Source organism: Enhydra lutris, unplaced genomic scaffold (genome assembly GCF_002288905.1).
Source record: "Enhydra lutris kenyoni isolate GAN:26980312 unplaced genomic scaffold, ASM228890v2 scaffoldscaffold68, whole genome shotgun sequence".
Taxonomy (NCBI): domain Eukaryota; kingdom Metazoa; phylum Chordata; class Mammalia; order Carnivora; family Mustelidae; genus Enhydra; species Enhydra lutris.
The window spans coordinates 331,294-397,094 of record NW_019154152.1 but is presented as its reverse complement, the minus strand read 5'-3'; the positions used below and the strand labels follow the sequence as shown (position 1 = coordinate 397,094).

The window sequence follows — 65,801 nt, the reverse complement described above, 5'->3', positions numbered from 1 at the left end:
GGAAAGTCACTTCAGTTCTTTTAATAAGTGAGACTAGATTTTATGAAGATCCATTTCAGTTCTTAACCTCTCCAGGAATCTCGGTTTCTGCCTCTGCAGTTAGGCTGGGGTTGCTGGGACTTCGGCACTTTATTTCGTAATGGTTCCTTTCAAGATCCTTTCTGAGCATCCAAGAAATTAACATACATACATACATACATACATACATACATTTATTTGCAAAAAGGGAGATTGACAGTCACTATTTTAAAAAGATTTTACCTTTCTCCAAAAACCCAATTGTTGCAGCTACTAACAGCCATAGCACCTTCGGAATTGTTCTTGAGGTTCCATATGCCCCCACGCAGCACCTCCCCCTCAAAAACTTTTCTGGCCAATTGTTATTAAAAAAAATTTTTTTTGGAGGGGCGCCTGGGTGGCTCAGTGGGTTAAAGCCTCTGCCTTTGGCTCAGGTCATGATCCCAGGGTCCTGGGATCGAGCCCCACATCGGGCTCTCTGCTCAGTGCAAAGCCTGCTTCTCTCTCTCTCTCTCTCTCTCTCTCTGCCTACCTCTCTGCCTACTTGTGTTCTCTGTCTGTCAAATAAATAAATAAAATCTTTAAAAAAAAATTTTTTTTGAAGCCTTGAACAAAACACTGTGAATAAAAGACATCTGACAGAACTCACCCTTAACAGGTACATACTTCATTAGGAACATAGAAAACAAATATTGTCTCACATATCTAGAATCCAGCTATCTGAGATTTCTTCTTTTTAGAACCATCAAACAAAGTATAAATTCTTTGAGCACCCAAAATATATCACAAAGGCCATGTGTTCACATCATGTTCTAAGAATGTTCTTCAAACCCTATGTACTGATTAAAAAAGCACAAAACTTTTTATCTTGAAATAATTGCAGATACAGAGATCCCATATACTCTTTCCCTAGTTTCTCCCTACTAGGGAGAAAACTAACATTTTGTGGTGTACAGTTCAATATCAAATGCAGGAAATTGACATTGATATAATTTACTCCTCATTCAGATTCACCAGTTTTACATGCAGTCACTTCTGCATTTAGTTCTAGGCAATTTTACCTAGATTCATGTGACCATGGGGCACCTGGGTGGCTCAGTGGGTTGAGCCTCTGCCTTTGGCTCAGGTCATGATTTCAGGGTCCTGGGATCGAGCCCCGAATCGGGCTCTCTGCTCGGCAGCGTGTCTGCTTCCCCCTCTCTCTCTGCCTGCCTCTCTGCCTACTTGTGATCTCTCTCTGTCAAATAAATAAATAAAGTCTTTAAAAAAAAAAAAAAAGCTCCTGCCTTCAGCTCCTGTCATGATCTCAGGGTCCTGGGATCAAGCCCCCACATTGGGCTTTCTGCTCAGCAGGAGCCTGCTTCCCCCTCTCTCTGCCTGTGTCTCTGCCTACTTGTGATCTCTGTCTCTCTGTCAAATAAATAAAATCTTAAAAAAAAAATAGATTCATGTGACCACCACCAGGCATGATACAGAACAATTTCAAGGATCCTTCCTGCTATCCTTTTATGGTCACAGCCACTTCCCTCCTCACCCCCTGGCAACTACTAAGCTGTTTGTCCATATCTCTGTAATTTTGTCAAAGATGTAATATATATTAACTGTACAATGTAACCACAGAGATTGTATTTTCATGCAACATAATTCCCTTGAGATGAACCCAAGTTGTGTATACAACAGGTTGTTTCACTTCTGTGTATTCATGTTTAACATGAAATTTTACAAGAATTGTATCTGGTTTCCAAGCCCACTTATCAAGAAGGAACAATCTAAAAAAAAAAAAAAAAAAAGAAGGAACAATCTGTTGGCGTGAAATGAGACCCCCAAAAGCATAAAAACTAGACTTAGCAATAACAAAGCTCTGAGGTTTAGAGCCACCATAGTGCAGGACCAACCACACCCACTTCAACTGCCCTGGAGGCTCATTGTGTTACAGAAGAAAAAAATAATTTTTAAGATTTTATTTATTTATTTGACAGAGAGAGACAGTGAAAGAAGGAACACAAGCAGGGGGAGTGGGAGGGAGAAGCAGGTTTCCCACTGAGCAAGGAGCCCGATGAAGGGCTCGATGGATCCCCACACCCTGGGATCATGACCTGAGCTGAAGGCAGATGCTTAACGACAGCCACACAGGCACACCTACAGAAGAAAATTTGAAGACTTATCATGACCAAGTCATTAAGGAAACTATTAAGTATGAAAAGAAGACAAGACATAGTACATTTTATAAAACCTCATTTTAGGTCTGCACTTAAAATGTCATTGGCAGTGTATATACATTGTTGTGTACTCTTTTTTTTTTTTTTTAAGATTTTATTCATTTATTTGACAGGCAGAGATCACAAGTAGGCAGAGAGGCAGGCAGAGAAAGAGGGAGAAGCAGGCTCTCTGCTGAGCAGAAGGCCTGATGCGGGGCTCGATCCCAGGACCCTGAGATCATGACCTGAGCCGAAGGCAGAGGCTTTAACCCACTGAGCCACCCAGGTGCCCCTGTTGTGTACTTTTTTTTTTTTTTTTAAGATTTTATTGGGGCACCTGGGTGGCTCAGTGGGTTGAGCCTCTGCCTTCGGCTCAGGTCATGGTCCTGGAGTCCTGGGATCGAGCCCCACATCAGGCTCTCTGCTCGGCGTGGAGCCTACTTTCCCCTCTCTGCCTACTTGTGATCTCTCTCTCTTTCAAGTGTATAAATAAAATCTTAAAAAAAAAAAGATTTTATTTATTTGACAGCGAGAGAGAGAGCACAAGCAGGAGGAGCGGCAGGCAGAAGGAAAGGGAGAAGCAGGTTCCTCGCTGAGCAGGGAGCCTAATGCAGGGTTCGATCCCAGGACCCTGAGACCATGACCTAAGCTGAAGGCAGATGCTTAACCCACTGAGCCACCCAGCTGCCCACATTGTTGTATATTCTTTTTTTTTTTTTAAGATTTATTTATTTATTTATTTGACAGACAGAGATCACAAGTAGGCAGAGAAGCAGGCAGAGAGAGAGAGGAGGAAGCAGGCTCCCTGCCGAGCAGAGAGCCGAATGCGAGGCTCGATCCCAGGACCCTGGGACCATGACCTGAGCTGAAGGCAGAGGCTTTAACCCACTGAGCCACCCAGGTGCCCTGTTGTATATTCTTAAATACAGAGCTTATTCCATATATATCAGGACCTTATATACCTGATTTCCTCCTGACTTATAATATGCACCTTGTTTTGGGTCTTGTTTTTACTCTAGTATATAATTATATCATTTTGAATGCTTTTTCCTTTTTTTAAAGTTTTTTTTTTGTTGTTGTTGTTTTTGAGAGAGGGAGCACGCAAGAACAGGGGAGGGGTAGAGGGAGAGTATCTGAAGCAGACTCCACACTGAGCGGAGAAGCCCCAGTTGGGAGTTTGAACTCATGACCCTGAGATCATTACCTGAGCTGAAACGGAGTCTGACTGAGCCACCTAGGCACCCCTCATTTTGAATGCTTTTTTTTTTTTAAGTTTTTATTTATTTGACACAGAGAGAGTGAGACCAAGAGGGAGAACACAAGCAGGCAGAGTGGCAGGCAGAGAAAGAGGGAGAAACAGGCCCCTGCTGAGCAGAGAGCCAGAAACAGGGCTGAATCCCAGGACCCTGGGATCATGAGCTGAGCCAAAGACAGACGCTTAACCGACGAAGACACCCAGGTGCCCCCGTTTTTTCCCCAAGATTTAATGCTTTCTAACTTTTAGTTGAGAGCAAAAGCCTTGTCATATACCAAGAATCATAAAAATTTAGGTGTCCAGGAAATCAAAGCCTAGAGAAAAGGAACTTGTCCTCATATCACAAAATGGTCAAACATTGAAAAACCTGGAATTAGAAACTGAATCCTGTCACCTACTTTACTGCCTCTTATTTTTTAACCAGATGAGTTCTTCAAAGCTGCACCTATAGATGCCTAATATATTCCAGATGAGTTGAATATTTTTTAAGATTTTTATTTATTTATTTGACAGAGATCACAAGTAGGCGGAGAGGCAGGCAGAGAGAGAGGGGGAAGCAGGCTCCCTGCTGAGCAGAGAGCCCGATGTGGGGCTCAATCCTAGGACCCTGAGATAACCTGAGCCGAAGGCAGAAGCCTAACCCACTGAGCCACCCAGGAGCCCCGAATATTATTTTTATATCAGTGATAGGTTTAATGAGAGATTATTAGGGATTTGTTTATCATTATTTAACACAGATTAAACAGAATAACTAAATATAACACACTAGACAAAACAACAATGGAAATGCTTCACAAAGAACTCTGTACAAACAGTGGAGTTGATTGAATCTTATTGGGGTGGAAAGGATTTTAAGTTCTAAGGTCAGTGTATAAGACTAACATCATATATTAAAAAGATTACCAAGGGAGCGCTTGGGTGGCTCACGGTTAAGCCTCTGCCTTTGGCTCAGGTCATGATCCCGCATCCTGGGACTGAGCCCTCCCGCATCCTGGGACTGAGCCCTGCAACCCTGCAACGGGTTCCTTGCTCGGCAGAGAGCCTGCTTCTCCCTCTCCCTGCCGCTCCCCCTACTTGTGCTCTATCTCTCTGTCAAAGAAATAAATAAAATCCTAAAAAAAAAAAAAAAAAAAGATTACTAAGGGGCTCCCGGGTGGCTCAGTTGCTTAGGTGTCTGTCTGCCTTTGGCTCAGGTCATGATCTGTGGGTCTTAGGATCAAACTCTACATCAGGCCCCATACTCAGTGGGGCTCTGCTTTTTGCTCTCCCTCTATGGCCCCTGTGTCCATACCCTCTGTTTCAAATAAATGAAATCTTTACAAAAATAAAAATAAAAAGATTACTAAAACTGGCTCTGAGGGATGACTTTTTTTTTTCCCAGCTGAGCGCCAGTCAAGTAATTTGTTTGCATTTAGGGAACAGATACAAAATGTTACTTACACATTATCTTTAAACAACAGAATCACCCAACAAGGCAAGAGGCTCATACAATGCTAGGCACAGAGGAAGAGAGACTTGCCTGAGGCTTTAAAGAGATTATGAAATTTCCCACGTATGTTCCTTCCCCCAGACTATAAGAGCCATTGAGTGTGAAGGTGGGTGGGACCCCTCCCTCCCATTCACTTTGTGTGTGGAAGTTGCACATGCTCAAGCCAACTCTATGGTAGGTATAATGGCCACATGGTCCTTGTGGCCTCATCCCAAGCTCCAGTGGCCGATTCCTGGGTCTACTTCCAGAATAAAGACCCAACACCTCACACATTCCTGTGTTTAGTCAGGTCTTTCTCTCAACAAGGTTGCCAGAGTTTGTCTTAGCACTTTACCTTCAAGAAGCCAGAGAGATTTAAATCTACTAACACTTTTAAACTTTTGGGCAATCTGTAAGGGCACCTGGTTGGCGCAGTCAGCAGAGCGTTGTGACTCTTGGTCTTGGGCTTGTAGGTTCAAGCCCTACATTGGGTGTAGAGATTACTTAAAATATTATTTTTAAAATATTTGAGAGAGAGAGCACAAGCAGGGGGAGTGGCAGGCAGACAGGGAGAAGGAGAAGCAGGCTCGAGCTCTACAGCAAGCATCATGTGGGGCTTGATCCCAGGATGCTGGGACCACAACCTGAGCCAAAGGCAGACGCTTAACCAACTGAGCCATGAAGGTGCCCCCAAAATAAAATCTTTAAATAAAAATAAATTTTGGGCAATTTAGAAAAAAAATAAACTAACATTTTATGAATTTTAGAGTGTATAAGGTATTTTCACATAAATTTTCCCATTTAACCTTTAAAATAATTCTCCAAACAGCAACTAATTAGTAGAATTAGATCTAAAATCCAAGTTCCCTATCTACAAATGAACTGTTCCTCTCTAGAAAGATAGGAATCTCAGGAAATAAAAAACTCCACAAGGTTTCTAAGCAGCAAAATTTTGGAGTGTTTGGTTTGTAGATCAGATTTCCTCAAATTTCATTTTACATGGCCTAAGATAAAAATTGTATTGCAGTATCTGGATACACCACTCACAAAAATAATGGAAGGCTGTCTAAAGATTACGCCAGAGTGGGGCTGGACATGATAAGAGGAAATGATGGTTTGGAATTAAAACTTCCCTCTTGTCATTTTTGCAAAAGTTCCCTACACTGAGACCAGTGCTATCACTACTGCCATCTGCTGGTTGTAATGAAAAACCATTCATTTGTTAAAAACCTTGCTATTATGCTCCCTGAAAAGTCGTGGTTTCTCAGGTTTTAATAAGAATCTCCAGGGTTGGGGTGCCTGGGTGGCTCAGTGGGTTAAAGCCTCTGCCTTCAGCTCAGGTCTTGATCTCGGGGTCCTGGGATCGAGCCCCACATCTTGCTTTCTGCTCAGCGGGGAGCCTGCTTCCTCCTCTCTCTCTGCCTGCCTCTCTGCCTACTTGTGATCTGTCAAATAAATAAATAAAATCTTAAAAAAAAAAAAAAAGTCTCCAGGGTTGAACCCTGCAATTTGTATTCTGAACCAAATCTCCATGGATTCTCATGTAGCCAGTCCATACCTAGGGGATTGGTATAAGGCTGTGATAGATAAGAGGTACTATTTTTCCCCATCACTAAACCTAAGGCAAATTAATTTGGCAAACATGGCAGACTACCAGTTGTAATCTCATTACTATTTATAGTTGAAGCTACTTAAAAAACAAAAACCCAACACACGGGCAGGTGAAACAATTTTATTTCACAGTTGTCTTTAAAAACACAAAGACACTATGTTCTTCATATAAAAACATTAGTACAGGTAACTATACTTACTAGAAAATGATTATATAGACCCTCTCAAAGAAAAATCATACCATTATATGGTTTCAGACAAGTTGCTTAGGAAAAACACATCCGGACTGATTCCTAAAACATACCATAAGACCACCCTGCATCTTTTGGTTCAAAGTATAGATTACTGTCATCAGTACACGTTCCTGAATTCTTACAGATTTGAGAATACACACGTAGACTGGCTTGTAACTTAATGTTCCATCGGTTCATCAGCCTTTTCTGCAGGTTCATCAGCAGGTTGAGCAGGCTGTAAGGGGAAGAAAAAAGAAAACAGGTTAAAAAGAAAAAAATCACTTGACCAATATATACTTCTTATCACAAATATTATAAAAAATATGCAAGAAAAAGGGGTTAGGAGATATTCTGGATACTCAGATTTAGTTCACTGCCCTGTTAAAGTTTCTGAACAAACGTTTTTTGTTTTTAAGCAGGCATCATTTTATAGGACTGAAAACCTAAGCATCATTGAACAATTCCAGCATTTTATCATACTTTGTCTTGTTCAGGAATAAAGGCCTCCTTTTTATTATCACTTCTAGCCTTGGAATATAATCAGTACATTTTTGACATTCTCATCCTCTTCAGCACTAATAAACACAGAGAAAACATGATCAAACAAATCAGCTGTGTGGAACTCACAGCATTCTTCCCAACAGTACTGGTTCTTACCAACAACAGTTTAAATAATGCAAATCCTACTCCTCCAAATAGTACCAACCATATCCTCTCCAAGATGAAAAAAAAAATTCACAGTGCAGAAAATATTTCTCTCTAGGACACTTTATTTTCAATTACACAGCCATCAAATAAGTATCTATAAAATAGCAACTGTGTATTCTAAATACCCAACAAAAAAGACCAGTATTTAATCTAAGATTTCCCAACACTTCCTGATCCTTTTCTCAGTATTTGTGAAGGGCCAATTCAGTTTCCAAAGGGACCCCAATAAACTTTCTCTCAGTCCCCACTCCTATAGACTCGTGGCTGGCCGTATGATTTCCTTTAACCAACAGAATAAGCAAAACTGATGCTGTGCCCCTCCCAGGCCTAGCCTTTAAGAATGTCTAGCACCTTCCATTTTTGAGCTTTTGAACTTTTGCAAGCTCTGAGCTGTTACCCTGCTAAAGAGACCCTTGTGAAGAGAGGCTCTGAGACTACATGGACAGTGGTCCAGTCATCTTAGCAGAGGTCCCAACCTTCTAGCTGTCCCTCTAGGATATACCTAGAGAATATGAATAACAAAGACTGTGAATAAAGCCATCTTGGATGTTCCAGTCCCACTGCTTCAACTGAGTACAAGAGACCCAAAATGAGACCAGCAAAAGAATGACTTAGCCACAGTCCACAAACATATTTGCGAAAAACAGCAACAGAGAGCCAAATCATCAACCCTTGTTGCTTATGGAGATCACTGCCCCCTCAGTACTTTACATTATTCAGTTCCAAGTTTTCCTACTGTCATTTGAACTGTGAGCCTACCTCAATGATTAAAGCCAAAAATGGTGTCTTTCCTCAACAACTGTGGTAGGAACAGCAGTTTATGATAGAACTAAACCTTCTGGTATCATGATTAGTTATATACCTGTGCCTTTCTCTGCGGTCTTTCTTCAAGACCTTCCAGGAATGGAGATACATCATCATCATCATAAATCGTGAACTCCAAGTCTTTACCAACAATTCCAATGGAAACATTCTGGGGGCAGGAGGAGGGAAAGATAAAAATTGAAAATCAAGAGAATTCATATTGGAAAATGCTTTTGATTAAATGTTGAGTGAAAAAAACAAAATAAAAGTTTGTATAGCACTTAATAAGACTAAAAAGTACTTAAGTGTAGAGAAAAAAGGAAGAAGAAAACTAGCAGATCCCTGTTTAACTTGCAGATTTAATATTCACTTTTGATAATCATGAGTAACGCCAAAGGTCTGGCCTCCTAGGAATTTGTAACTAGGCTTATAATGGAAATGTGCTGCAGACCAGTGTTACCAGAGCAAGCAACTTGGCTGGAAAGTAAGCCTAACTCCAAAGAAATAATCGGGTTTGTTTTCTATGTGCGTTAAGACATGGTGATTCCTAATAAGGAAAGAGAACAAGTTTTAGGTTCTAAAATGTTAACTTTGGTGGGGTCTTGGAACTATTTTCTAAATGTTAAAATTTAAGAGCAATTCTTGAAATGCTCAGTGAATGCCAGTGTAAAAAAGCCTCCTCTAAGATTAAAATTTTAGTGAAAAATTGAGGCATAATATACAGGCCTTCTCGCAATGATTTCATTAATCATTCTCCATGATTCAGTAAAAATATGAAATGAGAAAGCCAGATACCTGAGCAAACTTTTCCAAATTGCAAATGTCAACAGGTAACTGTAAACCCCAATTTTAAAAGATAGTCGTCTTGGAGTGATGGCATGATGGGTACTTTACTCATTTTTGGGGGGAGCGGGTGGGGAGGGAGAGAGAGAATCTTAAGCAGGTTCCACACTCAGCATGGAGCCTGACGCAGGTTCGCTCTTATCATGACCTGAACCAAAATCAAGAGTCAGATCCTTAACCAACTGAGCCACCCAGGTGCCCGTATGGTAAACAAATAAAAATAATTTAATGTACGTTCCTGATTTTTTAAAAATTATTTTTAGGATAGGAAAAATTATTTTTAAAAGATTACACAGGTTATAAATTCTTCACATACATATACAATAATAACTATCCAATCACGATAATAAGATGGATTTATAAAATGCTGACTCATTTCCCTTTAATGATCATTAACCACAAGGAGGCCTGTAGTGGATCCTGCATTGTACTATACGGGTCCCTAGATCATCCAATCTCCTCTCTCCTGGACATCTTTCTAGGATTTTCCATTCTCCTTGCTCCTTATTTCACTGAGAAAACAGAAGCAATTAGAAGAGAATGTTCAGGGGCACCTGGGTGGCTCAGTGGGTTAAAGCCTCTGTCTTCAGCTCAGGTCATGATCTCAGGGTCCTGGGATCGAGCCCCACATAGGGCTCTCTGCTCAGCGGGGAGCCTGCATCCTCCTCTCTCTCCGCCTGCCTCTCTGCCTGCTTGTGATCTCTGTCCATCAAATAAAGAAATAAATAATCTTAAAAAATATATACTTTCAGAAGAGAATGTTCACAGGCTCCCATAATAACTACCGTTTCCTGTATCTACGTCCCTAGATTCTCTCCCTTCCTGTTAGTGTGAATGAACCAATATCCCAAGGTCTATCTTTCCACCTGTATACGTTTAAGGACATTGGTCCAGCAGTTTTTCCTCGTATTTCTCCTACATAAATGTTTCTCTTTACAATGGATTGTTCTTATAATCATGCACCAGACATGCTGTAATTTCTCCCATTTTAAAAAACCGAAACAACGAAAAACTCTCACCAAATTCTCTTCCAACCACCACCCCATCTCTCTGAACCTGCAAGAGAATATCTCCGTAAAGCCACTTCCAATTCCTCTTCTCCCATTCTGTCCCGGTTCCATTCCTTTCAGTTTTGGGCTCACCGTTCCAATAAAATTGTCTAGTCAAGTCCCCATCATTATTAATCTAATGGCTAATTCTCATTCCCTATCTTCCTTGATGTCTAATAGCAATTTTTCATTCCCTCTTCCTCGAAATAGTTTCTTCATTTGTTTTCAAGAATGCTTTTCTCCAACCTTCCTCGTCATCTTTCTCAGTCTCTTTTTGTTGATACTCACCTTGCAATCTCTAAAGGTGTGATAGGCACTCTAGAGGGCCCCTTGCCCAGGCCTCAAACCTCTTGAGAACTATTCAATTCCTTCAGTGGTTTCATCCAATTCAATCTCTAAATGCCATTTCTACATAAAGACTCCAAACTTTCTAAGTCCAGCTAGACCATTCTCCACCAAACTCCAGGGCATACACATCTGATAGTTGCTTATTATTATTATTATTTTTTTAAAGTAAGTGTTATGCCCAACATGGGGCTTGAACTCATAACCCCAAGATCAAGAGCTGTATGGTCTACTGACTGAGCCAGCCTGGTGCCCCAATATCTGCTTATTCTCTATCAGTAATGGACAGTAGGCATTAACAAGTTTTAAGTCCTAAGCTAACTGCCTGATCTTTCTCCACAACTCCTACCCCAAGACTTGTTCCTTCCACTGTCTTATATCCAGCTCAGTAAATCGTAAATCTCTCCTTCCTCTAATCAAGCCCAAAATCATGAAAACAACTTTTTTTGTTATTTTTTACACCCTCACAACCAATGCACTAACAAATGTTTTTAGCTCTAATTTTAAAAGATACCCAAAAGTGAACCACTTATCCTGATCTCCAACTTCAAGGCTCTTTTACACCACAATTTCTCTGTATTCTGTATCACCGTAAGAGTTTCAAAACTATTTTCACCCATGTTGCCCACTACAATCTATTTTCAGAATGGCGTCCAGAATAACTCTTTTGAAACCTAAATCAAATCATGGTATTCTTCTGTTCAAACTTAATAATCTATTCAGTAAAATCCAAAGTACCTACAATGGTTTATACATGATCTAGGCTCCATTATTTCACTTTAGTCATTCTCTTCCTCTTGATCTCCAACACTCCTGGCCTTCTTGCCTCAAAGACTAGAAATATTCTGGACTCAAAGCCCTTATACTTGTATTCCCTGGAATCATCTTGCTCTAGACATCTGAATCACTCACTCACTCACCTCCTTTAGACATCTTCCTCAAATTTCACTTTCTCAGTGAAGCCATCCTTAACCAACCTATTTTAAATGTCCCTCACCACACCTTCTTCCCATACCCAGATGGTCCTTCTTTTTCCTCTTAACCTATTTTTTCTGTAGTATTTATCATTTTCTAATGTATTATATAATTTACTTATGCATATATTGTCTATCTCCCCGACCTGAATGTATGCTCCAAGAAAGCCAAGATGTTTGCTGTGTTTATTATATTCTCAATGTCTACTGCCTATACATGATAGGTGCTCAATATATATATTTGTTAACTGAGTTAATAATACAAAGATATTTCTACCTGCTGAAGAAACTGAAGGACATTCTACCTAAGACTTACTGGTTTTATTGCTTTATTCCAAAAAGAAATGTTTGAAAATCATTTCAAAATCAGATCACTTAGTGAATAGCTTAAAGAAAAAGAATGAACCAACCAAGGGAGCCATCTCCCAAATTAAAGAATTGTTAAGCATATACTCCTCTATTATATTTATGAAATAAATGATTGACCTATAATGTTGAAATCTCGAATTGAAGAACATGATATCTACCTTTGTAGTTAGGTCCTGTTCTGCTGGAAGCGTCTCTCGTAAGGCACGCAGACCATGTTTCACCAGTTCATTTAAATTGCCTATGTAATAAATTAACAATTATTTCTTAATTTCACCTTCATGCTAGGCTACTTTTATTTGTCAGGTCTATTATGGTTTCAGTCACATACTAAATATATCACAATAATAACAGCCAAAATTATAATGTTTAGCCATATAATCTTCTAATAATAATAAATAACATCACTATTATTTTATGTAATAAGAGAATACATGATTTTTATTCCTAAATTTGGCCTTTTTTATGCTAAATCAAATGGAAATCCTGATTCACAAATGCTACAGCACAAAGTTTTGTAGAATGTATTCTATGGAAGGTGTTTGCTCTTTATAAACAAAGTCTCCAACTCTTTCTATGTGGCCAGTATTAACCTGATACCAAACTAGAAGAAGATATCACAAGAAACTAAAACTACAGATCAATAATCCTTATGGATACAGACACACAAAAAAAACTCAACAAAATATTAGCAAAATGAATCCAGCAACATTTATGTTTATGTAAACATTTATACACACACACACACACACACACACACATAGATATATATATATATAGTTTATATTATTAATCATGAGCAAGAAGGATTTATCCTAGGAATGCAAAGCTGGTTTAACATTCAAAAGTCAAATAATGCAATATACCATGATAGAATGAAGGGGAAACAACCACATGGTCCCCTCAAGAGATGTCCAAAAAGAATGCGTTAAAGTCTAAGACCCTTGCATAAGCAAAGCACTTGAAAAGCTTGTCCTATGATCACATCTTACATCAACATTTTACTTTTCTTTCCCATAGTTACATTAATTTTTTACTTGTTTATGGACTACTTAATACAGAAATATCTGTGTGGCTAAAAATAAGAGAATCACAGAAAACTAAAAGCTGGTAATAGAACTTATAACTGGTAAAGAGTACACTGGTCCTCAACTCTGGTTGGGGCACACTTCAGACCAACAGAACCAACACTCTTCAAAGCTGAGGACATTTGTATTTTGACAAAGTTCTATTGTGATGGAAACTACTGTGATGGCTACATGGGGTAATAACCAGTATGTATGAGAGAAATAATGAACACTCCATGGGCTTATCTGAAAACAAAATAAAACAAAAACTCTTTCTGTAAGGCTAATAGTTTTCTTCATTTAGGATACTATTTATTCACTATATAAAGACTAGAGGGGACCAAAAAACAAAAATCACTCACACTCCATAAATCCAGACATATGTCTCTCCAAGTAAGTACGAGCTGATTGAGAACGGGCTCCAATGGACATGGCTCTACAGTCAAAATAGTTGGCAGACGGACAGGTTTGGAAAATGTGAGGGCCCATATCCTACAAATAGAAAAGAAATATATATACATACACACACTGTATAATTTCTAGTCAGTTTTCTTTTGTTTTTGTTTTTTTTTAAAGATTTATTTATTTATTTGACAGAAAGAGAGAGATCACAAGTAGGCAGAGAGGTAGGCAGAGAGAGGGGGAAGTAGGCTCCCGGCTGACCAGAGAGGCTGATGTGGGCCTCGATCCTAGGACCCAAGATCATGACCCAAGCCAAAGGCAGAGGCTTAACCCACTGACCCACCCAGGCACCCTCTAGTCAGTTTTTTAAAAAATCATAAAAATATATTAATTCTATTAACTTACATCATAACCAGCAATAAGTAGTCCAACGCCATATGGTCTCCGGCCATATCGCTGGGTTGGTATCTGGGTCTCTTAAACTAGTTAAAGAAACTGTTCTAACAAGGAATAAAGTACTAAATTTATTCTCAAATTAAACACTATTAACAAAGAGCTCTGTTTTTGTTTTTTGTTTTTTTTTAAGTTGCTGCACAATCCACCACAGCAAGAAGAAATACAAGAGAAATATTTCTTTGGCCTAGTATTACAAAAATGTTAGAACTATCCACCAAACCCAAGAATGAGTGCTAGCAAAATGGTCTCTTTTCACATAGACAACCTCATCTGTTTTGGATATAAGGATCAAGAATTTTGAAGGACATCTAGAACCACCAATAAAAAACTTTAAATCTTCTCTAAAAATGAGACTTGACTGGTTTTCCTCAAATTGAGCTTATCTAGGTCTAGAAAAGGGCTGACGAAAGAGCAACCCAAATCCTTATTTAGAATAATTTTTCCATGACAAAATGCCCCACAATTCCTTCTAAATTCTAAACATTTTGTTGTTGAAAAGTAACTAACCTTAAAGTTTTCAAAATTTTACCTACGCTATGTATTATATCCCAATAATTAACATAACACTTAAGTATCAAAACTCCATTTAAAGTTCACATTCATAAATGCTAACAAAAAAAAGGATACTGCTTCCAATTAGAGATACAAGACGAGACACAGGAAGAGGTCTGTCAAATACAAATCTGGAATCCAAACACTCCTGGCGCATAAAATTACTAAAAAGGAAACAAGGAAAATTAGTTATTTCTCATCAGAGTTATTTCAGTCTAAATAAAGTAGTTTGCTTTTTTTTGTTTGTTTTCTTCACATGGATTACATCCATGTAAGGGAATGAGAAAGACATGCCACAAGGATGCGTATTTATACCAAACTCTTGGGACACATGAGGTTTTTCGCTTTTTTTTAAAAAAAAGATTAAAATACTCCTTAGCTCTAGATAAACTTGGTCTCTGAGCACTTTAGAGAACAGAGAAGGCTGAGCAAGAGAAAAAGAGCAATAAATTACCCAAAAGGTACTGTGTTACATGCTCTACATGTTGGGCTCTTAAACAATAACCTTGAAAAAGTAAATACTAAAAGAACTGATGGGTTAAGTAACTAGCCTCATCTCAAATACTAAGGGGTAAAAGTAAGAATGAAACTCAATCTGTGTGACTTCAAAGCCCCAGCTCTTCATTTTTAGAACGCCTCTCAACTAGATACAATCTGTTTCCTCTGGACTCACAGAAATCTACCTGTTACTCTTCACTTTCTACCTTGTATTATGGATATACTACTAGATTTTAAGTTCCTAGAAAAGATGCGTATCTGACTCACCCTTGTGTACCCTGCAGTATCCAGTATTGAGCTTTGCAAGAAATGTATGTTTAATAAATACTAGCATATTAAAGAAAGCAAGAGTAGTTCCCCCAGCCCTCAGAAACCAGACCGAAGTGTCAAGGTCTTCTTAGTCATAACATTGTCTCAAACAATATATCCTGGTTAACAAGTATCACATTATTTGGTGACTTCTCAAAAGCTCTGATCTTTTTTTTTTTTTTTAGATTTTATTTATTTATTTTTTTGACAGAGAGATCACAGTAGGCAGAGAGTGAGAGGGAAGCAGGCTCCCCGCCAAGCAGAGAGCCTGATGCGGGGCTTGATCCCAGGACCCCGAGATCATGACCTGAGCCGAAGGCAGAGGCTTAACCCACTGAGCCACCCAGGCGCCCCACAATCTTTAATCTTAACATGGTTAAATCTAGTAGTTTCTATTAGAGGGGTCAAGAAACAGAGCATTCAGCAACTGAGCCCAAATCCACTAAGGTATCACAATCTGAATTTAGAATCTCTACCAGACAACTTCCTAAAATATCTTAGCTGGACGAATCAAAAGGGATATTTCTTTTGTTTTACATAATCATACTCACCATAACAGTCTAGCATCAGCAGTAAGTCCCGCAATTGAGATACCAATATGGTTGTCAACATGGAGAATTTTTTTCTGATGAGCTGCAAGCTCTGACTGTGCTCTCTTCAATGCAACCAACATTGCGTGGGTTTTTTATTTCAGACCAACCACAGCCGAACCTTGCTTGACAGCTTCCATTGCATACTCAATTTGATGAATCCTGCCCTAAAGAGAAAACAACAACACATTTTAGAGTCATCTTACAAGACCCTTCATATATTCAAAATTGATCTTGTGTTCTTAAATCTCAGGTGAATATATTTAAATCTCAGATGATTTTTCTTTTCTATTATTTTTTTAAAATTTTATTTATTCATTTGAGAGAGAGAGAGAGAGCATGACAGAGGAGAAAGTCAGAGGGAGAAGCAGACTCCCCATGGAGCTCGATCCCTGGATTCTGGGACCACAACTTGAGCCTAAGGCAGTCCCTTAATCAACTGAGTGACCCGGGCGCCCCTGATTTTTCCTTTAAATTAGGAAAGTTACTTTAATGATAAATCTAGGTTCCAGGAATGTCTAAAATGATTATATTCCATTTTCTCACAGCCTACAATTTCATGAGTTTTTCTTTCTTTTTAAAGTAGGCTCCTGGGGCGCCTGGGTGGCTCAGTGGGTTAAGCCGCTGCCTTCGGCTCAGGTCATGATCTCAGAGTCCTGGGATCGAGCCCCGCATCGGGCTCTCTGCTCAGCAGGGAGCCTGCTTCCTCCTCTCTCTCTGCCTGCCTCTCTGCCTAGTGATCTCTCTGTCAAATAAATAAATAAAATCTTTAAAAAAAAAAAAAAAAAAAAAAGTAGGCTCCACACCCAATGTGTGTCTCAAATTCACCACCCCAAGATCAAGAGTTGCATGCTCTACTAGTGAGCTAGGTGACCCTCTAAAGCCACCTCACAGATAAAGTATAAAACATTTTTACCTGAGGGCTCCAAACAGTGACATCATTGTCATACTGGTTGCGAAACTGAAAGTAAAAGAAAAAACACCTACTGATTTAAGAACATTACAAATTCAAATTTTTAATAAGCTCTATCATTAAAAAATGTTCTCCCATCTGTTTCCATTCAACATTAACACATGCTGTTAATACAACCTCATTGGTAGATTACTCAGTTGCAAAACTTACCAGGAGCTAAAAGGGAGGAGCAGATCTAGATGGGACCTAACTTCCCAACTTTCTATCTGTAGCACTCCCTTTGGGTTCAATTACTAAAGTTCATAGTGTTCAACTTTCCTTCCCTGTTTATGCTCTTTCCTTATTCTGGGCCCTAATAAAAAGAGTTAAAAGCACGCTTCCTCTTTAAACTAGCTCAAATGTCTACCTCTTTAAGTCTTCATCTTTTCTCCCAAAATTCCAACATACACTCCCATCAGTTCTTTATCTGCACGTCCCTTTCTGCTTAATGATTAGGAACAGCGCAGATTTATCTTTGAACCCTTGCTGCACTCAAAACAGTGCCTTGAACGTATAAACATTCATACTGAATGAATAAACACAAGAATGTTCTCAGGAAGTCTGACATTGACACAAACAGTTAAAGCCATCAGAACCATTACTGCTTTAATAGACATTGAAACAAGTCTACTAGCCAAATACTGGAAGAATAATCGCGGACCGCGGGAGAGTGAGAAAGTTGAGTGCTGGAATGGCAGATTATGGCTGGAAGTCCTGAGGCCAGGTGGTATCCGTGACACCAGCACTTCTCCCAGCTTCGGTTTATTCATTCGTAAAACCAGGTGACTGGACAAAATGAAAAGAACCCTTTCTTTTTAAAAAAGATTTATTGAGAGAGAGTGAGATAGCACAACAGCGCGGGGGACGGGGAGGGAGGGAGAGGGAGAGAAGCAGACTCCCTGAGAAGCAGGGAACCCGACATGGGGCTTGACCCCAGGGTCCTGGGATCATGACCCGAGACAACGGCAGACGCTTAACTAACTGAACCACCCAGGCGCCCCGAAAGAACCCTTTCTGATCAAGCCCTAGGGGAGAAAGAAATCAGACGGACCCACAAGTAAAATGGACGCTGTCCTGGAACGCAAACCCAGGGATCAAGTCTGCTGGGGCAATACAGTGAAGCGTCGAAGTCAAGTCCCTATGTCCCCTTCTCTCCCACACAGAGCACGAGGGGCCACTCTGAGCTCCTTGGAATTACACCACTGAAATAACTGGAGGGGCGAACTCAGCTGGTTGACCGAGGAAACAGTGTCCCAGGCTTGGAAGAAAGCGAAACGAACCCCGGAGAACGGCAGCACCGACTACCCACCGCCCCTCTCCCCGCCAGGCCGGAGATGCTGAATCACTGCCGGAATCCTCCCGTTGGCGGGGGTTCCCATACCCCCTAGTCCCGGGCCGCTCTGAGAATGACAGGAGGGGGGCTCGCCATTCCCCCGCCCGCGGACCTCAGGCCCAAAACTGCCCGCGCTCAGAATCCAACGCACCATGGTTCCGGCGCGGATCTGGCTGCGGCCTCCTGCAGAGGTGCGGAATCAGGAAGGTTGCCGAAACTACCGCTCGACAATCTACAGAGAAGCCTTCGGGATTTTGACGAAGGCGGCGCAGGGCAGGGCAGTCTATCCCAGAGATATCGATAGAACCCGACGCTTCCCCGCCCTCAAGGCTCGCCCCCTCTCCAAAGTGGGCGGGGCTTAGGAAGAAGGAGGAGTTGAGATTGGCGGGAAATCTTGGGCAAGGAGTGCGGGCGGCAGCAGAGAGTTGCGGGGCTGCCGCTACAAAGTCGCCCTTCTTGGATTCTCAGTGATTATTACCTGTGTTTTGCAGATTCCCTCCAAGTCCTCACCGGCCCGACCGATACACCTGAAATCGATCGAGACAACTCCTGCGACTCCAGGTGATCCAGTGTGCCGCTGGACATCTTTCGTTCAGGGTCCAGAGATTTGGGGTGTTGTGTGACTGGGAGAAGGACGAGGCTGTAAGAAAGGCCACAAAATAATGGTCCGTTTGTATGTGTGAACCACACTCTTCGTCAAGTATGTTGTCTGTGTACATGCTTTTCTTTCTACTTTGGGATCCTTTTCTCCATTTCCTGGAGAAAACATTTTTCAAGGCTGTTACCATTGATCGCGCTTTATCGTGATTGGTTTCCTCTACAAGACTTTGAACTCCATGAGGGCAGTAATGTCTTTCTGTAGTCTCAAAACCAAGCATGATGCTTGGTTTTTATCTTTTTTTTTTAATATAATTTTTTAATCTGGTAGATTAGACCACTGGGGGGAAAAACTGGGCATTTTCTTCTGAAACACATATTTTCTCTCTTGAGAACTTTCAGTAAATCCCCAGATAAAAGACTTTGGTACAGTAACATCCACTTTGTGCCAGCGTTTTCTTTACAAAGTAGAAAAGATACGTACCTAGGCTCGGTTAAGGTATGAATTGAAAGGATCCTTAATGATCTTAGCTTTGCAGGTAAGTAACAGACTCAGATCACTTAAGTGATTTGCTCAAATTGAGAGCAATTTAGTATCACACTCTTTTTAAACCTTTCGTTTTTATATTTTGGTCTTTTTCCCCTGTTAAACATTTTTAGGTTAAATATGACTTTCTAGTATTCTGCGTTATGCATATATGATGTTTTATTTACCGAAGTCCCCATTGTTTAATATTTAGCCCCCCCCACTCACCCACTCATTTATGAGCTGCTTGATAAATATTTTTAGAATCTCTTTTTTTTTTTAAAGATTTTATTTATTTGTCAGAAAGAGAGCACAAGCAGGGGAAGTGTCAGGCAGAGGGAGAAGCAGGCTATACTCCTTTCTTTAGAATAAATTCCTGGGGCACCTGGGTGACTCAATGGGTTAAGGCCTCTGCCTTCGGCTCCAGTCATGATCCCAGGGTCCTGGGATTGAGCCCCACAGAGCCCAACATCGGGCTCTCTGCTCCACGGAGAGCCTGCTTCTTCCTCTCTCTCTGTCTGCTGCCTCTCTGCCTACTTGTGATCTCTGTTTGTCAAATAAATAAATAAATAAAAATCTTTAGAATAAATTTCTAAAAGTGGAATTGTAGGGTCAAATGAAATGGATTTTTCTAAAGCTTTTAATAGAATGTGCTAAATTGCCCTCCAGAAATGTTTTGCCATTTTATACTCTGCACAATATTATATGAAACCTCTCTGGCAGTCTAGTGGTTAGGATTTGGCGCTCTTTACAATAGTATATGAGGGTCTTCTCCCTAAATTCACCAATACTGGTTGTCATTTTTAAAAATCACTGTTAATTTAGTGAATTAAATTAACAGGTTTAAATTAACAGATTGTTCTCTTTTGTTTCTCTAGCACTCAGCATAATGCCTAGCACATACTAAATGTTTAATAAATACTGAATGTTGAGAGACTAAGGAACTATTCATTTAAAATTGTTCATGTAGCCCAGAAACATTTTGACTATTCTTCATATGTATATATTCACTTGCTTCAAAAATACATATGATGGAGGCACCTGGGTTGCTCAGTCTGTTAAGGGTCCAACTCTTGATCTCAGTTCAGGTCTTGATCTCAGGATTGTGAGTTCAAGCCCCACGTTGGGCTCCACACTAGGCATGGAGCCTACTTAAAAATATACATAGGTATAATAGATATATAATTGTTTTTACAAATAAGATCATACTAAATTGTTTTATACTACACTTAAAAAGTCATGGTGGGGGCGCCTGGATGGCTCAGTCGGTTAAGCATCTGACTCTTAGTTTCGGCTTAGGTCATGATCTCAGGATCATGGAATGGAGCTCCATATGGGATCCATGCTCAGTGAGGAGTCTGCTTGAAATTGTCTACCTCTGTCCCTCCCCCTCTGCCCCTTTCCCTGCTTGTCCATGTGCAAGTGCTCTCTCTCTCCCCTTCTCGCAAATAAATAAATAAATAAATAATTTTTTAAAAAAAGTTATGTCCATGTTTTCGTGTTCATTAAATAATGATACATATTATTTTCAATAGTTGCATATTATTCCATTGTGTAGAAATATGTTAATTAACTATGGGTAAGCCATTAGATCATTTCCAAGCCTTTGCTATTATAAAAATACTATAATGAATATTCTTATACATACACACAGTTTGTGTACTTTCCTGATTACCTCTTTATGATGAATTAATTCATAGTGATAGAATTGCCAGGTCAAAGGGAACCTGCATTTACAATTAGGATAAATATGGCTAAGTTACAAAAGAGTAAAAAGTTATATCAATTTATATTCTACAGTGCCTGAGAGTTCCACTTTCTGACTTCACCAGCACTGGATAGGGTGAGTACTTTTTACCTTTATCAAGTTGATAGGCAAGAAAAGAAAAAAAAAAAAAAACTTTAATTTTAATTGTATTTTTTGATTACTAGCAAAAAAAAAACTTTGCATGTATTTCTTGACAATTTATGTTGCTTTAGGGAATTGTCACTTAATTCCTTTTCTCAATTTATTATTATTAGTCATTTTCTCATTGATTTGTAGGAGTTCCTTCCATTATCTTGTTACTGTGTTACTTTTGTAGAAGGATCCTGTTGAATACAAAGAAAAGAAACTCAATGAAATTAATTCAAGTAAAAGTTGGTGGGCTACAGCATGGGCATACTGTAAATATGTAACAGGAAATCACATAAATACTCAAGGATATGAATTTTTTTATTTACTGAGGTATTTCTAGTTGTTAGGACAAAGCCTGGCATAGTAATAGGTACTCACTAAATATTTGTTGAATGAAAGAGTGGTTAATCTCTTACTCCCAAACTTGCCCTTTTGTAAATACCTGGGGCTTTGTGATATATTATTCATTCACAATGATTGGCTCTTATCAAAGCTCCACTATGAGACATCAGAAGAGGCATTTGGTTGTCCTTTTTGTCAAAACTGAAGGTCCGAAGTACTTAATATAGTTTTTATATGACTTTCAGCTCCTCTCTGCATGTTTTGGGGATTTGGCTTGGGATACATCTTGGTCCTTAACCAAGAGCTGAAAAATTAGTCAATAAAGATATTTTGTAAGAAGACTGGGTCAGCAAATGTAACACTGCTTCTTCAATTTAATGGTCATTAGTTAATATTTTTCTTAAAGATTTTACTTCTTTATTTGACAGAGAGAGAGGTCACAAGTAGGCAGAGAGGCAGGCAGAGAGAGAGGGGGAAACAGGCTCCCTGCTGAGCAGAGAGCCTGATGTGGGTCTCGATCCCAGGACCCTGGGATAACAACCCAAGCCGAAGGCAGAGGCTTTAACTCACTGAGCCACCAGGTGCCCCGGTCATTGGTTAATTTATGTCAGGCTTTTTAATTTTATTTTTTAAAAATATTTTATTTATTATTTATTAGAGAGAGAGGGAGAGAGTGGACAACAAGAGAGAGAGCACAAGCAGAGTAGGGAGGGAGGCAGAGGGAGAAGGAGACTGCCTGCTGAGCAGGGAGCCGGATGCAGGGCTCCATTCCAGGATCCGGAGATCATGACCTGAGCCCAAGGCAGAGGCTTAACACCTGAGCTACCTAGCCACCCTTATGCCAGGCTTTTTTAGAATCAAGTAAAAAGTAAATGCTCAATAAAAGCCAAGTTGGAAATTTTCCCCATGGGGATATAAATCTCAATATGTTACTGTTTAACAGCTGTAATTGTTACATTGTGCAAATGAGATGTGTAAGGTACAATTTGCAAATAACTTATTATTTTCCCCCATACATTAAAACACACCCAGTGGTTGGGGTGCCTGGGTGGCACAGGCAGTTGAGCGTCGGACTCTTGATTTTGGCTTGGGTCATGGTCTCAGTCATGAGATCAAGCCCAGAGTGGGGCTCAATGCTGAGCGTGGAGCCTACTGAAGATTCTCTCTCTCCTTCTGCCCCTCCCACACTCCCCCCAGTGCCCATGCCCTCCCACTCTTTCTCCCTTAAAGAACAAAAACCAAAACCACACTCAGTGGAGTTAATTCCTCCCTGCTCCTTGAATGAAACATGACACAAATATCACCAGTATTATCTTCCTCCAGCTTGAGCCTGTTATGACAGAAAGGGGAATGGTTGACTTCGTTTCTGTGTCACTACCTAAAATTTCTTTTTTAATACCCCTTCCCTTTACCAAGGAGGTTTCCTTACTTCTCCCAAGTTGGAACAGAGGGAAGGGCAAGAGCGTTCTTAACATGGCTAATACAGTTCTGCAATTAAGGGTTGATGCTCTCTGAACTTAACAGGTGTTTACACTTGATACTTGTTACTTTATGCATTCTTTGGAAACAGCTCTACCCTCACCTTACCCTGATGAGCAAATACTGGCAATCTCTTGCTTACACTTGGGTGAATATATGTCATCTGGCAATCAGTTCAATGCTGGCATCTGTGCTCTATGCCTCAAGCTTCTTTCTGTGGAAGTCTCTACTCTTCCACTTGACTTTCTTCAGTAGTCCATATCTGATCCAGATATCCAGAGAGGCTTTGCCTCACACCTCTGGGAGTATATATTTGGACCAAACTCAAAACTCATCTTTGCAATTAGCCAGCCATCTTTGCTTGTCCAGATTCCACTAGAATGTTGGCTCCATGAAGGCGGGAGGTTTTCATGTATTTCATTCACTGCTGTGGTCACCTGTGCCTAGAATATACTTGTACTCAGTAAGTGCTCTGTAAGTACCGAATGAACGATTTCCTCAGATATGATCTTGACACTAGTGCATTATGACCCCCAGAACCCCCAGCTCTAAGGGCCGTATATCAAAGTTCTATAAAGCCTCTCTCCCTAGGCATGAGGTGAGGAAAAAAGCAATGTCAACACACTGCACACTGAAAACCCTCTCAAAATCTTTTTTTTTTCTTTTAAGATTTTATTTATTTATTTATTTCACAGAGAGCTAGAGAAAGAGCACAAGTAGACAGAACAGCAGGCAGAGGGAGAGGGAGAAGCAGGCTCTCCACTGAGCAGGGAGCCCAACGTGGGGCTTGATCCCAAGACCCTGGAATCATGACCCGAGCCAAAGGCAGATGCTTCACCAACTGAGCCACACAGGCACCCCCTCTCAAAATCTTCTAAACTTCAACTTTTTTCTGACTTAGAAGTGGATAGACAAGAGTTGCAAAAGCAGCCCCCCATTTTTTTCAGTTTCCCCCTTTGATGGCCCTCCACTTTATTGTGGAATGTGGGAATAATTCACTTTCTTGGAGGTGCAGACAAAAGTAAGAGTCTCATTTTAACATCCTGCTACACACACATAACAATTGCACCTGTTTTGAGTGCTGTGAAGTATGTAAGCCTGATGATTCACAGACCTGTACCCCTGGGGCAAATAATACATTATATTAATAAAAACAATTTAAAAAAGCAAAAAAAACCCCCAATTGTACCTGTTTGTTTATGTACTGTCTCCATCTATTAAATCATAAGCTCCTGGAAGACAGGGCCTATGTTTTATACACACACACACACACATATATACACATCCACACACACACACATATATATACACACACCCACACATATACATATATATACATACACATATATATAACTTATATATATTACATATAAATATATATATTTATATTATACACACACACACACACACACACATATGGTGTCATGCAAACTGAGTGCTGGATATGGTTTAAAAAGTTAAGAATGAATAAAAGTACCTTAGCAGTAATAATAATAATTCCAAACATATTGCACAGTACCAGAGATTAATGTCGAAAACTGTCTTCCGAGTACTCTTCTAGAAGAAATCTTTAAGTTTGGAAGTATTTTTTTTCTATTAAAAATTTTTTTTTAAGATTTTATTTATTTATGACAGAGAGAGATAGGGAGAGAGGGAACCTAAGCACAGGGGAGCTGGAGGGGGAGAAGCAGGCTCCCTGCCAAGCAGGGAGCCCAGTGTGGGGCTCCATGCCAGGATGCAGGGATTATAAACTGAGCTGAACTCAGATGCTTAATGACTGAGCCACCCAGGCATCCCTAAAAAAATTTCTTTAATTGAAGTATAATTGACGTATAATATTATATTAGTTTTAGCCACAACATAGTGATCCAACAATTATATATGTTACAAAATGCTCACGTCAGGAAGTGTTGTCACTACCCGTCCACCATACAAAGTTATTATAATATTATTGACTATATACCCTATGCTGTACTCTTCGTCCCTGTGACTTATTTATTTTATTACTGAAGTTTGTACCTCTTAATTCCTAAATTTGGAAATATTTATAGCAGCTTTGTAGGATTGCTTACACCTTGATGTTTCTGAGCTAAATAGTCTCCATTGCCCCTATAGATCTTCTTCAGCAACATCCCTTTCCCCTCTGGCTTCTGGTTGATCTCAGCGGATGGAGGGCACTAGCAGGACATCAGAAAGTAGTGGGAGAGGGACACCTGGGTGGCTCAGTGGGTTAAGCCTCTGCCTTCGGCTCAGGATTCAGGTCATGATCCCAGGGTCCTGGGTATCTAGCCCTGTATCGGGCTCTCTGCTCAGCAGGGAGCCTACTTCCACCTCCCCCCCACACCGCCCCCCAGCCCCACCTGCCTCTCTGCCTACTTGTGATTTCTCTCACTGTCAAAAAAACAAAATCTTAAAAAAAAGAAGAAGAAAAAGAAGAAGGTGGTAGTGGGAGAAAGAGATCAGTGTATTTATTACCCTCCCTTCCTCCCTCCATACTAGCCCAAGTTGGCAGTGGTACTGTACCATCTCTTACTGTTTCCCTGCCCACATTCTGATGTACTCTCTTCAGTTGTGCCTTTTGTGTGTGCCATCTGTTTCCTGCTGGGACCCTGATGGATTCGAATAATATTTTAAATATTTACAGGGTACAGGAGTTATACAATACCTCTTTTTTTTTTTTTAAATGTGAGAAAAGCTTGTTTTCTTGAAGTTGAGTTTATATTATATCTCTCAGAAGGTTAATATTGGTAGGTCTGAAACAGCTGGAAAATAGAACCTAAGATTACGATATATCCCCTTCCCTGTTTTTTTCCTGCTCAAATATACAGGGAAAAAAGTCAGCTTACAGTTGGTTTTGTAATTTTTTCCAATACTAAAAGGAATATACATTTAAACTTTTTCAAATGCAAACAGCATGAAAAAAATCCCTTATAATTCACTAGGTAGAGAAAAATCAGTTAAAATTTTAGTGATTTTTTTTCTCCTACAATAATGTATATCTAAAGAAAGGAAGAAAATTTACCCCAAGAATATATTTTCTAATATTTATAATATGCAATACATTGTATAAATATATATGTATTGTAGGTGTGGCTCTCATTCCACTGAAATAAATATTGCATTTCTTTAGATCAACCTGAATCTAATCCTGAGCTCTCACCCTGCCACGCTGGTGGGAAAGTCAGTTTCAGTTACTGAGCGTTTCCTCTCCACCTAAGATTGTACAAAGTTTCTAGGGCCTTAATTATTTTGGAAGTATGTGGAAATTATTATTTTTTAAAGGTTTTATTTTTAATTTCTTTGAGAGAGCTAAAGAGAGTACATGAGTGGGGGGAGAATGGCAGAGGGAAAGGGAGAAGCAGACTTCCTGCTGAGCAGGGAGCTCGATGTGATGCGGGGCTCCATCCCAGGACCCTGAGACCATGACCTGAGCCACCCAGATGCCCTATACCTGGGAATTATTTAGTTGTCTGTCCACAATGGTTTACTGCTGAGATTTCCTTTTATGCCATCTTTCCTTCTGGTCTCATGATTCCAGTATTCCTTTACCACTCTTGGAACTCAAGAATCTGGAATCAAATGACTGAATCTGGCAACCCCAGCACCCAGGTGCAGCCTTCCCCTTTGAGGTTTTGCCATCGTCCTGGGCTCTGTCACAGAGCAAGATGGAAGACTTAGCTGCTCACTCAACCTTTTGGGTTTCAGACTTCTAAGTCTTGAAGAATCTCTTTTCCACCTCACTTTCAAAGGCATTCCTGTCTTCCCAACCCCACTTCTCATTTCAAAAGACAGCAAGAACCTATGTTGTCACTAAGCAGCTTTTGCTTTTTGCCTTACAAAAATATTAGGATCTGGATACCTGATTGCATGGGGGCAAGAGGTAGGGGAATAGGAGAACACACAGAATTAAAATCTCAACAAAATAACCTGCTATAAAAAATATATGTATCAAATGATAAATGTTTATTTTTCCCCTGCTTTTTTATTTGAACACTGTACCATAAACATTTCATGTCACAATTCATGCTTGTATTTATTTTTAATTTTTAAATATTTTATTTATTTATTTGGCAGAAAGAGAGAGACCACAAGGTAGGCAGAGAGAGAGGGGGAAGCAGGCTCCCCAGTGAGCAGAGAGCCTGATGCAGGGCTCGATCCCAGGACCCCAAGACCATGACCGGAGCCGAAGACAGAGGCTTAACCCACTGAGCCACCCAGGCACCCACCCCATAGTTCATGCTTTTAAATGTCTGTATAACAGTAGGATCCTCTATCATACGAACATATCATCATTTATTTAACAGACATTTAACTGATACCTCATTCTAAAGGCAGCCTTATCTGTGTTTACTACCTTTTTATTTTTACTTTTTCTAGTTATTCAGAAGCTACAGTTCTCTTCTGGTAATAACTAAAGCTTGGAATAGAACAGTTGGAACTAATAGACATAATTTAGAAGAGCAACAATTTAGAGTCTTATCTAAACTCTATAATTTCCCTCCCTTAGTATTACCAAAAGTGAGGCCTGTACAAAAGCCATTGGCATCCTTCAGTTGTTTAGAAATATTTTTTCCAGAAATGAAGCAATTATTACAGAATGTATCTAGATAGTTGAGTAACAATGAATGTTACATGTCCATGGGAGAATTTCAACTTGGCTCTTATTAGAATTTATTTTTATTTAATTCTAAAAAATCCTGAACTGGGGTGTGTGGATGGCTCAGTCATTAAGCATCTGTCTTCATCTCGGGTCATGATCCATCCTGGGGTCCTGGGATTGAACCCCTTGTCGGGGTCCTTGCTCAGCAGGAAGCCTGCTTCTCCCTCTCCCAGTCCCCCTTCTTGTGTTCCCTCTCTCACTGTTTCTCTCTCTGTCAAATAAATAAATAAAATCTTTAAAAAAATTTAAAAATCCCGAGCTAATAAACAATGGCCTTTAAATTAGAGAAGAAGTACTGCTTTTCTGGTCTATTCTTTCTACCAAATACCCTTACGGATCAATTTTGCAACTACTGGTTAGGAATCAGGGTGTACCATGAGCCAAGCCCCCACATCATGCTTAAAGGAACTGAAAACCATTAATACCCTAAGAGACCAAATGTCTCTTCTGGTTGGCCCCCAAGTTAGGCTTTGATATAAAGGCTTCTCTAAAGAGTCCAGCCAACCACCTTCAACTCACAGAGTCACTGATACATGCATGAAAGGGAATGATGAGAAAAAGAAAAATTTCTGGAATCAGGTATTTTTCATTTATTCAATAAATAATTGTTGGTCTTAGTATATTCTAAACATTATCACTAAGATACTAAGAATACCTCAATAAACAGACAAAAATTCCAGAAGAAGAATAAAATGAGATGAAATCAGAGAACAAATGGGATGGAGATTACAGGTGGTATAGGACCTACAGGCCACAGTAAAGACTGACTCTGAGAGAGATAGAAAGCTACTAGAGGGTTTGAGTACAGAAATATCATGACTGACATTTTATTTTCATTTTCTTTTTAAAAAGATTTTATTTATTTATTTATTTATTTATTTATTTATTTATTTATTTGTGAGAGAGAGAGCACACGCAAGCAGGCAGTGTGGCAGGCAGAGGCGGAGAGAGAAGCAGGCTCCCTGCGGAGCAACGAGCCCGATGCGGGACTCATTCCCAGGACCCTGGGATCATGGCCTGAGCCAAAGGCAGTGGCTTAACTGACTGAGCCACTCAGGCATCCCTTATTTTCATTTTCTTAAGTTTATTTATTTTTAAGTAATCTCTATACCTAATGTGGGGCTCGAACTCACAACCCCGAGATCAAGAGTCCCAAGCTCTTCCAACTGAGCCAGTCGAGTGCCCCAAGACTGACATTTAAAAAAGATTGTCCTGACCCATGTATTGAGAACAGATTATAGAGGGCCAAGCAGGCTAATAAGATCAAGGCTCTTAGAGATGACGGTGGCTTAGGCCAGAGTTGTAATGCTGAGATGGTGGGACATAGTTGGATTCTGCATCTATTTTGAAGGCAGAGCCTGATGGATTGGATGTGGCAGGTAAGAGGAAGAGAGGTTTCAAAAGGATGAATGTTACTGGCCTGAGCAGATGGAAGAATGGAGTTCCAGTGAACTGTACGGAAGGAGAGGTGGGAGGAGCAGGTTTTGGGTCGGGGGGGAGATGAGGAGGCAGTTTTGTATATTTCAACTTTGGGATATCTACTGGACTGTCTAGTGGAGTTGAGGCATAGTTTGTTGGCATGTGAGTTGGAATTCAGTGGAGAGATGGAGGCTGCAGATCTAAAATTGGGAGTCACCAGGGCTTCTGGCTGGTTCAGTTGGTAGAACCTGTGACTCTTGATCTTGGGGTTGAGTTCAAGCCACACACTGGGTGCAGATAAAATCTTTAAGGGGTACCTGGGTGGTTCAGTCAGTTAAATGTCTGCCTTTAGCTCAGGTCATCATTCTAGGGTCCTGGGATTGAGACCCACATAGAGCTCCCTGCTTGGTAGGGAATCTGCTTCTCCCTTTGCCTGCAACTCCCCCTGCTTGTGCTCACTTACTATCTGTCAAATAAATAATAAAATCTTTTTAAAAATTTTTAAAAATAAAATAAAGATAATATTGGCTAGTATCTTTTATGATTATTATGAAGACTAAGTGAACTTTTTTATTTAAAGTGCTTAACACACTGTCTGGCTCATTGTAAATATTCAATAAAATATTAGCTACTACTATTATCTTTAAACCAGCATTTGTCTTCCAAAATGTTGCTGGTTGCCTTGGTGATAATATACTCATAGAATCTATACTGTAACAATACCTACTATTTAGCTAAATAAAATGTGGCAAACTGGAGTATCCAGTGAGTGACTCCCTCCCCCATATATAGTATCTTAAATAAATAAATAAAGTAATGGGGCTCTTGGGTGGCTCAATCAGTTAAGTGTCTGCCTTTAGCTCAGGTCATAATCTCAGGGTCCTGGGATCAAGCCCCACATCAGGCTCCCTGCTCAGCAGGGAATCAGTTTCTCCTTCTCCCTCTGCCCCTCCTGCTCATGCTCTCTCTGTCTCTCACATAAATTTTTTTTAAAAAGCACAGTTTAAAAAAAACAAATAAAATAAACATTTCTCAAGGGAGATTCAAGCAAAATTAAATATTTAGGAGAACTTCAAAAGCTAAGAAGTTGAAAAAAAGTTTCCTGGCTGAAAATGTAACTTATTTTTCATCATGAGAAACATACTCCTTAATCCCCATCACCTAATTCACCCTTACCCCCACCCACCTCCCCTCTGGTAACCATCAGTTTGTTCTCTATAGTTAAGAGTCTATATCCTGGTTGACTGGTTCAATTGGTAGAACATGAAACTCTTGCTGTCAGGATTGTGAGTTCAAGCATCACGTTGGGCAGAAAGCTTAGTTTTAAAAAGAAAGAGTCTATTTCTTTTTTTTTTTTTCATTTGCTCATTTATTTTGTTTTTTAAATTCCACATATGAGTGAAATCATATAGTATTTGTCTTTTGCTGACTAATTTTGCTTAGTATTATACTTTCTAGCTCCATCCATGTTGTTGCAGATGGCAAGATTTCATTCTTTTTGATGGCTGAATAGTATTTCATTATATGTATGTGTGTGTGTGTGTGTGTGTGTGTGTGTGTGTGTGTATATATATATATATATATATATATATATATATATCATATTGTCTTTATCCATTCATCCATCAGTGGGCACATGGGCAGTTTCCATAGTTTGGCTATGGCATATAATGCTGCAGTAAACATAGGGGTGCATGTATCCCTTTGAATTAGTGTTTTTGCATTTTTTTGTGTAAATACCCAGTAGTGCAATCACTAGATTATAGGGTAGTTCTATGTTTAATGTTTTGAGGAACCTCCATTCTGTCTTCCACAGTGGCTGCATGAGTTTGGATTCCCACCAACAGCATACGGGAGTTCCTTTTTCTCCACATCCTTACCAACACTTGTTGTTTCTTGTGTTTTTATTTTAGCCGTTCTGACAGGTATGAGGTGATATCTCATTGTGGTTTTGACTGGCATTTCCCTGATGATGAGTGATACTGAACACCTTTTAATGTGTCTGTTGGCCACCTGTAGGTCTTCTTTGAAGAAAGAAGTTACTTTTATTTTTGTTGCCAAGATCTCTGAAATACAAGGATAGAGATTCCTTTAAAGCTTTGGCATTCAGTATGGCTGACTGCTATAAAAGTAGACACATAGTTGGTAAAGTTTGAAATAAGGATGTCCTTCTTCAACAGATTTGAATAATCATTGGTCTAGAAATTATTTCATGCTTTATAGGAAGATGTCTTCTAATTTTTAAAATAAACAACCTCTTATCCTAACCAAATAAAATCCATTTTGATCCTTTTTTTATAGAAATCCACCCCAAGATTATTTGGGAAATCACTTTCCGTATTAAAAACAGACAGTTCTGGGGTACCTGGGTGGCTCAGTGGCTTAAAGCCTCTGCCTTCGGCTCAGGTCATGATCCCAGGGTCCTGGGATCAAGTCCCGCATCGGGCTCTCTGCTCAGTGGGGAGCCTGCTTCCCTTCCTCTCTCTCTGCCTGCCTCTCTGCCTACTTGTGATCTCTGTCTGTCAAATAAATAAATAAGATCTTTAAAATAAAGATGCCTACACCCAGTTCTACCTTTAATAAGCCAAAGCCAGCATTTTTTAGTCCCAGAGTGAGTTCAGCCTTTCTTTCCCTTTGGCTATTGCTGAGGTGGCAGGGGTAACCATTGAGAAACAACAACAACAACAAAAACCAAGACATTTTGTGATGGAAAGAGCATTCTTAGCAATAAGCCAAAATTTTTCATTTGTTGTATTTCTTTTTGTTTCCTCATGACAAGAGTGAAAAAAATTCAATCCCTAATCTATGAGTAGGCTAATTATTCTTCAAATATTGGTCATGATAAAAATAACGTGCCTTTCGCCTGGGGGACTCAGTCGGTTAAGTGTCTCCCTTCGGCTCAGGGCATGACCTCCAGGTCCTGGGATTGAGTTCCGCATCAGGGTCCTTGCTCATCTGGTTCTCCCTCTGCCTCTCCTCCTGCTTGTCCTTTCTCTCTCTCTCTCTCTCTCTCTCTCTCTCTCTCTCTCGTTCACGCTCTCTCTTTCTCTCTCACAAATAAATAAATAAAATCTTAAAAAAAAAAAAAAAGTAACATGCCCTTTAGGGGTGCCTGGCTGGCTTAGTTTGTGGATCGGGCAACTCTCGATCCTGCGGTTGTGGGTTCAACTCCCATGTTGAGTGTAGGGATTACTGTAAAAAAAAAAAGTAACGTGCCCTTTAAAACCAATTGACTTGAAGTCCAGGGCGCAATTCCCTTCTCTGCTGCTAGGTGGCAATTAATGCCTTGGAGAGGAAAAAGTCTGCCCGCCCTCCCCGCCCCCCTTTCCCCACCCAGAAAGATACGTGCGTTTTCTCTTCTTTAAGGTAAGAATTCTCTTAAGGATAATATTCTCTTTCCTGTTTTGTTTTGTCCAAGTGAATTTACATTCACCTTTTCCTTTAATTGTTAAGAATAACACATACAAATATAAAGCAGACTGCTATAGCTAGGGAAGAATAGATCATATCTTTTAAAGAGGGTGGTTTCCAAAAAGAGTGTATGTTCATGAGTGATATAGAGTAGGAAGTTGCTATAATTTCCCTGCAGCATTTTTTCTTCTTTCATTTTTACTAAAGAAAATTTCCTGTGAAAGGAATTATTACTGGCCCATGCCAACTTTATGCCAAATGTAATATAGTTAAATATAAAACAAAAATGGAGAAGGAAAATAATTTTAAAGACCTCAAAGTAATTCCAGTGTGGTGAAACTGCTTTCCAGGTGAACTATAGGAAAAATAATAAAACAATTCTTTATCAGAATCACAGACTGGTACAATATTTTTTTTTAAAAACCAAGGTTTTTTTTTTTTCCTTTTCGGACAACCTATTCAGATTTATCTATTCCTATCAAAATTAATTAAAGACTACGCATACTTTCTGTGTATTTATAAATCTAGGAGTCTGGTCTGAATGCTTTTAAAAATATATTTACTCATGTACATTGCTTTTTGTGACTTTCCTTACCAAAAGACTGTATGTAGTGGGTGTTTTGCTCCATAAAATTCAAAATATCAAATCCCTATTCAAAGAAGACTCTCAGTTTGGGTCTCAAACCAAAAAGACTCTCCCCAGGCTGAACTTAATGAAGCCTAACACCAAAAAGAAAAGCTGTTTCTGGCATTCTAGGCCTTCCCTGCATCCAGATGGCCCGTCTGTAGCCTAGCCAGAACCAAACCCTTCCTGCTGCCTTTTCTGCCGGCCTTGGATGGCAGCCCCGGGCTACACCAGCTTCCATACCCCTTTAACTCCTCAGTACCCAAGGTTTTTAAGAGATGGGACTTACAGTGTGAATTGGTCAAAAGAGTAAATCAAATTGAAAGCTTAAAGTTTAGTTTATAAAATATTTCTCTGCATCACCTTCCCCCCTTCTCCTCCCATAGGCCTCCTCCCGGAGTGGTTCAGCTAGCCAGTTGGCATCAGAAGAGCACCGTTTGGAAGGGAGTGTGTGTGGGCTGCCTGCAGGTGAGGACGGGGCCGCCAAGGCAGACGATGCGGTTTGTCCTGTGCCTACACCCAATACCTGACTTGTGCCTTTCCAGAGCATTTGTATACACAGAGCAGTTCTGCTGTTTAGGGTGTGGGTAACTTTAAAAAAGTACTTTTTAAAATAACTCGTTGACGAGACTACGTTCAGCAAACAAGAATGCATAAAGGGGAGATAGAAAATGACCATGCATGGATTTAAGTGAGAACTTCTATGAAGGAGTTGTCCCAGCAAAACAAATCTACTCTATGTTTTACAAGGACCCTTGGAAATCTAACTAGTGGCAGCCATTGTTTTCTTCAAGCTTTTCAAAAGTTGGTTTGTATGTGGGAATTGCACCAGAAGGTAATACACAAAGCAAACTTTACTCCTGAAGGCAGTATTTCCCAGTGGTTTTGCTTTTCTCCACATTGAGAGATGGCTATTAACTGATTTGTAAGGGTGCTTCTAAGTTGACCAGAATAGATATTTTTACATGAAAGTCTAGGACTCTCTATCACTTTCCTTCTTATTTTTGAATCTCATTTCTTAGTTCTGCACTCACAGTTATTTTTAATTATTATTATTATGCCTGTCGCCAAGCTATTTCACTTTCTGCAGAGTTGATTAGAGACCTGAGAAATCTAGGCCAACATAAAGTCCTGGTTTCCAGGTCAGACTACACGAACAAAGGGAAAAAAAAGGCAAAAATGCTAGCTTTCACAAAGCCCTTAAAGAAAACAAACCCAAAAAATGCAAAGGAACCTAGAAGTATGGAGAATGGAGTTTAAAAACAGGAACCCATGGAAGGAAGAATGAAAGGATAAAACACTATTACAGCACTGAGACGAAAAGAAAGTGTTTGAAAGAGTGAATGCAGATATGTCTGGTATACGTATTGACTTTCAATATTTAGCCTGGAGTGCTGGGCATCTGCTCCAAGCACCAGAACCTCTCTCAACAGCTGACGTAAAAGAGGCACTCTGGCCCTGCTTCCTGTTCGTAGCTTCAGAACTGAAACACTACCCTTGACCCTCTCCACCCACCTCACTCTGTTCATGGCTTCACTCACCTGATCTCAGCTTCACCACTTACCTCTCTGCATTTGCCTGGCCCACGAATGCACAAGGTTGTCTTCTGTACCATGACCTTGACTCCCTACAAATAGGATGATGAAAATTGGGGACTATCCCTCCAGCTATGTTGTCTCAGGCTACCTTGGGTAACATTCCTCCCTGTTGGACCCACTCTTCACTATTTTCCCTCCTATGGAAAAGACAATGAACCAGACAGGCGTTGGGAAAGATCATGTACTCAGGAGAGATCAGATATCCCTTATGTTTCAATGCATATTTCCAAAATATAGGCTGAGAGCACCTTAGTGCAAAAAAAGCAAAAAGGCCCATGATTTCTGGACATAAATGTTTGTTTTTCAGTTTTACACATAATTTTTAAAAAATATTTTATTTATTTATTTGGCAGAGCGAGAGAGAAAGAGTACAAGCAGGGGGAGCAGCAGGTAGAGGGAGAAAAGCCCGACTTGGGTCAGCCTGACCTTAGTCAAAGACAGACACTTAACTGACTAAGCCACCCAGACATCTCCAGTTTTACACATATTACCTTACTAACAATTGATATCTGATGGATTACAGTCAGATTTTCACAGAACAATAAAAAAGTACTCCTCTAGGAAGTAAATGTGAGAAAACAATTTATGAAAGCAAAAAAGGAACTAACACATCAAGGTAGATGTCAGTTTTTCTTAGAAAATCTGAAGAAAAACCCAGTTAAACAGGAAGATTGTTTTCTAATAAGTCATCTAATGTTGGTTTAATGCTCTTTTTTTAAAAGTGCCTTTTAGGGACACCTGGGTGGCTCAGTTGGTTAGACATCTGCCTTCGGTTTGGGTCATGGTCAAGTCCCATGTGGGGCTCCCCGCTTAGCAGGGAGTCTGCTTCTCCTTCTGCCTGCTACTCCCCCTGCTTGTGCTCACTGGCTTTCTCTCTCTGACAAATAAATAAAATCTTTAAAAAAAAAAAAAAGTGCTTTTTATTTCTGTGAAAAGAATTTTACTTCCTTTTTCATTTTGAGGAGAGGGGCAAAAACTTGGGAGCATCATTCCTGCGTTCCAGTATAAAAAGAAAATTGCTGGCATGAGAAATGTTATGAATTTACGAAAAATAATAGCTTTCTTTCCTAATTAAAATATTGCATTTTCCTTACTTTTCCCCGTTACCATGAGAATGTATACATACATGTGTGTGTATGTATGTATATGTATATATATATATATATATATATATATATACACATACAACCTTGCATGAAACCCTTTGACCAAATTTCACAACTCTAGTCCTATGCTCATAAGAAGTCTTTATTTAGTTTCAGTCTTTCCAAATAAGCCTGTAAGTTTTGACAGAGCAAATATCAGTTTGGTCCTCTCTGTCCTCTGTCCCTTGACCCCCTGCTGAAACCTGGCTCAGTCTGTTCACCTAAAAAGGTGAAACTAGACCCTATTTTTACAGAGTATTTTTGTTTTTATGTAGGGCCAAACAGCCATGAAGAGCTCCAGGCGGGCCCAGGAAGGAGACAGAGATTGGCTGCCGTCCAGTTGAGCTGGCTCACAAGAAGTTCAGCTTCCTTGTCCTCTCACAGACAGTCCCTTCCATGCTGACCTTTGACTAGCCTGCAGGGCTCTCGCGCCCTAACCCTGCTGCCTCTTTGCCCACACTCTTCCTCTTCCCCACACTGTTGGTACTTCTTGGAAGAGGGAAAAAGCCTGAGGAAAAAGGGCTGGGGAGAGGAAAAGTGAAAGTCCTAACTCTCGAGCCTCTAAGGATTTTCTCCCTGTCCTTGATAGGAGACATAGTGTTAATTTAAAAGGATGTCAATGTATGACATGCGAAATTTGCAAAAATATGGAGAATTTAGCGTGCTCTATGTATTAGGGTAATTTACAAGCCTCAGAAGAACATGCTAGCCCTTCTGCAAATATCCCATAGTCTTTTTTAAACTCCGTATTTAATCAAACTTTTTGCAGACGGTTTGCTTCCTTTTTGTAACTATTATCAGTAGTTCTGTTGTAGGGGAATAGATTTAAGGAAAAATTGCAGTGCATATAGACAATGATCAAGTAGCTTATAAATTTTAATGCCAAAGACTTTGAAAATGCAAATGATTTTTTTCATAATTATTTGATTAATTTTGAAAGAGACCCAAACAATATATAACACCTTCTATACTGGGTTTAAGATTTAAGAAAGAGGTAAATTATATGGAGCAAAAATTGTAAAATTACCTTTATCATTGCAAAAGTAAACATTTGATTGTATTTTCCGGATTTTTCTTCCCCTTCGATGACTTTAGTGCCAGTGGCTCAGTTGCATGCTTGGCATCTCTCCTCCTGCTAACTTTGTACAAACAATGCCCTCCCTCATTTGGGGGTGTCTATTACTCTTTCATCAGGCCTCTTCTATTTACCTTCCAAAAGCTGGCATTCAACTGAAACCAGAGGAAAAAAATCTTTTCCCAGTTTGTTGGCTACTTGTTGCAGGCAATTGACTGCTTTTCCTTCCCCTATTGTGTCACCTCTACCCCTTAAAACACTTGATAAAGCTCCGGCTGAGCCCTCTTGTAATTGCCAGAGCTTGGCTTCCTTTAAAAAAAGTACTTAGAAGCAACCGGTATTTTCTTAAGAAAAGAGTCGTTGATCTCTACCCATAATGTCTGCACAATGAAAAGCACCATAGAACTGGAAGGGACTTCCCAGTTTAATCCCACCCATGAATTTACAAGGGACTGAGGCCCAGAGAACTAAGAGTATTCCCCAACTTCTAAGGCAAAGATTTCTTACTTTTTCTATACCATGAATCCCTTGTCATCTGGTGAAACCTATGGACTCCTTCTCAAAATAGTGTTCTTGTGGTGCGTGGGTGGCTCAGTGGGTTAAGCCTCTGCCTTGGGCTCAGGTCATGGTCTCAGGATCCTGGGATCCAGCCCCGCCTCAGGCTCTCTGCTCAGCAGGAAGCCTGCTCCCCCGCCCCTTCTCTCTGCCTGCCTCTCTGCCTACTTGTGACCTCTCTCTCAAATAAATAAATAAAATCTTTTAAAAAATTTTAAAACAACAAAAAAAGATTTTATTTGTTTATTTGAGAGAGAGAGAGAGAGAGAGAGAGAGCAAGAGAGAGCACATGAGCACAGGGAGGGGCAGAGTGGCTGCCTGAGTGGCTTAGTCCCTTAAGGCACCAACTCTTCATTTTGGCTGGGGTAGTGATCTCAGGTCCTGAGATGCAGCCCTGCATTGGGCTCCGAGCTCAGTGGGGAGTCTGCTTGAGATTGTTTTTCTCTGTCTCCTTCTGCCCCTCCCCCTGCTCATGCTCTCTCTCTCTCCCCCCTCTAAAATAAATAAATAAATAAATAAAATCTTTTTTTTTTTTAAGAGCATAAAATCAAGTTTATAAAGTTGGACTCCTTCACACCATAAAAATTAACTCAGAATGGATCAAAAACCTAGTAGAACTAAAATGATATAATTCTTAGAGGAAAATATGAGTAAACTTGAGTAACTGTAGATTAGGGAATGGTTTCTTCCGCCTTTTTAAAAACAGTTTTATCAAAATATAATCTATATATACCATAAAATCATCCATTTAAAGTATATATAGTTTTAGTATATTTACAGAGTTGTGCAACCGTTATCATGGTCTAATTTTAGGACCTGATTTATTGATTTTAATTTTTTTTAAGTAATCTTCACTTATTTTGGGGCCCTGAACTCACAACCCTGGAGATCAAGAATTGAATGGTCTTCCAACCAAGCCAGCCAGGTGCCCCACTTACTTATTTATTTTTAAACAATAAGGAGGATTTATTGGTATATGTACAGAGATGACCAAACGGTGACAGCAAAGTCTGGATTTTTCTCAGTCTACCTCTTCTTTTCTTTTGCTATTTTTAAAAGGTATCTCTCTTAGATTAAGCCACATATTATATAATTCACTCATTTAAAATATATAATTCAATAGTTTTTGGTATATTCACAGAGTTGTTCAATCATTACCGAGACAATGATTTCTTAGGAGATATGACATCAAAAGCACAAGCCATAAAGAGAAAAGGTAAATTGTACTACTTAAAATAAAAACTTTAAATTAAAATTAATTAATTAATTGATCATTGGATCAATTAATGATCCAATTAAAGATGGGGAAAGGATTTGAATAGATAGTTCTTCAAAAAAGAAATACAAGGGGCGCCTGGGTGGCTCAGTTGGTTAAGCGACTGCCTTCGGCTCAGGTCATGATCCCGGAGTCCTGGGATCGAGTCCTGCATTGGGCTCGCTGCTCAGCGGGGAGTCTGCTTCTCCTTCTGACCTTCTCCCGTCTCATGCTCTCTCTGTGTCACTCTGTCAAATAAATAAATAAAACCTTAAAAAAAAAAAAAAAAAGGAATACAGATGGCCCATAACTGGCAAAAGGGCTTCAGCAATGGAATGTAGAAAACATCCATCAGGCTCACCCACCTCCAGATATCCATAGACCCTAACTAACCAATGGGCTACTTACAATCAGGCACAGTTACCGAAAAGGGAGAATTCCGTATGTTGCCATACCTCCTCACCTCCCCACCTTAAAAACAGCCCCCACCCACTGCTTCATTGCAGACAGCCTATTCTCTGCTGTCCTTCCTGCCACTGTTCTGCCAGCTGTTCCCCTGTGGTATGTTTAATAGACTTCTGTCTCCTTTGTTCTGCCTCAGGTGAATTCTTTCACTGCCCCTACCACTGGCCTCCACTCTATGTTGCCCCACATTTGGGGGGCCCCATCTGATCGAGGTACACCCTGTTTAGACACCACAATAACCACATGAAAAAATGTGAAGCATTTTTAGCCATTAGGGAAATGCAAATCAAAACCACAATGAGATACTACTTCATACCTACTAGAATGCTATAAACAAAAAGATACACAACCACAAGAGATAGAAAGAACATTGAGAGATCAAAACTGGCAAACACTGGGGCACCTGGGTGGCTCAGTGGGTTAAGCCTCTGCCTTCAGCTCGGGTCGTGATCTCAGGGTCCTGGGATCAAGCCCTGCATCGGGCTCTCTGCTCAGCAGTGAGCCTGCTTCTCCCTCTCTCTGCCTGCCTCTCTGCCTACTTGTGATCTCTCTCTCTCTCTGTCAAATAAATAAATAAAATCTTAAAAACAAAACAAAACTGGCAAACACTGCCTGTGGTATAAAATAGTACAACCACTTTAGGAGAACAGTCTGGCAAGTCTTCAAGAGGTTAAACATGAAATTACCTTATGACCCAGCAACTCTAGGTATAAACCCATTATAAATTAAAGCAACCATCTACACAAACAATTGTACTTGAATGCTCATACCAGCATTATTCATAATAGCTAAAAAGTTGAAACAACCTAAATTTCCATCAGTATGAATAAAAACATGGTATATCTATTGCGATGGGATATTTTTTGACAGTAGAAAGAAATGAAGTCCTGATCCATGTTACAACTCAGATGAAACTTAAAAAACATTACATTAAGTGAAAGACACCAGTTACAAAAGACCACATATTGTATGACTCCATTTATATGAAAGATCTGGAATAGGCACATTTATAAAAATCGAAAGTAGATTAGTGGTTATCTAGGGCTGGGGGCTAGAAGGAGGAGAGTGGAAAGTGATAACTAATGAGGATGGGTTTCTTTTTTGTGGTAATGAAAATGTTCTAAACTTAGATTATAATGATGGTTGTATAGTTCAGTGACTACAGTAAAGCCATTGAATTGTACACTTTAAATGAATGAATTTTATGTGATATGAATTATATCTCAATAAAGATCTTTTTAAAAAATAACATACATAAGAACCCAAAGGAAACCAATTCTATCAAAATGTGGTCATCAGTATATTAAAAAACAAATATGTGATATTGTAAGATATGTGCTTTCTTATTAACACATAAAATTTTAAGTTATAGCAGCAAATCTATTAACTACCATGATTTTGAAGTAGTGATAAATGGTTATGATACTTTGAGATAAATCAGCAACAAATGCAAAAGCAATAAAATACCTGGCTTCTATTGGTGAAAAGTCGCAAGTCCTACTAACACTCTGGTTTCTTGTCTGTAGTAATAATCGAAGGACTACATGGCATATTTAAGCCTACAAATGGGAAGAAGTAACACATAGAGGAGATGTTGGGAGGTGCTGAATGAAATGCTAAATTTCAATTAATAATGATATAATTTTTTTCCTTTCCAAATTCACTGGCACCCTGAATTCTATCTATAGAACCTGTAGGGGTTCATCAGGAAAGTCAGTGAGAAAGGTGGTATAAAACTATGCTTCATGACAGCCCAGTACCCCATCTAACCTTACTCTTTTTTTTTTCTTTTTTAATCCATCTAACCTTACTCTTTTTTTTTTTCTTTTTTAATAAAGGGGAGTAAGTAGAAAAGAATGAGTTTTTTATTTAAACTGATAAAGTGAGTCATTTCTAAAAAGAGAGGGACCCAAGATTTGCTTGCATGGGAGTTTCTAAAGAAAAAAGGATTTTTGGCTATAACCTTCCCCTTCCTACCCTGTCCCACCACCCCCCCGCCCCCGCCCCACCACAACTGCCATCGTCAAACGATGCTAGAATGCTTCTTCTCCCTTTCTTTTTTTTTTTTTTTTAATTTTTTAAAAAAGATTTTATTTATTTATTTGACAGACAGAGATCACAAGTAGGCAGAGAGGCAGGCAGAGAGAGAGAGGAGGAAGCAGGCTCCCTGCTGAGCAGAGAGCCCGATGCAGGGCTCCATCCCAGGACCCTGGGACCATGACCTGAGCTGAAGGCAGAGGCTTTAACCCACTGAGCCACCCAGGCGCCCCATTCTTCTCCCTTTCAATAGAATACATTGATTTTGAGAAATAATTGTTACTTAGAATTCTAGGGGAAATGTGAATTTTTCACTTTTCTCAGAGGGAATATTTTCAAGAACTAGCCTTTGAATGCCAGGCAAGGCAAGGAAGCTGCCGGCAAAGTTTGAATCAGTGGGAAATGATGGGGTAACCAAGCTCCAACCACTGATTTTAGATTTCACAGAAATTTAGCCACTTTCTGAGTTACAGAGGAGTTTACCAGGGCACACCATCATTAGAGACAGCCGCTAATACACATATGGTCACTAAGAGGTGGAATGGAGGAAAACAGTAAAGTTGTTTGCCTCCATTACATCCAGACAACAAATACTAGATGATTACAATATGTACACACAAATAAAGTAAATAACTTTTAAAAATGAGAACAGAATTATTTCTGAATTGAGAAATTTCATTTCTGAAATGAGAACAGAATTATTTCTGCCATTATTTAAATTCTGGAGCAAAAAAGTTTTTGTGAACTATGAGGAACTATATAGTTCCTGTGAGCTATGCCTTCTTTCCAAATCACTTACACCACACAATATGTTACTGCCTGATAGAGTAGTAGGGCTTGGACCATGGATTGGGACTGGCCATTAAGAATAGTGGTCACTGGGGGCACCTGGTTGCTCAGTGGGTTGAGCCTCTGCCTTCGGCTCAGGTCATGATCTCAGGGTCCTGGGATCGAGCCCCGCATCGGGCTCTCTGCTCGGCAGGGAGCCTGTTTCCCCCTCTCTCTCTGCCTGCCTCTCTGTCTACTTGTGATTTAAAAAAAAAAAAAAGAATAGTGGTCACTGGGGTGCCTGGGTGGCTCAGTGGGTTAAAGCCTCTGCCTTCGACTCGGGTCATGATCCCAGAGTCCTGCCCCGCATTGGGCTCTCTGCTCAGCAGGGAGCCTGCTTCCTCCTCTCTCTCTCTGCCTGCCTCTCTGCCTACTTGTGATCTCTGTCTGTCAAATTAATAAAAAAAAAACCTTAATAAAAAAAATTAAAAAAAAAGAATAGTGGTCACTTCTTGGGGCACCTGGGTGGCTTAGTTGGTTAAGCATCTGCCTTCAGCTCAGGTCATGATCCCCATCAGGCTCCTTGCTCAGCGGGAAGCCTGCTTCTCTGCTTCTCTGCTTCAGGGGGGTAAGATCCTGACAAATCCTTACATCTATGTGTACACACATGTATGCACACACATAGAGTCATATGTAGGTAATAATACTAGTAGCAACAGCAATAATCATAGCCAATACTTATACAGCACTTACATGTTACTGTTAACACTTTGCACACATTAATTTATTTAATCTGCATAATGTACCTTCTAAATGGTATAATTATGTTCATAATGCAAAAGAGGAAAACTGAGGAACAGAAACATTAAGTGATTTTCCCAACTCACATAACTAGAAATGGATTGGTAGAGGTGGGATTTCAAAGTGGGCACTGCCTTCAGTCTTTCTCTCTACTCTGTAGCCTTCTTTGTGCCCATGCGCACGCGTGCATGAGTGCGTGTGTGTGTGTGTGTGTGTGTGTGTGTGTGGTGTGTGTATACATACCCATACACAAAGGAGTATGAGCTTTGTGTGCATACATATCTTTATATATGTGTGTACATGTGTATATGTGTACATGCATGTATGTGTATATGTGTAGGTGCATGTGTATGTGTGTGTGTATAGTGTATGGTTGTGTGTGCGCACATATGTGTATGTATATGTGTGTACATGTGTATGTATATGCTTCTACACCTATCTATAGATATAGCAGTGAGGTGGGGCTTGTTGGTACTGACTCTCTAGAGCCACATGTGCATATCTTTTCCCAACTTCATGTTCAGTGGCATCATGTAGGTGGCTTGAAATTGGCCATGGTGGGAGTATTTACAGCATGGAAATTGTCAAAGGCTATAAACCAAGACTTTACTTATTTGACCAGCATACCACTGGGTACACATATCACATAGATATATTATAAACCACACATAAATTAAAAAATCCCCAAATACAAAACAAGGTTTAAAAATACTAAGACTGCATCATAACTTTATTTTGACCTACTTTCCCTCACACTCAGCCTAATTGATTTAAAAGATCAATTAAGAAGATTTCTTTAGGGTGCCTGGGTGGCTCAGTTGGTTAGGGAACTGCCTTCAGCTCAGGTCATGATCCTGGAGTCCCAGGATCAAATCCCACATTGGGCTCCCTGCCCGGCAGGGAGTCTGCTTCTCTCACTGACCTCTCTCCTCTCATGCTCTTTCTCTCTAATAAATAAATAAGAAAAATATTAAAAAAAAAAAAAAAGAAGATTTCTTTAGAAGATACTTGCTATAAGGGGTCCCTGGGTGGGGATGATCCTGGGATTGAGCCCCACATCCAGCTGTCTACTCAGTGGGGGTCTGCTTCTCCATCTCCCTCTGCCCCTCCCCCCCAGCTCATGTGCCCTTTCTCTGTCTCTGTCAAATAAACAAAATCTTAAAAAAAAAAGATACTTGCTATAAAATATGAAATTAAATTTTGTTATAAGAAATAATGCCTTGATACCGCTCTGTGGACAACACTATCTGATAGGTCCCTAGATCTGCTATGTTGTTAAAAGAAAAGTACTGATTAAAAAAAAATACTGATTTTTGTGACTACTGTTGGTTTGTCAGCCAGACTCATGATAGACTGAGCAGTGAGAAAGATATACAGCAATGTGTCTCTCTCTCTTCTTCTAAGATTTTATTTATTTATTTGACAGGCAGAGATCACAAGTAGGCAGAGAGGCAGGCAGTGGGTGGGGGGAGAAGCAGGCTTCCCGCTGAACAGAGAGCCCAATTCGGGGCTCGATCCCAGGCCCTAAGATCATGACCTGAGCCACCCAGGCGCCCCTACAATGTGTCTCTTGAGGGTTTTGATGACATGTGCCTCTGGGTTGCTGTGAATTTTAATATGAAACTCATTGCCTGGGATCTGCACAGCTTTTGTTGTTTGACTTAATACAATCCTCCGGATGTGGATCAACTTCCTTTGCTCAGTATTTATTATTGTTTCATCCACAATGAAATGGGAACTATAAGCATTTGGTAAGTGGGCTGAAAGGCTTCTATATCTCACTCTCGCCTCTTAGAGTGAGTCCCATTCTGTGCAGTCATCTGATTTTATAATTCCCTGCAGTGAAAATTAAACCTAAAGAGATATTCTGTCACCTCATGCAACATGGCAACAATAGGCCGCTCTCCCTGTGCCCTTGCTTCCTCCTGGCCAAGTATCACAGAGTGTGCGCAAGACAGGAGCTCTGGCCAGAGCCAGGAGGACGGGAACAGATTCTGTCCTGATGCTCCAATCCTGTTGCAAGGGGATGGAGTCAGTAGGTAATAATGATACATGGAACTGGATCTATTCTTATCTTAGCAAAACAAAACCTGCTAACTCTTCTAAGCCTCATCTTACCCTAATGCCTGGTGTTCCGTATTTCACAAAAATGTGTCTTGGGTGAAATGGTCATCTGAACAAGATTGTGAGCACAGTCATTACTTGTAATCCTGCTGAGAGCAATGGAGACCATATGACTTCCCTCTGGGCCTATGACTGCATCTCTTCATCTCAAAGGACAGAGCTGAACACAACTAGCTTATTATTATTATTTCAAGTTTACATAAATAAAAAAGGGTCAGTATGCATGAGTTGAAGGAAAGCAAAACTCAAAGTAAATATATTCATGTATTTCATAAACATTCATGTGTTTCATAAATAGTCAAGGAATTAAATCAAAATAAAACAGCACAACTTGATAGAAACATTATGCTGTTTTACCCCCAAACCAGTTGAACTGAACTTTAAAAAACTTCATTTTTCTCATATACTGCCTTTGGAAACCTAAAATTATACTGGAATTACTCAGAAGCCCTAACATGCTAATGGCCTATCTATTTATCTTCATAGATAAAGCTATTACAAAATCATTCATGAGGCCAATTGGCTGGTTTTTTTTCTTCCTTTATTGGACTTAATGAATTGATTAAGATTGGGAAGATCTCGTTAGTGATGATGAGTACCCTGCTTGTGCCTTTTCGAGAAAACTAGAGAAGAAAAGTAAGATTAAAAGGGAAATAAAAAGCAAGCAGAAGTTACTAGAGAATATAAGGGAACTAAACAGTTTGAGGAAACAAGCTTAGTCTTAATTTTATTCGCGCTGCAATGGGTAATATAACTGAAACTTTTTATGGGAAAAATGACCTTGAAATCTATTATTACTGTTACTATTAATTATGTTTTCTTATTCTTCTATAAAGTAGAAAATAGGGTAATAATTCATAGTATCCACATAGATAATATAGGTGAGGAATTACCCTAAAGATTGCTTTTAAGCACTTTCAAATTGAGAGTACAATACTTTTGTTAGAACATCCATTATTTCTCTGCAAAGAGTGGGAGGAAATGTCATGGACTTGCTTATTTTATACTAGATTATTAATAATCTAGTATAAAATATACTAGATATCTCAACACAGTACAATAATAATAATCACACAACACAATAAAATACAATAACCCAAAAAAAATATCGTTACCCACTAAAACCTAAACACCTAGGAACATTTACAGTGAAATCACTTGATACTTAACAGTATGTACTCAACACTTAAAAATCTGATTTCAGTGACATTATTATTGGATCGTTTGTATCCAGCAAATTTCACCCATCATCATGCATACTAACAATTATTCTTCCGTGGTTACCATGATGTAATTTTTTTAAAAGTATGATTATTTTGGACACCTGGGTGGCTCAGTTGGTTAAGCAACTGCCTTCGGCTCAGGACATGATCCTGGAGTCTCAGGATCTAGTCTTGCATGGGGCTCCCTGCTCAGCAGGGAGTCTGCTTCTCCCTTTGACCCCTCCCCCAATTAAGAAAATCTTTAAAAAGAAAAATACAATTATTTAAAAAAATTTAAGATAATTATTGTGGATGCTTCTGTGTTTAGAATCCCACACTGAAGATCTAATATAATTAGTTTTGTATATACCATTATTAGGATGTGGCAGGTACGGGAGGAGTAACCCAAGAACAAAGAAATTATATGGCTCTTTGAGAGTTCAATCTAAATTCCCTGGGCAACTGATTGGAACAGATCTGTGCAAATTATCTCAAAGACATGTGAATCCTAGGCCAAGCAGGACTGGCCTGTTATTTGATGAAAGAGGTTGTCAGTTGTGGAAGCATTAAAAAAAGGACAGTCTCTAGGACAAATGGTCGTGGTGCTCATCCAAGTGGTCTCCTGGGAGAGAGAGTCAAAGCCAAATGCCTCTGAATATTGCAACTTCACTGGCAAGGACATTCCCAAAGTGAGCATGGACCCAGGGGACTATAGCCAATGAACTTCCAGTGTTTCCAACTCCCTTAGCATGATGTCAGTATCTCTATCGTGGGATTGATACCTGAGACTAAAACACTCTGATTCAATTATCTATCTATTTATTTATTCATTCATTCATTCATTCATTCAGCCTGACCCCTTTAAATGTTGAATTGTTCTAATTTACCTGGTTCTAATTCTAGGCTCATCAAGCAACAGTCTAATTAAAATCTTGAATATATATGTTAAAGAGAGCAGAATGGAGAGCTTAGTCAGTTAAGCATCCATCTTGCTCAAATCATGATCCTGGGGCCCTGGGATTCAACCCCATGTCAAACTCCCTGCTGAGGGGGGAGTCTGCTTCTCCCTCTTCCTCTGCACCCTGCCCCCCTTCTCATGCTCTCTTGCGTGCTCTCTTGCTGTCTCAAATAAGTAAATAAAGTCTTAAAAAAAAAAAGAGCAGAATGGGCTAGCCATGGGAATGTGACCTGTTGCTGTGATATTCATTGCTTATTGCAAATTAATTAAATGGCTTTTCTGGTTCAGTGTAGTTTTGGCAGAATGATTTGTTAAAATACTAATTTTATTTTGTTCTCCCTATATTTTCCCCCACATTTCAGAAGATAGTGAGGCTTTGTAATTACTGCAGGTATTTTGGCAGGACCAAAAATAAAAGTAGCTTCAAGTAAATCGTTTTTCCCACTGTCTGGAAAAGCTAATGTGATTGATCAGATGATGCTGGGTGTCCTTGAAGGACCAGGAAAGAAAGGATATTAGAGAAGTAATTCTGTAGGAGTTTCCCTGAGGCGGGGGAGGAGGATATCTCAGACCCTGAAAAGGTGCGAGACCGCAGGGGAAAAAGGCTGCGTGGAGTTCACAGGCAGGCTGTGTTCTAGGCACTGAAGACAACGGAGTCCCAAGTATCACAAAAGCCATGGTCACCATTTTGGGAAGTACCCTTCAGACTACAATAGTAGGTATCTGTGCGACGTCTTTGCAAAGAATTACTTAGGTTGCATTTCTCCAGGTTATAGGATGGGAGTTTGGAGTTCAAAGTAAATTGATTTTTTGAAAAAAAGATTTTATTTATTTGTCAGAGAGGAAGAGAGCACAAGTAGAGGAAGCGGCAGGCAGAGGCAAAGAGAGAAGCAGGCTCTCCGCTGAGCAGGGAGCCCAACGTGGGACTCAATCCCAGGAGCCTGGGATCATGACCTGAGCCAAAGACAGCCGCTTAACTGACGGAGCCACCCAGGCACCCCAAAGAAAACTGATTTAAAGAACAGAGAGAAATTTGGCTTTTCTGGTACATTTGAGTGTGGCTGAGATTGTCATTCATAGCACATCAGTCTTGTGAGCTCAGTTAATGGAGAATCCAATCTGCAAGAAAATCAGGTTTGGGGGCTGAAAAACTGAGGGCCAGACACAGGACTATAGTAAGAAGTGCCACTTTGTCAGGACTCTCAGAACGATGCTACTTGCCTTCCTGAAACAGGGAGCACCTACAGAAGCACCCAGCGTCCACATACCCTGCCACCACATGCTTCTTTGCCTTCACTGTATTTGGAAAGAAGCACTATTCTTAGATGAATTTTTACAATTTCTACCAATCCTTCAAATATTTAAATGATCATTTTTAAACAATCTATAAAAAGCTTGCTAAATAAAGATAACTTTAATCCCCAAATTGATAAGATTTACCTAACATTTTTCACAGCGTTTGTTTTTCCTTTTTAACTTTAGTTTGGAATAATTACAGATTCACAGGAAATTGCAGACACAATTCAGGGAGGTCTTGTGTCCTCTGCACCCAGTTCCCCCCAGTGGTTACAATAATAATATCAAATCCAGGAAATTGACCTTGGTACAATCAATAAACTTTATTCAGATTCAGATTTCGGTTTTATATGCACTTTGTGTGTGTGTGTGTGTGTGTGCATGCGTGCATACCTGTGTGTGCCCAGGAGTGTTGATTGCTGGTTCATGTGATAAGTTTATGTTCAGTGTTTTTAAGAAATTGCCAAATTATGTTGCAGAGTAGTTGCCCTGTTTTACATTACAACCAGCAGTATGTGATAGAGCCAGTTTCTGTGTCAGCACTTGGTTTCATCACTATATTTTATTTTAGCCATTCTCATAGAAGTATAGTGAAATCTCAGTGTGGTTTTAATTTGCATTTCCCTAATGGCTAATGATTACATTATAATTATAACTAATGAATGCATAAATTGCGTTTCCTTAATGGCTAATGATGTTAAATATACTTTTATTTACTACTGTATCTCATCTTTCCAGAAACGTCTTTTCATTTCTTTTGCCTTTTTTTTTTTTTTTTTTTTTGAATGGTCAGAGAGAGAGAAAAAGACAGAGAGCCTAGCAGGGGTGGGGGTGGGGGCGGTGGGTGGGGGGTGGGTAGCAGGCAGAGGGAGAAGCAGGATCCCCATTGAGCAAGGAGCTCATCTCCGGGATCATAGCCTGAGCCGAAGGCAGATGCGTAAACTACTTAGCCACCCAGGCATCCTTTTTGCTCATTTTTTAATTGGATTGTTTTCTTACCATTGATTTTTTTAGAATTCTTTATGGTTCTTTACAGATGTTTGTTTTGCAGTACTTTCTGCTATTAATACATTTTGGTTTGTAACTACTTTCTCCCAGTCTGTGTCTTGTCTTTTCATCCTATTAACATGGTCTTTTTGAGAGGTTTGCTTTTTTTTTTTTTTTTTAATTTATTTATTTGAGAGAGAGAGAGAGCATGCACACATGGGGCAGTGGGGAGGGGGGTGGAGGAACACAAAGAGGGAGAGAGAAACACCAAACAGACTCTGCACTGACCACAGGACCTGACTCAAGGCTTGATCTCATGACCCTGAGCTGAAACCAAGATTCGGTCATTTAAGCAACTGCACTACCCAGGCACTCCAATGGGTTTGCTCTTAATAGAACAGAGCAAACATTTTTAAGTTTGATGAAGTCCTATTTATCACATTTTCTCTTATTGAGTATGCTTGGAGTATCATATCTAAGAAATCTTCACTTAGGCTTAGGTTCTACAGATTTTCTCCTTTGTTTTTATCTAAAAGTTTTGTAGTTTGACATATTACATTTGAATCTCTTTTTTAAAAATAGATTTTATTTATTTAATTGACACAGAGAGAGGCAGTGAGAGAGGGAACACAAGCAGGGGGAGTGGGAGAGGGAGAAGCAGGCTTCCTGCTGAGCAGGGAACCCCATGCAGGGCTTGATCCCAAGACTGGGATCAAGACCTGAGCCAAAGGCAGACACCTAATGACTGAGCCACCCAGGCGCCCCTACATTTAAATCTGTGATCCATTTTGAGTTGGTTTTTGTATAAGTTTACAGTAAAGTTCATTTCTTTGACTATGGACATCCAATTGCTCTAGCATCGTTTGTTGAAAAGACTATCTTTCCTCCATTAAGTATTTTGTACTTTTGTCAAAAATCAGTTGACTATGGGGCACCTGGGTGGCTCAGTCATTTAAGTGTCTGCCTTCAGCTCAGGTCATGATCCCAGAGTCCTGCCCCACATTGGGATTTCTGCTTTGTGGGGAGCCTGCTTCTCCCTCTGCCTCTGCCCGCCGCCCCCATTGTGCTCTCTCTCTGTCTGAAATAAATAAAATCTTTTTAAAAAATCAGTTGGCTATACTTGTGTGCATCTATTTCCCTATGCTATTCCATTAATCAATGTATCTATCCCTTCACCAATATCTTGGTGTTTTGTTTAGTATAGTTTTATCATATGCAATCCATTTAAAAAAAAAAAATCCCTCTGAATAATAGCTCTTTTTCTTTGAGTGCTTATATATGCCAGGCATTGCTTTAAGTGCTTCAAAAGCATAAACTTATTTAATCCTCACAGAGTCCTATGAAATGCTAATATTTAGGCCTATTTTATAGATGAGAAAAATGAGTGTAGAAAAGTTAAGTAACTTTCTTAAGAGACAGATTTGAAACTCAGGCCCACTCACTAGGCACCATGTGGCACCACCTTGCTGAAGTGAACAGATTTTTATCTTTTCACAGAATTGCTTTTACTGGCGTCTGCGTTGGCATTCTGTCATGGGTCTACGTCAAGAGACATCATAAGAAACAGCTCAGTGGGGACGCCTGGGTGGCTCAGTTGGTTAAGCAGCTGCCTTCAGCTCAGGTCATGATCCCAGCGTCCTGGGATCGAGTCCCACATCGGGCTCCTTGCTCGTCAGGGAGCCTGCTTCTCCCTCTGCCTCTGCCTGCCATTCTGTCTGCCTGTGCTCGCTCTCTCTCCCTCTCTCTCTCTCTGACAAATAAATAAATAAAATCTTTAAAAAAAAAAAAAAAAAAAAAGAAACAGCTCAGTGAAAGTATTGTTGCAGTACTGGAGGCAAGTTGATGAGGTTGTGGTTCACTGTGCCACATGATGTCCCCTTTAGGAGGACAGATGGGAAAAATGTCTCTCAGATCTCAGTACCCGGAATAGATATATTTTTCCTGAGTAAGTGGTTTGTTTTTATCTCTTGGACATGGTGAAACCGTATAAATGATTACATTTCCTACTTTGTGCTGTCTGCTAAAAAGCTCAGAACCAAATTTTCAGCCTATCTTTAGCAATGATGTATACTAGATCTAATATTACTTCTGACTTCATCTTGTTTTTTTTCTACTCTGATTTTCTCTTCTTCCTTATTTCCTCCCTCACTTTTTTCTTCAATCTTTTTAAGAATCAAAATATAGACACACATAGTGTAAAAATATAAAATACAAAGCTTTTAACAACACTGGCAAAATAAAATGGCAGTCCCTTTGCCCACTCCTTCCCACTTATGATTTCTGCTCTATAGAGCCAACTATTGTCTTTTTTAAACTAAACTTTTTTAAACTTTTTAAATTTTAAATTTTTTTAAACTATTGTCTTTTTTAAACTTTTTGAAACAATGGGTGTTGTTTCATGGGGTGCCTGGGTGGCTCAGTGGGTTAAAGCCTCTGCCTTCAGCTCAGGTCATGATCTCAGGGTCCTGGGATCGAACCCCATATCGGGCTCTCTGCTCAGCGGGGAGCCTACTTCCCCCTCTCTCTCTGCCTGCCTCTCTGCCTACTTGTGATCTCTGTCAAATAAATAAATAAAATCTTTAAAAAAAAACAAACAAACAAACAAAAACTTCAGTTTCATAATTACAGCAATCATTAATTTCTGCTGAAGCCTTCTGACAGAATTGTGAATCTCTCACTCCATCAGTTTTGTGTGTGTGTTTTTTTCCCCCTTGCAGACTTCTCTTCTGGAACTTTCCATCATCCAGCTTAGGTCTAAACCTAATGCTCTCTAGGCCAGCCATCCAGCTGTCATCCTAAGATTTCCCTTTTACATCATTTTAGGAATTTCTTCTGCATCTCTCTTCTGTCGGATCCCTTGTTTACCAGATCTCATCTTCCTTTTGGTTTTACCTACTTGGTTTGGTGGAGCTCATCCTGCAATAGCTTCCTGAGAAAAAGTTCATGAAAGGTAAATATTTTTCAGACCTCACATGTCTGAAAATGCCTTTGTTTTAGCAATACCCTGGGATGAGAGTCTGGAAAATGGGATTACAGGTTGGAAATTATTTTCACTTGGAATTTTAAAGTCATTGCTTCTTAGTTGTCTAGCTTCCCACCTAGCTATTGAGATGCTAACACCTTCCATGGTTTTTTCCCTCCTCTCTGGAAGGTCTTGGGATCTTCCCTTTTTCCCTAATGTTCTGAAATTTCACGTTGATATACCTTGGAACAGGGTCTCTTTTCATACACTGTGTGGAATGAACTCAACACAACGGGCTCTTTCAATCTGAAAACACATTTCCTTCGGTTTTGAGAAATTATCACTTATATTCCTTTTTTTTTTTTTAAAGATTTTTATTTATTTATTTGACAGACAAAGATCACAAGTAGGCAGAGAGGCAGGCAGAGAGAGAGAAGGAAGCAGGCTCCCTGCCGAGCAGAGAGCCCGATGCGGGGCTCGATCCCAGGACCCTGGGATCATGACCTGAGCTGAAGGCAGAGGCTTTAACCCACTGAGCCACCCAGGCACCCCCTTTTTTTAATATATATTCTTATTTTTGTCATCCTACTGTTGGGTCCCCCAATAATGGGTCCATGGTCAAAGTAGCGAGACTGACACAAAGCGAAGGTCAAGCAAAGCTTTATTTCGCGCCAAGCATCAAGAATCAAACAGACCATCAAACAGACCGGTCCCGGCCACCCCTTACAGAGAGGGCGACCTCTCTTCTTTACAGAATAGCTTTTAAGGGCAAAGGCCATGTGGTTGGGCCTGGCCATGCACAGGTCACCAATGAGATTGTAACACAGAGAAAGCTGGAAAGCTGCACAGTTCTGCTAGGTCACACATAAGTGACCAATTGAATTACAATTTACCCTAGTAGACATTTGAACCAGCCTATCACCTTGGTCAGAATTGGTGCCCAGAAGGCACCAAAGGGCGGGGCCCATACTCCTTGGTAGCTAGGGAGACAGTATGCGCCCCCACTGATTGAATACCTCCACCTGGCCTGACCCACCGTTGTATTTGGGCTTTGTTACTTGGGACTGGTTTCTAAGTAAGTTCCCTGAAGGCGGGGGGGCAGGGTCAGGATGGAGCTGCTCTGGCTAAATAGACCCTTACACTACCCCCTCCATTTTCTCTTTTCATTCTTTCTAGAACTCCTTTTTTTTTTTTTTAAAGATCTTATTTATTTATTTTTGTGAGAGAGAGAGAGAGCACAAGTAGGGGGAGCAGCAGGCAGAGGTAGAGGGAGAAGCAGGCTCCCTGCTGAGCAAGGAGCTTGATGCGAGACTCAATCCCAGGACCCTGGAATCATGACCTGAGCTGAAGGCAGACACTTAACTGACTGAGCCACCCAGGCATCCCTGTTTCTAGAACTCTTGATTCAGTTGTTGGATCACTTGAACTGATGTAATAGTCTTTGAATATTTTTTATGGGAGATTTTCTTTGTCTTCTAACTCTTCTATTGAAAATTTAAATTTCTGGTCTCATATTGTTGTTTTTTTTTTCATATTGTTATTTTTTTAAAAGCTCTATCTGGTTCTCTGTCCCCTCCCTCTATTCCTGGTTTTGTTTTGCTTTGTTTTTAAATGGCATCTTGTCCTTGTCATTTAAATACTCCATGGATGGGGGAGCCTGGGTGGCTCAGTTGTTAAGCATCTGCCTTCAGCTCAGGTCTTGTTCCCAGAGTCCTGGGATGGAGCCCTGCTTTGGGCTCCCTGCTAGACAGGATGCCTGCTTCTCCCTCTCCCACTCCCCCTGCTTGTGTTCCTGCTCTCACTGTGTCTCTGTGTCAAATAAATAAAATCTTTTAAAAATAAGTAAATAGATAGATAGATAGATACTCCATGGATGCTGTGTTTTCTCTCATCTAAGGACATTAACTTTAATGTTTGAAGTTTTCCTTTATTTCCCACGTTGTCCTCTCCCTCTGAACTCTTTTTGTTTGTATTTCACATTAGTGACTTCTCATGAATGGCTGCCTATTCATATTAAAGAGTGAGACACTTAAATGCCCCTCTGAATGGGCAGATCCTGTTGGCTTTTGGGCTTCAAAGTAGTTTCACATTTCTTTTTTGCAGGGAATGTCATTATGGGAAGATCTTTTCTCTTAGGCTGGGAAGTCAGTCTGTCAGTCAGAGAAATTTTTTGCATGGGAATTTATAAACCTGCCTTCTAGCCCTCTGGGAGCTTATCAGGGGAAAGGGGCTAGAGTGTGGGGTGAGAGGAGTTCATAATTCCTTGTAGAGACTTTTATTAATCAGTGACCCCCACCCCCAAGCCTAGAGCCTTGACCCAGCCTCTCAAGAGAATAAACTTCCCAGCCTCTTCTAGGGTGGTGGAAGGGTAGTCACTTGGCTGTGCTGTTGGGAAGAAGATCTGGACATTTAACTGGTCATTGTAAAGGCTTCAAAGCATCTTTCCTTTCTACCCCACATTCCCATCTTCAGGGGGCATCTGATGCCTTCAATTTCAGAGTATTCCAGGGTTCTGTGGTTCAATTTATCTTACTTCTTTCTGCCTTCTTTGATCTGTCCCAGTGTGAGGGAGCCTGAATCTTGATTTAGGAGAAAAACAAAAGTTGGAAGTTAAAGTCAGAGAAATGGTGCCTATAATCAGGTACAAAACAGGAGCAAGAAACAAGAAGGTTCTGAAACTGGAGGAGTAATTGTATTAAAAGTCACAGTCTTTTTCTACTTTCTCTACATACTTCTCTAATTGAAAAGACTGTACTTTGAGATAATGGGCTGAAGAGGAGCAGTAGTTCCCTTTGTTGATGCCAACTCTGCCTTGAGGGGGAGGCAAGGCTATATATGGGAGAATGTTCCATGGTCAGAATCCTGAAGGTTGTCGAAAGATTGAGAAGTGGGTCCAGGCTTGAGAACTAAGATCTACAATAATGTGAGGCTGGGGAGGATCCAGTTTCCCGAGGCTCTTGATTCAGAAGTGCCCAAGAGGGCTTGATGTCTTAAAGGAGCCACTAGGGAGGGGGCTGGGTTGTGGTTTCCAACCTCCCTGTCCAGTTGGCCTTGAAGACCCGCAGGTTGATAGAAATCTACTAGTGGGGACATTGCACTTTACTACACTAGATATAGTGGGCCTTTACAAAACTTGGAGGCCTTCCAATGTAAGGGTCTATTCAGCCAGAGCAGCCCCACCCCGGTTGAACTGCCATTTTGTTGTAAAACTTAAATTGACCTTGCCCCCGCCCCCAGGGGAACTCATTTAAAAGCAAGTCCAGGAAACCAGTCCCATGTAACAAAGTCCAAATACAAGGGTAGGTCAGGCTAGGTGGAGGTATTCAATCAGTGGGGGCGCATACTGTCTCCTAGCTACCAAGGAGTATGGGCCCCGCCCTTTGGGCACCTTTGGGGTGCCAATTCTGAACTAGGTGATAGGCTGGTTCAAATGTCTACTAGGGTAAATTGTAATTCAATTGATCACCTAGCATGATTGTGGAGTTCCCTGTGTGTGTTACAATCTCATTGGTCACCTGTGCGTGGCCAGGCCCAACCATATGGCCTTTGCTCTATAAAAGTTAGTCTGGAAAGCAGAGAGGGGTCGTCCTCTGTAAGGGGCGGCCCTGGCCGGTCTGTTTGATGGTTGGTCTGATTCTTGATGCTCGGCACAAAATAAAGCTCTGCTTGACCTTCGCTTTGTATCAGTCTCGCTCCTTTAATCACGGACCCATTATTGGGGTACCCATTTTGGCGGGGGGCCTAACATATGGGGGCTCATCCGGGATTAAACAACAAGAACTGAGCCAACATTGGAATTTCTGGGTCTGAATCTGTCTGTCTGGTTGCGGAGCTCCAGGTATGGCCCACTGGGGTGAAGCTGGACACAACCATGCTCCCCAGGGTGGAGTGGATGCGGGGACACCCCATCCCTCTTCTGGTAGATCGTCTAGGGGTCCGAGTCCCCCCTAGGCGGTCATCTGGGTCTGTAGGGGGCCGGGTAACCCCCATCGGTAGGGGGCCGGGTAACCCCTGTCTAGGGGGCCAGGAAAACCCCCACCAGCGGGTGAGAGCCGCTGGGTTTGGTTCTGTTCTGCGGCTTATCCGGGCAAGCGTCTGTAGGGGGGCCGGGATCCCCCGCCAGCGGCAGACTCAGGGTGAGGACCACTGGGTCTGGTTCTGTTCTGTGGCTCGTCCTGGCGAGCGTCTGTAGGGGGCCGGATAACCCCTGTAGGGGCCGGGAAAACCCCCACCTGCGGCAGGCTCTGGACGAGGGCCGTTGGGTTTGCAGTTGTCTTTGTCTTGTCTTTTTGTTGTCTGTTGTGTTGTTTGTCGTGTTTGAAGGGATGGGGCAAGCAGACAGTAAGGGGACTCTGACTTTCATCTCTCTGTTCCTCCTAATAGATGTGGGGCTTCTCCCTCACTCATTTCGTGTGTTTAGGGCTATAACTGGAGCCAACTGGGGTTAGTCTAACTCGAGACAGAGACTTTAAGGAATATTCCCAAGCAGCTGCCAAAACAAACTTTGTTTCGGGGACATTCCTTGCCCTCGCTGGCCCGACAGAGACTGCCTAGCCCCTTCCCCCTCGCTGGTGGGAAAACATGGCGTCTGCTCCTCTCTTGGAGCTGATGAGCTCTAGAACTGGGAACCCTTTCTCTGCTTTCTGGTGGCACCTTGTTCTGTTCTTCACTGTCGGGAAACAAGAAGAGTGCCCCCTGGGCCTAACACCCCCCACTCCGGATTTTCCCACCCGGGTCTCAGGTAAACAGTCAAAACGGAGTGGGCCCAGGTGGAACGTAAATCAGTATTTGAACTAAGTTAAGTTTGTTAAGTTAATTAGGATAAACAGTAGTAAATGTGAAACTTAAGAGTTCTTACTTAAAGTCAAAGAAGCTCGTGTTATTTGTTAAAATCTCTGTTAAAATCTGTTGAAGTCTGTTAGCAAAGAGATGACTAAAGTGATGGTTAATTGTCTCAAAGTTTTAATGGGTAATTGTTAAAGTAGCTCTCAAAGTCTTTGATAACCTGAAACTTTAAACCAAATGGGATAAAATGCTAGAGCGCTGGTTGCTGGAACTAGGTTTGTGCTTTTGAAATCTGTTGGTAAACATCTTTTGTGCTTAGCTGAATTCTGTTCTAACAGCCCCAGGGCCACTGTCTGAGCTAGACCCATTCGTAAAGAATGGAAGAGGAGGGATGTCCAACCTGTTTGAATCTGAAGAGTGCCTGACTGTGTGAATGTGTCTGTATGGCTCCACCGCTTCGGCTACGGAGTCTGAGTGGGCTGCATCCTGAGTCTCGTGGGGCGTCATATGGCATAACGGTCATCTACTCCACGGAGTAGCCTGGTTCGGGGCTTATATGAACAGACCTTAGCTAAGACGCTCCTAAGTTCCCGCGAGGGACGCGAGCAGGACAGCATCTGAAAGATCCCCCTCCCTTTGTCTGCGGCATCATTTACCATGGGAGGGAAACCCAGAAAACTCACTATCTTAAGAAAAAAAAGAGGAAAGACACTGGTATAGAAAAGCTGGTTTTCTCTCTGTTTAAAAGGGCAAAGGTTTCTTAGGTTAGTTGATCTGTAAATGGTTTTCTCTTTGCCTGCCCAGAGTTGTAAATGAGGTCTCTTTGACTCAAGGCTTTTCCTTGATATGCTAAGTTACTCAGGGAGTACTGCTAAACCAAGGATAAACCTTGCCTTACATTTGGGTAACCAGCCTAAGGAAATTCATATGGGAGACGTTCAGGATGAATACAGGTCTTTGATATGTTACTGAACTGAACATATGGAACTGAAATGGGTAAGAACTTCCAGAAGTAAAAGCTGCATTCGGATTAAACCAGAATTAGTAACATGGGACTAGATGAACTGAAGGAAGTTGTAATGTTGTGTCTCTTAATGTTTTGTCTTGTTTTAAACATGACTGGTTCTGTAATGTTTGCTCCTCTAGACTAGGGAAACTTTTTCTTAAGTTATCTATAACTTACAGAGATGTAAAAGTACTCATTTGTAAACGAATCAAGGCATTCAACTTTTCTCTCTGTCTGAACCCTCTGAAACCAAAAGGTCTTTGTAAGTATTCTTTCATGGCAATCAGTCATTTGCATAAGTTCAATAAGAATCTGTTCTCCTTGTAACAGGACAGCATTGGAAACACTGGTTATTTTGCCAAGGCTTTGACTGGGATGTCATATTTGAAAAGACTCAGATATGACCAGACAGTTTAAAGGAACTAAGATTGACTTTATGAAACCTGAAGCTGTAAAGCCCTTTGGAACTGTTGGCCTGATACCTTGCTTATAGAGTTCCCAGCAGCCTTACCAGGCGAGTAAAGAATGTCACTCCCTGGCAGGGACAGGACCTCAGGAAGAGTAATTCACCCAAATTGACAGGTATTGCAGGCATGCCTGATGGCAAGTACGTGGCTTGGCTTCTGGCCTGGAGAGGCTACTAAAAGTTCAACCTAGAGATTCCTTATAAGAAGTCCCAGCAAAGCAGGGTGGCTCAGTGGGTTAAGCCTCTGCCTTCCGCTCAGGTCATGATCTCGGGGTCCTGGGGTCAAGCCCCGCATCAGGCTCTCTGCTGAACGGGGAGTCTGCTTCCCTCTCTCTCTCTGCCTGCCTCTCTGCCTACTTGTGATCTCTCTTTAAAAAAAAAAAAAAGTCCCAGCAAAGCAGATTCTAAAAGATCTATATGATCACACTCACTGTTCTTGCTGAGCTTATGTAAATAATTAGGCCAAGTTTGTTAAAACTGAACTTGTTTTTCAAGTGAATTAGTCCTGATTTGGCTATCTCTGGAAATGAGGCTTATTTTAGAGAGAAAAATTAGTTTTAATAACACACCTTTATGGGTGTTAAATTCTAGATTTGGTTGTCTTTAAATGTTTGTTTACCTAAGCTAGATAACTTGAGGTAAACTTCAGAGAAGTTGCATGATAGCTCATTTAGATGATCTTGCTTTTGACAATCAGTCAGCCCCAGAGATAAGGAGGAAACTTCAGAAAATTGAAGGATTTGAAAGGAAGAGTCTGAGTTAGTGGGAATAGTGGAAATAGCCCCGGAGGACTATGGGTCATGCTTGCGGGGGACGAGAGCGCTCTTACAGACTCTGCAGGGAAAGGGTATCAGGTGTCAGCAACGAAAGCACAGCTTTGTCAGAGCCACACCACTTATTTAGGCTTTGATCTCCAAGAGGGAGTTTCTTGGGACGGTGGGCTACTGCAGGCTGCGGATACCGCGGTTCACGGAGATGGCGCGACCTCTCTACGAGCTGACTAAAGGAGTTTTGACTCAGACTCTGGGGCCTTGGCAAAGACCAGCAGCCTATCTTAGCAAGAAACTAGATCCAGTAGTGGCTGGGTTCCCCCCTTGCCTCCGCATAATTGCTGCCCCGGCCCTCCTGGTCAAGGATGCAAGTAAATTGACTTTGGTCAAAATCTCATCTTGACCACCACCCACGCTATTGAGGGCCTTCTTCGGACTCCACCAGATCAGTGGATGACAAACGCCTGAGTGACGGGGTATCAGGCCCTCCTCCTCAATGAACAAAAAGTGACCCTCCAGTCTCAGGTGGTGCTAAATCCAGCCACATTGCTACCAGAGGTGCTGGCTGACCACCCACGCAACTGTGGGGAGGTCCTAACCCAGGTCGCAGGAATAAGGCTGGACCTCAGAGACACTCCCCTCCCGGATGCAGAGGTAACTCTGTTCACAGACGGGAGTAGCTACATGGTCCATGGGAAGAGGTATGTGGGGGCTGCAGTGGGTTCTCCTGAGCAGGAACTCTGGACGACAGCCCTGCCACACAGAACCTCGGCGCAAAAAGCAGAGCTGATTGCACTCACCAAGGCACTACAGATGGCCAAGGGTAAGACCGCCAACATCTATACAGACGGTAGGCTGGGTAGAGGCTTTTTCTGCTAAACAGGAGATGGCAGGAGTGGTAGCCAAAAAGCCTACTAGAGGTTTGGGTTACCTCTCGCGATTGGGTCAGACAACGGCCCTGCATTTGTGAGTTCAGTCTCACAGGCATTGGCCAAGGCCGTGGGCACTAATTGGAAACTACATTGTGCCTACCGGCCCCACAGTTCCTGGCAAGTAGAGAGAATGAACCGGACTCTTAAAGAGACCTTGACAAAGTTAATTCTGGAGACTGGTGTGGATGGGTGGATCTCCTTCCCTTCGCTCTCCTCAGGGCACGATGTACACCCTGCTTAAACAAGGTGACCCCATTTGAAATAGTGTTCAGGAGACACCTCCTGCTCTGCCCTCGGCTACAAGAGGTTGTCCTAGCAGAAATGACTGATCAGTCTGTACTCCAGACACTGCAGGTATTACAGTCTGTCTTGGAAGTAGCCACGTCCTCGCCAACCCAGGGACTTGGTTTGGATGTGCTGCCGCCAAGTGGGAGGCTTGGAGCCTTGCTGGAAGGGACCGTTTGCTGTCATCCTGACCACCCCCATGGCTGTGAAAGTAGAAGGCATCAGGGCCTGGATTTTCGCAGGTCACGTCAAACGAGCCAAGGATGAGGACGCCCCCCAGAGGTGGATGCCGGTGCCAATGGACCCTGCGGATCATGGGCTAAAGCTAAGACTCGGAAACAATGAGTTCATTGAGTTCATTGTTGCTCCTATTGTTAAAATATAGGTGGGAAATATAGACAATTAGGGCTTGACATACTATTTCTAAAAAGGGGGGGCTCTGCGTAGCCCTAGGAGAGAAATGCTGTCTCTGGGTAAATCACTCTGGAATCATTAAAACAGTCTGGCAGCTGTTAAAAAAGGGACATAGAACTGGCTGAAAAGTCAAAGATTTGACTAATCTCCAAAGAAAAGGGGGGAATGTAAGGGCCTATTCAGCCAGAGTGGCCCCACCCCGGTTGAACTGCCATTTTGTTGTAAAACTTAAATTGACCTTGCCCCCCCAGGGGAACTTATTTAAAAGCAAGTCCAAGAAACCAGTCCCAGGTAACAAAGTCCAAATACAAGGGTAGGTCAGGCCAGGTGGAGGTATTCAATCAGTGGGGGCGCATACTGTCTCCTAGCTACCAAGGAGTACGGGCCCCGCCCTTTGGGCACCTTTTGGGTGCCAATTCTGACCTAGGTGATAGGCTGGTTCAAATGTCTACTAGGGTAAATTGTAACTCAATTGGTCACCTAGCATCATTGTGGAGTTTCCTGTGTGTGTTACAATCTCATTGGTCACCTGTGTGTGGCCAGGCCCAACCACATGTCCTTTGCCCTTAAAAGCTAGTTTGTAAAGAAGAGAGAGGTCGCCCTCTCTGTAAGGGGCAGCCCCGACCAGTCTGTTTGACGGTCGGTCTGATTCTTGATGCTTGGCGCGAAATAAAGCTTTGCTTGACCTTCGCTTTGTATCAGTCTCGCTCCTTTAATCATGGACCCATTATTGGGGTGTCCATTTTTGGGGGGGACCTAACACCAACACAAAGAGAATGATGTTAATATGTTCTCCAACCAAGGGCATGAGCTCTGGGTTGTTGTTCCAGTGGGATGTATTGCAAGACTCAGCCTGACTAGCAGTCTGCTGCCAACTTTGGCCCCTAGGGAATTTGCAAGAAAGAATGGTTGTGTCCCTAATATTACATTTAATAACCATAAATCGGGTGTAGGTATAGCCCAGCTTCACTTAAGAGATGATTCAGGGTTGGTTCATAAGAAATGTACTAACGGAAGGAAGGAAAGTTAAGGAGGAAGGAAAGAGCTTAGTTTTCATTTTAGCTTTGTCATTCAAAAATTTTAAACTGTAACAATAATAATAAAATTTGAAAGTGTAATACAGAGATTTACTATCAAAGGGTATTGAAATCCCAGAGGGCATAGGAACTTGAAGTGGAGTAAGGAAGTGACTTAACTCTCTGATCATGAGAGAAAGTCAATGGGGGCAAATGAAAGAAATGGTGATTAGTAACCAGAGAAATTTAAGTTCCCCTCCTCCTGGTGACACTGAGAGATTCCCACAACTCCTTCAGCATCTGGGACTTATTGGACTGGGAGTGGAGGGAGATAAGTGACAGCTAGCAGTATCAGGAGCTTTCTAGAAAGACAGGAGAGAGAAACTTTCTGGAAAGACGGCCTGGCACAACCAGAGAGCTGAAGAAGAGAAGAAAGGACCATGAGACAGAAGCTGAACTGGAAGGCTTCCTGGCTGCTTCTAGCATTCAGCGCCTGCAACAGGGTCCCAGGAAAACAGTCTCCAAAAGGAGAAGCAACAGTGTCAGTGTTGCTGGTGAGGTCAATGAGCTTTCCAGAGGTAGATCATCTAGGGATTCTAAATATCTACTTATATATGATAGCCACACAAAGCCTGTGTGTTAGGTGTTATTTTCTGTTTAAAAACAAAAACAAAAACAAAAAACTGATATAACCTTTGCATACTGAGTCACCCAGAAACTGACTCTGAGATGGAGATTTGCATGCAGGAAATTTACTGGGGAGAACCGAGGGATTCAATGCCAGTAGAGGAGTAAAGGAAATAAGACTGGGTAGAAGGAAGGACGGAGTGACAGTACAGTCACAGCAAAGCTTCTCAGCCAGTCTGTAGGAAACTCTGTCCTGCCTTGGAGCAAAGTGGGCTGAGCCTTCGCACCTGGGCATGAACCAGTCACTGTCATGAGGGAGCAGAAGGCTGGCTGAAGACCTAGCATAAGCCGACACCCCCGTAACCTCCCCCTCCCCCTCTCTCCTGGGTGGGATCTGTGTGACATTCTTCCAAGAATCTCCCAATTCTCTAAAAGTTAATACCCTGCTAGAGGGGAAAGTAACCTAACCTGATTATGGCAGGGCCTCAGATACCTTGCAGGTCTTCTTTAGCCTATGAAAGTTCTTTTGAGACCTCCCTTTTCCTTACGTCCCCCAACTCCCAAGTATATAATCAGCCACGCCTCCCTACCAGGGGCCAGCAGCTCTTTCTGCCCAGGGATCCCTTCCCTGTGCCTTAATAAAACCACCTTTTTGGGGTGCCTGGGTGGCTCAGTGGGTTAAAGCCTCTGCCTTTGGCTCAGGTCATGATCTCAGGGTCCTGGGATCGAGCCCCGCATCGGGCTCTCTGCTTAGCAAGGCGCCTGCTTCTCTTCCTCTCTCTCTGCCTGCCTCTCTGCCTACTTGTGATCTCTGTCAAATAAATAAATAAATAAATAAATAAATAAATAAATAAATAAATCTTTAAAACAAACACCTTTTTGCACCAAAGATGTCTTAAGAATTCCTTCTTGGTGGTCAGCACCAGACCTCACCTCACCAAACCTCACCTATATTCCAAAACCACATCAATTAGATGTAGGCAAGGTGACTCTCAAGACTGAGGACAATATCAGAAAAGACACTCATCTGAGAGCCATGGGCCACCAATATTTCCAGCAGCTAAGGGAATGATTGCCTTGATCCAGAAGGAAGGATCTGAGTGGCACACTGTAGCATCCATTGTGGCAAACCCTTTGCACTGGATCCACTCACTTTGTATAATAAGGTCCGAGAACTCCTCCAGTTGGTGTCTTTTGCTGGGGAAGAGGAAGGTTAGTAGGATAAACTACAGCTACCAGCAGCACCCCGGTACTGCTGGTCTGAACGCTGCAACTGATACTTATCTCCTTACTCTGTAACCCATTTTTGTTTCCCTTACTCTCAGCTCTGTTTACCATCACAATTGGCGAAGCATTTCTTACCCAATCACTAGGACCTCCAAACCCACAGAGATTAGAGTTACTGGGACAAGAAGCATAAATACCGCAAGTGGGTCACTGTGAGTGATGGTAAGCAGGGCTCAAAGCCACTGCTACTTCCTTCCCTTCAATTCCAAAACCATGTATTATGCCTACTGAGAACCAAGGCCTGTACAATAATTGTTGATTTGCATCAACATCTTGGAAGATGTCACTCCGTTCTTGAAAGGTATCACCTTCAGAGCGGTACCTCAGTTGCACCTTCAAAAGGCCATTTCTTCACTGGAGCTGACAGCTTCTATGCAGCCTGGTGTGAAATAGGAAGAGTAGATCCCAGGGTCATGGGCCCCTGGTATAGCTACTCTGTAGTGAAATGGGTTCCTGGGTCCAAAAAAATACTACCCAGGATTCCATGTTGGTGGATCAGACACTGCAAGCCCTCAGATGGTTGTGCTGGCTGAGGGCTGAGGGCAGGAAAGGCAAACCTATACCCCAAATATATATCCATTCCTGTCAGAATGAATCACCGCCTGTTCTGGTGTAACCAACTTGTCATTAAGGGGCTGGTTGCTCTCCCAAAAGAATGGTGCTGTCCTGGGGACTCAGTCTTGGTATCTCTTGGTGGCGGGTTGGACAGAGGGAGAAGTTAACAATGAATGCAGTGGCCACAAAGGCTCCCATAGGGAGCCCTGGGACCAGATGACCACTGGAGGTGTGCTTCCTTGAGGCAAGGGAGTCTGGCCTTTTTTATCCCCACTCCCCCATCATTGGCCAGACATTAAAAGTGGCTCCCCTCAAGGAAGGGACACAACCTTGAGCAAGGCAGCTCTTTTCAGTTGAGAGAGGGCAATTCTTTTTATTTATTTATTTATTTATTTATTTGACACAGGGAAAGAGATCACAAGCAGAGGAAGCTGCAGGCAGAGGGAGAAGCAGGCTCCCCACTGATGTGGGGCTTGATGTGGGGCTCTCTCTAAGGGCCCTGGATCATGACCTGAGCCAAAGGCAGACACTTAATTGACTGAGCCACCCAGGCTCTCTGGAGGGCAATTCTTGAAGAGACCCTCTTCTGAGAGTTGTCAGCCAACTCTCCTGGGATGGGCAGGGGTGTGGGGGATGAGGGTCTGTGGAGGCCGGGTGGATGAGTGCATCAGTAGGGAAAGGGAGATCTAGGGAGGCAGCCTACCACAGAATCCACTACAATGACTAAATGGTAGGGGTTTCTGTTTTAAATTTCAGATATTCTGAGGAGTTCTGGAATGGGGATGGGTTGGAGTTAGGATAGAGATTTGTGAGATGTATCACCTGCCAAATTTCATAGCTGATTATCTGGAAAAATTCATTGAAAACTGCCTATTTTGTTGTTTTATGTTGATCCAGGCAAAAAAAAAAAAATCTCTAAACAGATCAACAAAAAACACAGAGAAGGGTTTTATCATAAAATATTCACCATTTATGAGATTCTGCTTGCTTTTTAAAAACTTGTTGTATAGACATAATGTTTGCATAGTCTTAATGAAAAGTTATTTTCATACTATTTTAATTTCTGTTTTTTCTTTTCCATGAATACACATTGTTCATAAATTTATTATTTTTATTAGCAATTCAGTATTCTTCCATATTAATTTATCAATGTTTTCATAATGACTTATTCCCTCTATTTGGGGCATTTGACCTCTATCGTTTTTCACAATAATAAATAGTGCTTATTTAGAACAGTTCTCAAGTGGTGCCTGGGTGGCCCTGTCGGTTAAGCATCTGCCTTCGGCTCCGGTCATGATCTTGGGGTCCTGGGAGAGAGCTCCATGTCCCTCGTCACCTCCCTACTGCGCAGCCGGTAGTCTGCTTCTCTCTCTCCCTCTGACCCTCTGATCCTCCCTCCTCCCCGCTGCTCCTGTTCTCCCTGGCTCGCTCGCTCTCTCAAAT

General features: G+C 41.2%; 1 protein-coding gene and 1 long non-coding RNA gene across 2 annotated transcripts; one reads left to right on the top strand and one right to left on the bottom strand.

The window, feature by feature from the left end:
• Window positions 1-6,655: 6,655 nt before the first annotated feature.
• LOC111159417 (proteasome subunit alpha 1) lies at window positions 6,656-18,267 on the bottom strand. The gene is made up of 9 exons (XM_022521865.1): window positions 18,183-18,267; window positions 16,663-16,707; window positions 15,708-15,913; window positions 14,425-14,513; window positions 13,747-13,817; window positions 13,302-13,431; window positions 12,034-12,113; window positions 8,354-8,464; window positions 6,656-7,018 (listed from the first exon to the last, which is right to left on the bottom strand). Exons 3-9 carry the CDS (start codon window positions 15,827-15,829, stop codon window positions 6,962-6,964), a joined length of 660 nt encoding a protein of 219 aa, XP_022377573.1. The 5' UTR covers window positions 15,830-15,913; window positions 16,663-16,707; window positions 18,183-18,267; the 3' UTR covers window positions 6,656-6,961.
• Window positions 18,268-20,953: 2,686 nt separating this feature from the next.
• LOC111159570 lies at window positions 20,954-36,790 on the top strand. The gene is made up of 3 exons (XR_002641419.1): window positions 20,954-20,997; window positions 33,374-33,455; window positions 36,006-36,790. It is a non-coding gene; the product is annotated as an uncharacterized LOC111159570 (long non-coding RNA).
• The last annotated feature ends 29,011 nt before the right edge of the window (window positions 36,791-65,801 follow it).

Bases quoted from the DNA above. Each gene is read 5' to 3' on its own strand.
- LOC111159417 (XM_022521865.1), bottom strand. From the start codon at position 15,829: ATGTTGGTTGCATTGAAGAGAGCACAGTCAGAGCTTGCAGCTCATCAG. The intron at 13,432-13,746 runs GTAAGTTAATAG...TTCTATTTGTAG, and splicing joins TACTTATTGCTGGTTATGAT to GATATGGGCCCTCACATTTT. The intron at 8,465-12,033 runs GTAGATATCATG...TCCTGCCCCCAG, and splicing joins AACAGGACCTAACTACAAAG to AATGTTTCCATTGGAATTGT.